Source organism: Notolabrus celidotus, chromosome 10 (assembly GCF_009762535.1).
Source record: "Notolabrus celidotus isolate fNotCel1 chromosome 10, fNotCel1.pri, whole genome shotgun sequence".
NCBI lineage: Eukaryota > Metazoa > Chordata > Actinopteri > Labriformes > Labridae > Notolabrus > Notolabrus celidotus.
This window is the reverse complement of record NC_048281.1, coordinates 29468960-29530421: the sequence shown is the minus strand read 5'-3', so window position 1 is coordinate 29530421 and position 61462 is coordinate 29468960. Positions and strand designations below refer to the sequence as shown.

The 61462-nt window shown below is 40.7% G+C and overlaps 3 protein-coding genes across 3 annotated transcripts; all 3 read left to right on the top strand.

The window, feature by feature from the left end:
- Positions 1-2558: 2558 nt before the first annotated feature.
- cnga4 (cyclic nucleotide gated channel subunit alpha 4) lies at positions 2559-8980 on the top strand. The gene is made up of 6 exons (XM_034694044.1): positions 2559-2653; positions 2743-2849; positions 6584-7167; positions 7468-7713; positions 7889-8054; positions 8172-8980. Exons 1-6 carry the CDS (start codon positions 2610-2612, stop codon positions 8978-8980), a joined length of 1956 nt encoding a protein of 651 aa, XP_034549935.1. The 5' UTR covers positions 2559-2609.
- A 1810-nt stretch (positions 8981-10790) lies between these two features.
- Positions 10791-38349, top strand: trappc10 (trafficking protein particle complex 10). The gene is made up of 23 exons (XM_034693829.1): positions 10791-10978; positions 17041-17122; positions 17283-17418; positions 20710-20909; positions 21249-21444; positions 21631-21742; positions 21868-22115; positions 22268-22414; positions 22697-22811; positions 25040-25116; positions 25359-25450; positions 28430-28570; positions 28849-28958; positions 29501-30030; positions 30185-30326; positions 30653-30811; positions 31133-31362; positions 31912-32012; positions 32251-32374; positions 32607-32771; positions 33011-33191; positions 34048-34242; positions 36159-38349. The coding sequence occupies exons 1-23, from the start codon at positions 10918-10920 to the stop codon at positions 36404-36406; spliced, it is 3792 nt and encodes a 1263-aa protein (XP_034549720.1). The 5' UTR covers positions 10791-10917; the 3' UTR covers positions 36407-38349.
- A 3314-nt stretch (positions 38350-41663) lies between these two features.
- gdf3 (growth differentiation factor 3) lies at positions 41664-44600 on the top strand. Its single transcript, XM_034694162.1, has 2 exons — positions 41664-42044; positions 43541-44600. The coding sequence occupies exons 1-2, from the start codon at positions 41756-41758 to the stop codon at positions 44389-44391; spliced, it is 1140 nt and encodes a 379-aa protein (XP_034550053.1). The 5' UTR covers positions 41664-41755; the 3' UTR covers positions 44392-44600.
- The last annotated feature ends 16862 nt before the right edge of the window (positions 44601-61462 follow it).

Here is a 61462-nt window from a genome sequence, read left to right as displayed (position 1 = left end):
GGAGGGATTATATGGCTGCAGAAGGTTGGTGAGGTAGGAGGGAGCTAGATTGTGGAGGGCTTTGTAGGTGATGAGGAGGATCTTGTACTGAATTCTTGAGGGGATGGGAAGCCAATGGAGGTTCTGGAGGACTGGGGTGATGTGGTCTCTGGTAACTGTTTGTAATGTCTTTTTTGATAAGTGCTATAAAAACATTAAACACAACTTTATCATTATTATTATATTATTATGTTCCTTATTGGCCTACTTAGTACACCTGCCAAAAAATACATATATGCAGAAAGTTGCATGTGGTACAGGGATCAAGCTCCATCCGACACGCCTCTATGCACGTGACACAAATGTGACACAGCAATTTACACCTTGTGGATTCAGAATACTTTGTAATGATTAGCCTATGACATCTTCTGGACTTTTTTCATTGCCAGACTTCAGGAAGCTCTTTTAGTGCCATACAAGATATAATGCAGGGGCAGAGCCAGACCTTTTTTAATGGGGTGGCCAACCTTGAAATGTACACATAAAAAAATTACATTTATTTACCCTTTCTGCCTGACAGGTGGGCACACTCAAAAATGTAATTTACAGATTAATGCCCAGTCTTGTTGTCCAATCATAAATATATTTACTACTCATATATATTCAACACATAGATATTATATTCCCATATTTTAACTTTAAAAATCAGCACAAAAAATGGCAACATAAAATGTCATGACTGCCCACTTTCTGTCTCAACCTTGGAAAAAACTTTTGTTTTTCATATTCTGCTGATTTTTTTGCTGAGAAATAAAAACCTTTGAGTTTAATGTGCTCTGCAGATTGTTGTATCTTCAACTTGACTGTTAAAGGAAATCAAACTGGGCAGTCATACTGATCTAAATTTAAAATGTCAACTTGTTCTACATTTGAAATTAAGAAGCAGAGAGAAATCTCATTCAAACAAAAGGTTTTATATTGTTAAAAAGAGGCCAGACAATTCATAGTGATAAACCATCGCCTCAAATAAAACATTTCAAACAGAAAAGAAAAAAACATGAGGCTCGGTGTCACAGTGGGCTCCACACTGTAGTTGTTGTTTGTTGTCTCTTACTCATAGTGATGTTCAGAGGAAGACCTCTCTGGTTTTCTAGGTGAAGGAAGAATTCCCAGAGGACTCAGGACATCTGTTGTGGTTTCCTTCCATAGAGACCAGCATCACCAGGCAGAGCTCAGGTGGGCCAGCTCTGTTGTCAGGTGGACTGAACTAAGCTGTCTGATGGGAATCAAAGCCATTGTCTGACTTGTGATCCACAGAGCTGGACTTCTGGGGCGTAAAGGAGCACTTGATGACTGTAAAGATGTGTTAGTTAAAGGCCTACTATTGGAGGATGGATAAACCAGGCGATGCGAGTATCAGAGAGAACAAATGGCAGAGGCTGCTCAGGGGGCATCAAGGGCAGAAAGTGGATGAGGAGGGAGAGGATGGAGTCAAGCAAGAAGGAAAACGTAAGAACTTTCTGGATCTGAAGCTGAATGTCAAGTAAGTCATTGATAAGGGAGCTTGATTATTTTATTTCAATAAAACAATGTATGATAGTTGTGAATTCTTAACTTTGGATCAAATCAGAAATCTGGTGGGAGTAATTTATTGCAGTTCTAGTTAACCTGATATTTTATATCTGTGGGCTGTTTGATCATACATTCTCAGAATGAAGACTTACAGTGTAATGTGTAATGCATCTTAGTACGTCATATCTGTTTAATTCCTTATTTGATTTATTGTCATTTTAAACTGTACACTGGATATTCACCAGGTCCTTGTGTATGTCATTACTTAAGGGACCACATAAAGTGCTATGAGCATGTCTGTTGATGTCATGATTATCTAGAAATTTACTCTCTCTGACAAACTCCTGTCTGCTGTGGTTTGTAATGTGCGCATGGTCTGGGTTGACTTTATTAAACTAACTGCCCTTTGGGTTTAATCAAGTTGTCTGAATCTGAATCTGAATGTTTCCCATGATAGAGATTTATCATTTGTTATTTGGTGAAGTACTAAAAAAACCTCTTAGTGTTGCAGTATGAAGGTGTTTTCATCAACAGCACTATTATTTCCAATTGGTCTTGTTGCTGCATTTTAATTTGTATGACGATGATAGTATAAAACTCCAGGGAAATATTTCATGTCTCACAAGCAAATGGGGGGAGAGATTAAGGACACAATTTAATTATTGGATGATTGCAACTGAACAATCTTACAGCTGTGTAGTAAGAGGGGTTTAAACATTCAAATCACTTTGTCATAAATCAAAGTCCTGTTTATTACAAACAGATGTTTCCAAAAATGTGCATCCGGTGACTTAAATAAGATACATTTTATGTGTTCAAGACAACATGATATGACTGATTTTACTGGAATTTAGTTAATTACTCATTTATATTTAAGATCCATGCATGGAAACATTCCCAAGGTTATAATCCTCTGCATGTCACAGCAAATTATCATGACTAATCCAACTGTGAATCTTAATCTCCCTCTCCTTTCTCTTTATTATCATTTCCCACTCAGCTGGAAGGACTGGTTGGTTGATCCAGCAGAACAGTTTTATTATGTCTGGCTACAGGTCATGATCTTTCCCATCGTCTATAACTCTGTCATCATCATCCTGAGGTACGAGAAGTCACACATCCTTCTTCCACAAACACTATGATCATTTGGTATCCCAGTTTGAAACACTGCTTATATCAATGTTTCCTCAGGACATGCTTCACTACGATTGCTCTGAGCTATCTGCCCGTGTGGCTCACGTTAGACTATCTGGCAGACGTCATGTATATAATGGACATGATCATCACCGTTCACACAGGTAAAACATTTTGTCTTAAATAGATCCTCTGACCTTTAGACACATTCAGGTCCAGCTGGTTTGAATCAGAATTTATTTTATCATCACAAAACCAAAGTGCATTAAATATGTACATGACATCTCCCTGTTCAGTAAAGTAGTAAACAAGTACAATAAGTTATGTAAAGGGGGGCAGGTCACTTCCTCTGTGCTGCCAGAGCTTTAGGCACTTGTCCCTGTGCAGCCCCCTCACCCCGGCACCTCTCTACAAATGCATGTCCACAGGATCCTATTTGTGCACGTGTGTGTATCATGGTCAAAAACAGGGGCTCTTAATTTAGGATCTTTTGAAGCCATATGTTTTACCTTAACTTTGCAAAAAATAATGGTTTGTGTGTTGAAATCCTTTTACGCACAGTGTTTTTATGAGAAGCCTTATAATTGCCCAATTTTGTGCATTTATTCTGTTACAAAACCATTCTTACTTTTGTTTTTTGTACTTTTATATTTAATCAAACTTTTCTATTGTACAATTAAACAAAAAACTGCAAACATATCCACAGAACAGAACCAGAACCAAACTCAAGCAAACAGAACCAGAGCCAAACTCAAGCAAACAAAACCAGAACCAAGTCAAGCAAACAGAACCAGAGCCAAACTCAAACAAACAGAACCAGAACCAACTCAAGCAACCAGAACCAGAACCAAGTCAAGTAAACATTATTAATGTCCTCAGTGCAGGTTGGCTTTGAGAAAAATCAGATGCCTCAGCTTGGATGGGCTGATTCGATTTCTCCTCTCAGTGAGTATTTGCCCGGTCTTCCAGAAGACTCTCAGAAGGAACAGATGTAGCCATGATACACAGCCTCCCCTCCATCACCTGTATCCTATATCCTCACATGTGATTGGCCCCATGGGTGCCATGCTGACCAATCAAAACAAAGTTCTGCTGTGAGCAGAGCTGGGGCTGAGCACTGTGAGAGCTAAGCAGCGAAAGGAAAAAACTGGGAGCCGGTTCTCTCTTAATGCGAGCCGGCTCTTCTGATTCACTATAAAGCATCCGAGCTGCAGCTTCTGATCATGACACATCACTAAGGGTTAGGGTTAGGGTTATGATAAGGGTTAGGGTTAGGGTTATGATAAGGGTTAGGGTTAGGGTTATGATAAGGGTTAGGGTTAGGGTTAGGGTTAGGGTTAGGATTAGGGTTAGGGTTAGGGTTAGGGTTAGGATTAGGGTTAGGGTTAGGGTTAGGGTTAGGGTTAGGATCAGGGTTAGGGTTAGGGTTAGGATTAGGGTTAGGATTAGGGTAAGGGTTAGGGTTAGAGTTATGATTAGGGTTAGGGTTAGGATTAGGGTTAGGGTTAGGGTTAGGGTTAGGATTAGGGTTAGGGTTAGGGTTAGGGTTAGGGTTAGGGTTAGGATTAGGGTTAGGGTTAGGGTTAGGATTAGGGTTAGGGTTAGGGTTAGGATTAGGGTTAGGATTAGGGTTAGGGTTAGGGTTAGGATTAGGGTTAGGGTTAGGGTTAGGATTAGGGTTAGGGTTAGGGTTAGGGTTAGGATTAGGGTTAGGGTTAGGGTTAGGGTTAGGATTAGGGTTAGGGTTAGGATTAGGGTTAGGGTTAGGGTTAGGATTAGGGTTAGGGTTAGGATTAGGTTTAGGGTTAGGGTTAGGATTAGGGTTAGGGTTAGGATTAGGGTTAGGGTTATGATTAGGGTTAGGGTTATGATTAGGGTTAGGGTTAGGGTTAGGATTAGGGTTAGGGTTAGGGTTAGGGTTATGATTAGGGTTAGGGTTAGGGTTAGGATTAGGGTTAGGGTTAGGATTAGGATTAGGGTTAGGATTAGGGTTAGGGTTAGGGTTATGATTAGGGTTAGGGTTAGGGTTAGGGTTAGGATTAGGGTTAGGGTTAGGGTTAGGGTTAGGGTTAGGATTAGGGTTAGGGTTAGGATTAGGGTTAGGGTTAGGATTAGGGTTAGGATTAGGGTTAGGGTTAGGGTTAGGGTTAGGGTTAGAACTTGAACTATATTTAAGCAAACCGAACCAGAACCAAACTCATACAAACAGAACCAGAACCAAACTCAAGAAAACAGAACGAGAACTAAATTCAAGCAAACTGAACCAGAACCAAACAAGAAACAAACAAGAACCAAACCAGAACCAAAACAGAACCGAACCAGAAGCGAACCAGAACCGTACCGGAACCGAACCAGAACCGAACCAGAACCAAACCAGATTCGAACAAGAACCGAACTAGCACCAGAACCGAACCAGAACCGAACCAGAACCGAACCAGAACAAAACTCATCCAAGTCAAGCAAACAGAACCAGAACCAAACTCAAGCAACCAGAACCAGAACAGACTCAAGCAAACAGAACCAGAACCAGAACCAAACTCAAGCAAACAGAACCAGAACCAAACTCAAGCAAACAGAACCAGAACTTAATTCAAGCAAACTGAACCAGAACCGAACCAGAACCGAACCAGAACCGAACCAGAATCGAACCAGAACCAAACAGAACCGAACCAGAACCAAAACAGAACCGAACCAGAACCGAACCAGATTCGAACAAGAACCGAACCAGCACCAAAACTAACCAGAACCGAACCAGAATCGAACCGGAACCGAACCAGAACCAAAACAGAACCGAACCAGAACCAAAACAGAACCGAACCAGAACCGAACCAGAACCGAACCAGAACCGAACCAGATTCGAACAAGAACCGAACTAGCACCAGAACCGAACCAGACCAAGTCAAGCAAACAGAACCAGAACCAAACTCAAGCAACCAGAACCAGAACAGACTCAAGCAAACAGAACAAGAACCAGAACCAAACTCAAGCAAACCGAACCAGAACCAAGTCAAATAAAAAGAACCAGAACCAAACTCAAGCAAACAGAAACAAGAACCAAACTGGAGCAAACTTTATTAATGTCCTCAGGTTGGCTTTGAGAAAAATCAGATGCCTCAGCTTGGATGGGCTGATCCGATTTCTCCTGAATTTGCCCTGTCTGTGAGAAGAACCCTAATCTCTCAGAAGGAACAGATGTAGCCATGATACACAGCCTCCCCTCCATCACCTGTATCCTATATCCTCACATGTGATTGGCCGCATGGCCGCCATGCTGACCAATCAAAACAAAGTTCTGCTGTGAGCAGAGCTGGGGCTGAGCACTGAGAGAGCTAAGCAGATGGCTCCTCTGATTCATAATGCATCGACTCTCAGAACCGCAGCTTTTGTTCATCACACATCACTACCCTGCTGAGAGTCCCCTCAATGTGGGTGGAGTTTGCCCACGGGAAAAGAGAAGGTTCCCGTCAAAAGTCATGCCAACACCTGCATTCTCACACTTTACAGATGAGGTCAAGAGATAGGGAGAGGGTGTGCGTGTGTGCGTGTGTGTGTGTGTGTGTGTGTGTGTGTGTGTGTGTGTGAGTGTGCGTGCGTGCGCGCGCGCGCATGCGTGTGTGTCTGTGTGTGTGTGTGTGTGTGTGTGTGTGTGTGTGTGTGTGTGTGTGTGTGTACGTGATTGGGGTGAAATATGTCACACAGTTGCAAAGAAACAATTAGTATTTAACACTTCTGACTCCTTTTAGCCTCCACTTTGACTCCCGGGCCAAATTGACCCACGAACAGTATCTATGCAATATAAACATGCAGGTTGCAAATATGTGAAAGGAAGTAGAGGAAGTTTCATACTGAAAAAATACTTTTAACAATTTCTTTTTGATTTTTGAACTTCTCCCACCAGGTTACTTGGATCAGGGAATCCTGATCAGGGACATAAACCAGCTGAAGAAGCACTACCTGCACTCCAAACCTTTCTTCAGAGACGTGGTTTCACTGCTACCCACCGACCTCCTCTACTTCGTCTTTGGAATCCAAACTCCAATGGTGAGGATCAACCGCCTGCTACGAATCCCACGTCTCAACGAGGCCCTGGACCGCATGGAGACCAGAACCTCCTACCCAAACACCTTCCGCATCGCCAAACTCATGATCTACATCTTTGTGCTGATCCACTGGAACGCCTGTCTCTACTTCGCTCTGTCCAGCTACATCGGCTTTGGGAGTGATCGTTGGGTCTACCCCAACATCACCGACCCAGAGTTTGCCTCCATGCGGCGTCAGTACATCTACTGCTTCTGGTTCTCTGCACAGATTTTCACCACAGTGGGAGACACCCCCCTGCCAAAAAGGGAGGAGGAGTACTTGTTTATGATAGCAGATCTGCTCATTGCTGTGCTGGTCTTTGCATCCATTGTTGGGAATGTTGGGAATGTCATCACAAGCTTAAGAGACCGTGATAACGTCTTCTTCCCAAACCATGAGCTGGTAAGTTGGAGAACTGTCAGAGTTAAGACTTTTCCCATATCACACTTGAGCTGGGAGGCCAAATTCCAAATTTCTTGTTGAACATTTTTACTAGAACACCTCCTGAAGTTGATTTACCAACCCAAAAAGATCCTTGTGAATGCTGACTTCCAAAATCCAAGATGGCTATTTAAACAGTCCAAGAGCTATCTCTGGACATGTTATATACTATACTATGAAACAAAAGGACTGCTAGATGACTTCATGTTTTTTTTAGCTTTCACTGTAGGGGCTTATTTAATTATTTATCTCCCTTCCCAGGTGAAGGCATACCTCCGAAGCCACCACATTAGCAAAGAGCTTCGTCAGCGTATCGACAACTGGTACCAGCATCTTCACATCAACAAGAAGATCATGCGAGAGAATGAAATCCTGCAGCAGCTGCCTGTTCACCTGAGGACGGAGATCGCTGTCAGCGTTCACCTTCCAACACTCTCCAAAGTCACCATCTTCCAGAGCTGTGAGAAGAGTCTGCTGGAGGAGCTGGTACTGAAACTTAACCCTCAGGTCAGGAAATAAAGAGCACTGGAACAATACACAGGTGGACGTTGTGTCTCATGTGGGGTCTTGAATAGAGATTCAGATTCAGTCCTGTTGCTTTGCCTTAAATACAATCTGATATGTCAGCAAAGCTTTGAAAGAGAGAACTGTTAAAGGAATATCTCTTTCTTTTTTTATGCAGGTGTTCAGCCCAGGAGAGTATGTGTGCAGGAAAGGAGATGTGGGGCATGAAATGTACATCATCAAAGAGGGAAAACTTGCAGTTGTGGCAGATGACGGGGTCACAGAGTTTGCTGTGCTGAGTGAGGGGAATTTCTTTGGGGAAATAAGTATCCTCAACATTAAAGGTAAGTCACTGCAAAACAAAAGTTCATTTTTCTTCATATCATATCTTCTGGTTATATTCTTCTGTTTTCATAAGGTTTAGAAGAAGTCTTTAATCAATAACAACATTTTCTTTGCAGGCAACAAGTCTGGCAATCGTCGAACTGCCAACATCCGCAGCATCGGCTACTCTGACCTTTTCAGCCTCTCTAAAGAAGACCTGACAGACGTGCTGTCTGAGTTCCCTGCAGCCAAGTGTCACCTGGAGGAGAAAGGCAGACAGATCCTCACCAAGATGGGCATGTTGGAGGAGAGCGGGGAGGGAGCAGAGGGGGAGGCAGAGAAAGTTGAAACAAAGATTGAAAGGCTGGAAAAGAACTTGGAAATCCTGCAAACCAAACTGGCTCGACTCATGGTGGAGCTAGAGTCAAGCAACCGCAAGATGCAGGCCAGGGTGGAGCAGCTGGAGTGGGAGGTTGCAGCTCTGGGGACTCAGCCGCCAGAATATGTAGAAGGAGAGGAAGCAGAGGGGAGAGGTGAAGGGGTGGGAGGGGAGGTGGGTTTTGAGAGAGAAGAGGCAGAGGGAGAAGAAGAGGGGGGCTCAGATGCAAAGGTACAAAAGAGGGGAGAGGGAGAAGACGGTAAGGATGTAACCAAAGAAGGAGATGGAGAGAGCACGAAAAGTACAAAAGAGGATGCAGAACGGATGGTGGAGGGAGATCGATCAGGTGTGAAGGACCCAGACAATCAGGGACAGAAAATAGAAGATGAAGAGGAAAAAGGTAGAGACAAAGGAGATGATAGACCTGGGAAAGGTGATGGAGCTGAGATTGAACCTGCAGATGAGAAAGTAGAGAAAAATACAGAGAGAGAATCTGAAGAGGAGGGAGAAAATGATGGAGAAGACTCAAAAGAGACAGAGCCAAAAGATAAAGAGCAAAAACAATGAAGAAGAAGGGATTTATATTTATTCCTTGTCTCTTTTTTGTTTTACATGATTTAAAATTTTGTTGTATTATTAATTCTGCAATGTGAAACTGTGCCACTAGGTGGTAGCATTTCATCCCCATGTGACAGTCTATCCAAAACAGAAAAAGATTTGATGCATATTTGACTTTTCCTTTATAAATAAACACTTTATCTTCTTATTTTGATACTATGTTCACTTCCATTTGTGTAGGATGAATATGTTCCCTTTTTATTGCATGAATTTAATTAGAAAATGTGTCAGAAGTGTTCTATAACACCATTCTTACTTTATTTGTCTCTGTTGCGATTGAAAAATATTTAATTATAATTATGGGTTATTTGGAGCATATGGGATATTTTATCAAGACACTAAATAAAAATGTTTTATATGATTATTTTTCATGTTTCATTTGTCCATATGGTAAAAAGTCTTTGGAGTTGTCCCTAAAGATTCACCAACCCTCAGTGGAGAGCCTGGTTACCATGTTCAACAACACAAAACTTATCAGACAGCTGATTTATAATTTGATCCCCATGATCCCACCAGTGACACTATTTATGCTGCAGTGTAATCTAATCTTAGACCCATGACTTTATGACTTTGCACAGAATACATTATCATCAGTCATTTGTATAACTACTCACTCAGGGCTGTGGTGGAGAGATGCACACAGAAGAAGCTAGAGGCCATTCTAAATTACACAGATCATCCACTTCACAACTTCTTTGTGGACCAGAGAAACCGCGGCAGTGGACAGCTCATCTCTCTGCGCTGCAGGACTGAGAGATACAGAAAATCATTCATACCTGCAGCCATTAGGCTTCATAACTCTCTAGCCAATGGGAGATGAGCTGACAGACACCTGAATTACTTGTTTTATGTGATTTTTATAATTTTATCTGCCAGACACCTGAATTTCCCTTTGAGGATTAATAAATGATGATAATAATAATAATAATAATAATAATAATAATAATAATAATAATAATAATAAAAAAATATTATTGCTAAGAAGTTGGTTGCCACTAGATGGAAACACCCCTCACTGCTTACTCATAAACAATGGTTATTAACGTTTATTGATATTGTGTATTTGGAACTGTCTACAGCTCGCATCCATGGAGTCAAAGAGGACATAACTCAGCTATGGTGTGCTACAGTGGACGATCTTAAGAACTTGCTGAACTGAGCAATCCCCCTCACACAATTTCTCTTACATACCCACATACACACACCTAAATGGACATAACTTCACCACATTACCACGACATATGAACTTTCTTCCTTCTTCTGGACCTGTTGTTTTGTTTTGTTGTGTTTTTATTTCTTTTTTTGTCTGTTTTGTTTTTTTATTCTGTTTGTTCCTTGTTAATCTATGTTTGTATGTAGCCGCAGAAATTATACTAAAAATTTGATCACAAAAATAATAATAATAATAAATTGTATTTATTATTATTCCAATAAAGTACATTCTATTCTATTCTATTCTATTCTATTCTATTCTATTCTATTCTATTCAAACAAAGATAATAAAACATAGGTGCATGAATGCTTAGGGCTTCCATACAATAATGCTTTAACACAATCAAACAAAGAAAAAGCAATGGATGCAATAATAATGTGTATTTAAGTGAAAAAAAAATCACAAAGTAGAGGAAAAAAAACATTCAAGTGAACACAAACGGGTAAAGTAAGAAATAAACACTAAATTAAAACTCCTGTGAGGTTAAATTGTGGGTTTTTTTAAAGTGAAAAAAGAACAGGTTGGCCCTTTAATGACGCACGGGTTACGTACTTCCCGGAAGTGCAGCGGGGACACAGGCCCCATCGATTCAACACAACTGCACACATAAGCATTTACTAATAATAAAGCTCTGTTTGTATGTCATTTTCATGGAGTACAACCGATAACACATATGGAGTGTCAAGAGGAGAAGCCGATTATCTACACTATGGAAAACAAGCCGATCGTGACATGTAAGTGTTAAAGAAAAGGAAACTGTTTTATTTTTTCTGGTTTGACAGTTAGCCAGCTAGCTAAACTCATTAGCTCGTTTAGCTAAGCTAGCTGGCACCCTTTTATTAGCCGGGTTGGAGACGTGTGTGTATGTGGCGACTGGTGGCTTAATTTGTTCCTGTCAATGCTAATGCGTTCCCATATACATGTGCTGCAACACCACTTGTGACTTTAATAACGAGCTGTGTCTGTGTGAGCTAGCCGGCAGCTACATTGATTAACAGGCCTAGCTAACGATCAAACGTCACGGCTGGCTGCAGCACTGTGGGAGAGGATATCACCTTGTTCTCTGCTGGACAATCTCTGTCTCCTCTCTGTTAGCAGGGCACACATGATGTTTCGGCGTCAGAGCCAGTTTGCCATTCATAAACCTCTCTAGGAGTTCTTATGAAATGTTCCTGGAGGAGTTATTTTAGGAGCCGGCTGTAGTAGTAGGATGACAGCTTCACCTCACACCGCCAGCTGCTCCATTTTCAGGACTGGGTGGTGCAAAGGTAGCCCAGGACACAGAGGTACTAGTGGTCTGAATGTGTCAGGAATTCTAAGATATGAAAAATGAATCAGTGGTTTATATTGGTGTTTCAAGAGTGGAGCCCAGGAAACAACTGTATCAGGTGTCCTCACTGATATTTTTGCCTCTATATATACACACACTACAAAACCTCAGATATGACTCCCATTAGATGTTTTTAAGGTGACTCTACTTAACAGGCACATCTGGCTGTAAATGCCCTGCTTATCTTATTTAGGAGTGTGGTCGATCATGACAAATATTTACCCTCCTCTTTGTAATTTCATGTCTTTTAATGTATTATGTTTTGTGTATTACATTTGTTTGTGTTGCTGCTTATTGATCATCTGAATGAACCGTGCTGCTGCCAGTCTGGACCAGGACACTCTTAAGTAAAGAGATTTTAATCTCAAGGAGTTTCTCTTGGTTTAATAAAGGTTAATTAAATAAATATTGAACATTGCTCTTATCATTTGAGGGCACAGCTATGTCTCTCAGCATGGTGTGCAGTGCTGAAGAATTTAAACACACTCTAAATTCTTCTCTTTGACCTGAGCAAAGATTGTAATTATGTATGTGCAAGGAGTTGATTTAAGGAAGGTAACTTTTATTTTGTAAATCTTTCAGGGGCATTAGCATGATTTTCTAACTTTTGAATCAAACCTATCCAAGTTAGAAGGGCACTAGTGTTGCCTGACTTCCTTTGCTACAAAGACCTCTCTTAACCCACGCTCCTCGTTCTAATAATTCCGCTGCATGATCAATGATTGAAGATCAGATCAGATAGTTTAATCCCAAAATGTGCTGAAACATTGACTCATGAAACAACGCTTGCATCTCTCTGCTCCGTCTTCTGTCACAGCTACACAGGCTGTGCTGTTCTGTAATGATTATCTCAACCTCTGTGGCTCATGCAGCTGTGGCACAGATAACGCTGATATTTACTTTTGCTCAGTAGTATTTGTTTGGAGTTAATGTTAGCCTTTGTGTACACTGGATTTTCTATTTTAGTATATGGAACTTTAAGGTCGTGCAGAGATGATTGCATTAACTTCATGTGTAGTTTGCTGCATTTTAAACATACTATTTGTCTTCCAGTTTCAAATCGTGCATGCAAATCTTCTGACATGGTGCATATTTGCAGTCCTCCTGTGGCTACACCGCACACACACTCCATAACCAGTTATGTTTAATCTGCACTGTCCAGGTGTTTAACAGCTGACAGCAAGGCTAACTTATTTGCAAACTAATCAGTTCATCAGCGCAGGGGAACGTGATGGCCCGGCTCCAGCGCACAGTCTAACAGATTCACTACGATGAAGTGCTGACGTTTGTCCTGCAGGATATTTGTTGCTGTTGACATTAACACTGAGTTCCAGTGTAGGAACGGTGCTCCTCTTTACCTTCAGGGAGTATTTATGAAAAAGACTTTATGCGCTTCATTTGATGTGGCCCAGTTCCAGCGCAGCAAGAACAAGAAACTCTTTTAAGTCGCCGTTGATCAAATGCACACACACACACACTCAGCTACCATGACTGACAGTTTGAGCGCTTCTAAATTGGGACATCGGCTGAGAAAGCTGGGTCTGTTTTATTGTTGAGACGGACCGGGGAAGTCCTGGGTGTCAGTGTTGGGATCGGGTTCACAGGGCTGGTAATGATGCAGCACATGGACTAATATTTCTATTTTAAAATGCAGTGTGAAGGAGTGCAGCGAGTCGAGGAGTAGAAGTCACTGTGAGGGATTTTTATTTAAAAGCAGGAACTCTGTTAACAAAAAGAAACTTAATACGTTTATGTGGTTGAACCCAGACAGTAAAAAAATTGTAATAATAATAATACTTAAAAAATATAAATAATAATGAAAAAAAATGTGAATAAAAATAATGATAGTAAAATAATAATAATGATAATAAAAAAATATATAAATAAAAATAATAAGAAATATATATATATAAATAATAAAAGTGATAATAAAAAAATAATAAGAAAAATAACTATAAAGATAACATTTAAAATTATGTATAAATAATAATAATGATGATATAAAATAACATAAAAATAACATTAAAAAAATATATATAAATAATAATGATAATAAAAAAAAATATATAAAAAAAAGATAATAAATACAAAATAATAAAAATAAAAATAAAGATAACATTAAAAAATAAATTGATTAAATACATTGAATTAAAAATCTAATTACAGTCTATGGGTTGTGTGTAAGAAGTGTGTAAGAGGCAAACATACTGTCTGTGATAGCAGCTGCTCATGTGCACTTTTTACAGAGCTCTTTACTTCTGTTGTGTTCTTGAAGCTGCATTATCAGTAATATTTGATAGTTCAGAGCTTTATAGTGTTAACACAGTGACAGTATCCTCTATCTTAATGAAATCCTGGCTTCTAGGTTGTTGTGTCCCTCAGATAGAAATGCAGTAGTATGAGTCACACAGCTGTCGCTTTGTATGTAGTAATAGCTCAGATTCTTGGGACATAGACACGTGCTATATGCAGGGGTTATGGGGATAAAACAGAAGTAAATATGAGAAGTAAACATGTTGATTTTTTTGTGAATTAACACAGCTGTTAGCAGGGAGATAATAAATCTGAAGGGCGCTTCAGGACGCTGACCTGAGTCTGATGGACTTGGCTGAGAATCAGACAGCTCCTGGCAAAACCCCAACGTCCTTCTCTACAATCCTAATCATCAAAATCACACTTCAGCCTCTCTAGGCTTACTGAAGGTGTTAATATCTACGGTTTAACAAAGACAAAGAGGGGACTGCTGTGACTGTCTCACTTTGGTGGTTCCAAGGCGTAGTAGAGTCATTTCTCACTCAGGTTTGACCTTAAGAAAGTCAGACCTGGGGGCTCAGTTTTTCCCTTGAATTGCTACAGAATTGCAGAAAGTCTTCCAGGCAGAGTGTTGTGTTGGAACATGAAGATGTTGTGTTTGGAAACACTTGGAAAATGGTCAGGATTACGAAGAATAAAACATGAGATGACAGAGTGTTCTCTAAAACATGGATACGATTCAAATCTTTGCTTTAGTTTCACTCACATTTTCACATGCCAACATTTTTGAAGCATTTTGAAGTATTTTCTGTGATCGATCTTTGGAAATGTTAACTAACAATACTATCAATCAATCAGACTGTATTTATAAAGTGCTTTTCATACAATGACATTGTAACACAAAGTGCTGTACAAGAAAAACAACTTCAAAATAGAATAAATGAAGAAAAAGATCCCAGCCCCGACCCCAAACCCACCCCACAATCCTAAGGTTAACAACACAATATGCAACAATAGTAATAAAAACGATAAAAACAAAATAAATAAATACAAAATCTAAATAATTTGCTGAACGAACTGAGGAAACGCTCTGATGATATCTTGATGAGGAAACACTGGAGGTAAAATAAGATGTTAAAACTCAAAACAGGAAATTAAAATTACCAAAGTAAAATACATATCTAAGATAATAAAAGACTAAAATATTAAACCATTAAAAGAAAATAAGATGTGAGACTTAAAATAAATAAATAAGTAAATAAATAAATAAAGTAGAATAAAAGTGACTAAATTTGAAATAGATAATAAATAAATAGATAAAACTATTAAGAATTAAAATAAAACTTAGTTAAAAGCAACACTAAAAAGGTCGGTCTTGAGTTTGCCTTTAAAAATATTTATGCTCTGGGCAGCCCTCAGATCCTCAGGCAGGGTGTTCCACAGGCGTGGGCCGTGATAATAAAAAGCTGCCTCACCGTAGGTCTTAGTTTTTACTACTACTACTACAACTACTACTACTACTACTACTACTACTACTACTATTACTACTACTACTACTGCTACTACTACTACTACTACTAATAATAATACTATTACTACTATTACTAAATAATAATAATAAATAAATAAATAAATAATAATAATAATAATAATAATAATAAAAATAATAATACATTTTACACATTTTCACAAATATCACATTAAAAGACAGAAAATTCTCAATTAATCTTTAAAAAAACAAAACATAAATGTGCTCCGTCAAAAACAATGCCAAATGCGTTTTTTCCCCTGAATCAAATTTTCCTTCATGACACAATGTGTATAACTGACAGTATTGAATATCTACGTATTGTATTGAGGTGTTCAAAATGTTAAACCCACTGAGTATCAACATGTGGAGCCGGCTCATAATCTCTACGGACATACAGTCATAAAAGTGAAGGCTCAGACTTCAACAAGGGAACTGAACAGAGACATATTTCAGACTCACAGTGTCACGTTTTCTGTCTACTCATTCTTACTGAGAAAAATAAGCATGTGAATGTGGTCAGGTGTCAGCCGGGAGAGCAACAGGGTCACATTCAGTCCGGTAGCGGAGAAAAAAAGCGCTCGTGGAGACCTGTCACTCAGCTGCAGCCCCCAGCTGAGTGTCTCCGCTGTGAGCAACACCTTCAGTCAGCTGATTTACATCAAAACTAGGGATACACAGATCCTATCCTGGTATCAGATATCGGCTAGATCGGACTCAAAAAGCTAGATCAGATATCAGTGACAAAGGGCCGATATATAGTGCCGATCCACATGGCAGATCTATTCATCTCAGTTCTATGCTTTTCTGTGTTAACAACAGCCATGAGCGTCTCCTACGGTCTGTGCATTGTGGACAATGATGGAAACTAACTACAGAGGCTCTGCAGTTTAGCTGCATGTCACGCTTCTTTTGCTAACAACCGCTGGAAACTTGCAACATGTGCAGCAGTAATGTTTCCACAGATAGCAGTCGCGCTTAAAAATATAATGGAAGCCCAAAGGAGGAAGTTTACATCAGCTGTAGCCGACTGCAAAGAAGGAAGAAACCTTCTATTAATGGATTCAAAGTGTGAAAAAACGGACAGGTTACTGGATTTAATTGTTCCAGATCCCTGAAATAAAGGGATTCCAGCCTCTGGTTTAGCCTTTGGAACCCAGGTACAGTTCACCATCACGTCAGAAAAGCCTGAAGTTGTCAAAACATGATTCTACCCTCACATTAAGGAATAGAGATTGTTAAATCAATACCAGGATCGGATCGGCTAGTATCAGTATAGGCAGATACCAAAGCCCAGGTATGGATATCGGTATCAGGACCTAAAAAGTAGGATCGGTGCATCCCTAATCGAAACATGCTTTAAACTTAAAACACCTCCCTGATAGCTGAACGAAATATGAGACCACATGATGTTTGTTCCACATGATAACAATCAATTAATGGATACTTGATTAATTGTAAACATCCCTAATTTTGACCCTTCTCCTTTTCTACACCTGCTCTCCAATGTAATCATAAATCAGCCCAGACCATCCTCCATGTGTCTTTACTTTCAGCTCTTTGAGTAATCAGATTTGAAAAACTTGGGACACTTTTACAGAATGAGGGAGCAGGCATGTGAGCTGTTTGGATTCTCTCTGTTGACCTAGTTTCTAAAAGTTTTCCAACCTGCTTTTTCACCCCAGGTGCTGGAGATCAGAGCTTGTTTACCTCTCTTTATACCTCATTGGCCCAACAACTTCCCAGAGAGCCAATGGAGTGGAGGAGGTGAGTTCTACCACGCTGACAATGAACACAAATTCATTAAAGATGTTGAAACTATGCTTCACAGATTCATGCTCATGTTTGAACTGGAATGTGTTTCTGGATATTTCATCAACATAACTGAATTGGTCTTGTAACACTCTCTCCTCTCTCCTCTGTGCAGGACGTACGGCCGTGCACCAAAAATGATCCACCTTGAAGCTAATTTCGTCCAGTTTAAAGAGGAGCTGCTCCCAAAGGAGGGCAACAAAGCGCTCCTCACCTTCCCCTTCCTCCACATCTACTGGACTGACTGCTGTGTGAGTAGCTCCAACGCACAAACACACACACGTTACAAAACAACCTCATCCATTCAGTCGTGCAGTAATTTAATTAACAGTACTGGGGAAACATTAATTATAGCATCGTGATCAACTTCCTGTTCCAGCAGCGGGACAATAAAAGACTGTTCTGTGAAATTCTCCCTCGTTCAGCTCCGTCCTGCTGAGAGATCAAGTGCAAAGACTCAACATTCGTTTTGTGTTGCTCAATACTTACATGCACTGTGATGCAGATGATGACAGTTTTGTGACTGTGGATGAAATAACTGTGTATATAGCTGTCTGACTCATGAATAAAAGACACATCAGTTAGAAAGACACTTGTTTTTTCATCACAATATGAAGTCAGCTTTTAAATGTTCCTGCTACTGAACTTTTTCTCTCCAAGAAGTGCACAGAGCGGGATCTTGGGAAAAGTTTATTCACTGCTGGTGTTCTGCAGAAGAAGCAAAGTCTGTCCCCTAAGAATAGATGAGGACTTATGAGCATCCCATCTGGGCAAAACTAGGTCACAGACAGCTCTGCATGCACGATATGCAAACTCATTTCACGAGACACATCCGATATGCAAGTTCTCTGAGTTCGAACGTTATGACTCCACGTCCGTGAAGGTTTGCAGGCAGCTTGCTCGAAAGGCTCTGTTTACCCCGTACACACAGCACCATGAATGAGAGCGACTTTTTGAAAGTATAGCAAAGTTCTGCAGAGAGAAGGATATCCACTTTGTGTGTGGGACAGGAGGGAAGTTTTTGTATGCACATACATTGACTTGATGCAGGTCAAGTACACCGCAGTGGGCAGCAGCCTGAAGTGAACTTGACATCGACTTCACGCGGCTGCTTCAGGAAAGACGATGGGAGAAAAACAAGAAGGGAAGCAGGAACCTGCTGCTGCTGACTGAGCAGCTGTTTAGTTCAAGGAAGTGCTGTCATCAGCTCGTGACTCATGACATTTCCTACAGACTCTGCCTCTAGTGCCTGAGCAGTGAGCCTGTTAGTGTCTGCAGTATGAACACAGTAGCATTCACTATCCGACTGTTAATTCAAAGATTTATAGAGTACTTCAGTGATATCGACACGCTCCTACAAAGCCATAAATTATCCTTCTTGAAGAGTTGTAACAAGCTAAACAGAGACTCAGTAGAGGTGTTAGTCATGTCTGCACCGTCTGGATTATATAAGTTACGGCTGCAGCTTTCCCTTCTTTTACTACAAGGAGCAGCAGACCCTGTGAACGCTCTGTAACAGGTGGTGAGGACAGGTTGCTTATGAAACAGTGAGCCGTGACCTGGCAGGCTGTAAAAGCACAGTGCAGCAGTCAGTCACGTGTGTTTGTTTGCAAAGATTGTAAATTCCTGTGAAAAGTTTTACTGCAACAATAAAAGTTGTGAATTTGAATGGTGGTAACCAAGGATGTTAAAGCAGTGGATGCAGAATTCATCCAGTCAGAGTGCTGTGTCAGTTTTTATTGATTCTGAACTAGGGATGTACATTTTAAGTATTTTCCGTGATCGATTTTTGGAAATGTTAACGATCAATTATCGATTAATTGATTAAAAAAAACATTATTATTCTTACGTCAAAAAAAAGGCCAAATACGTTGTTTTCCCCCTAAATTTTATTTTCTACAGCAACAAAATGCATAAAACTGACGGGATTGAATACGGGTACATGTTTGCCACGCAGAATATCAACGATCAGGCTCATTAAAATATTCTCAGCGGACATAATCTTATAAAGTGAAGGCTCATAATACTAACAGAAAAGTACTTCAGACTCACAGAGTCCAGTTTTCTGTCTACTCGTTCTTATTGAGAAAAATAAACATGTGTATTCGATCAGGTGTCAGCCGGGAGCGCAACCAGGTCACTATCAGTCCCGCTGGAGAAAAGCCCAGACGGCTCTGATGTTGCTGCTCTGTAAACGTAGCGTACCAGAATTTCCCACCTGTCTGTTGCCTTCGTATCCAAAGTTGGGAAATATCCTGTTTAAAGCTGTCAACCTTTGTGTCCGTGTTGTTGTTGGCAGCAGTTTTGTATTGATCCTCTTTTAAAAAGCGCACGTGGAGACCTGATGCACAGCTGCAGCCGCCAGCTGAGCGTCTCCGCTGTGCGCAACACCTTTAAACAGCTGATTCACATCTAAACATGCTTTAAACTTAAAACACCTTCCTGATAGATGAGTGTAATATGAGACCACGTGATGTTTGTTCCACGTGACGGAAAATTGATAACAAAAATGTGTGTTTCGAGTAATTTCTTAACAATCAATTAATCGATAATCGATTAAATATTTAAATTTAAACTGTATTGATTTTATTTTCATTATTTTATTTTATTTTTCTCATATTTATCTGATTTTATTTTGTTAATTTTATCAATGGTTTTCATTTATTTTTTAGTATTTTAGATGACATCCCTCTATCTTGTTTTAGTCTGTATAATTTTACCTGTTGTTTTCTGTCTCTCATTTTCTTGTTGTTTTGTTGTGAAGCACTGTGGGCTGCAGGCTTGAATATATGAGAGGTGCTTTATAAATAAAAATGAGTTGAGGTGAGGTCCATCCAGGGGTAGGCATTGCATATTAGCACAGGCTAGAAGTGCTGGTGTGGCATCGGTTTATCTGCTTCCAAAAAACAAAGAAGTAAATATACAACTAAGTTTATACAGGCTGAATACGTTGTGTATTTGTAAAGTTTCTTAATACTGATTCACTGCCAAGATTCACAACCCCAAAGTAAAAGAGTTGAATCACAGATAAATTTCCAAACTTCAGTCCTTCACTTCCTCTCCCTGTCAGTCCCACTGTTACATAACTGCTGACTTGTTATATTATATTCCACCTCTGCAAAGATCCAGCTACTTAAAAACAAATGGTCCATTTAGCAGACATTCACTGAGCGATATCAGGTCACAACATTCAGCAGCGGAAAGATTGAGAAGTTTTGTAATCATGAAATAAGAACCTGCTGGTCTGCATTCTTCTGTGGTTTACATCTCCTGATATCTCCTGATGAGGGAGTTCCTCATACAAAATGTAGATTATTTAAAGGAGAAGGATTTTGTCTTTCTCTCACCATTCAGTCATAAATGAAACATGATGGAGACTTTATTTATTAAAAAATGTCCTGGTTCAGTTAAAGCAGTACTTATTCATAATTCTGTATATGAATGAGAGGGGTTCAGTAAGAGGGTAAGAGTCTGCATGCTCCTGCAGCAAAGGATGATTCTTTGTCTTTAATAAAAAATGCCTGTTCCTTAAATCCCTGCAGGACACGGAGGTGTATAAGACCTCGGTGAAGGAGGACATGTTGCGCTGGCAGAACAGTTTGCGGACTCACGGCTCTGCAGACTGGGTCATCATTGTCGTTGAGACCAATGACACGAAGAAGAAGAACAAGACCAACATCCTGCCCAGGTCGTCCATCGTGGACAAAATCCGCAGTGATTTCTGCAACAAGCAGAACGACAGGTGAGGACGGCGTGTAAAATGAGCTGATGCAGGGGGAGGTGATAAGAACTGACAGCCTGAGACCTTTTCAATCCTTATTTTGTCCTGGGATCAATCTGGTTGGATGATATGACATTTAATCATATCAAACACTGGTATAATTGATAACTGATTTCTGATCTCAAAGTTTATAAAAAAAAGCCAAATATGGTGATTCAGCTTTGCAGTTCTTACCCAAAACTTTAAAAACAAATGTTTATACCACAGTAGAAAAATGAACCAGTACCTTATCAATTCAAGACCTCACAATTCTTCCACCCTCTCCAGAATAATGATGAGGTTTTTTCCCCTCTGACACAGGTGTGTGGTGCTGTCAGATCCTCTGAAGGACTCGTCGCGCTCTCAGGAATCTTGGAATTCTTTGTTGCTCAAACTGCGGACTCTCCTCCTCATGTCCTTCACAAAGAACCTCGGCCGCTTTGAAGATGACATGAGGACGCTCCGAGAGAAACGCACCCAGCCGGGCTGGAGCTTCTGTGAATACTTCATGGTCCAGGTAGGTCCTCTGGAACAAGAATGTGGACTGTCTGCAAAGAAAAGAAGGTTGACAAAATCCTCTGCTTGGATGTTTGGGGAATTAACTGTTGTCTTTTATTTCTACTTTGTTGCATCTTAGAATTAAGGATACTAAAGTGTCACCGCTCATTTGTGTCTCACTTGTTATTTTGTGTGTGATGTGCAGGAGGAGCTGGCCTTTGTCTTTGAGATGCTGCAGCAGTTTGAAGATGCTTTGGTCCAGTACGATGAACTAGATGCTCTTTTTACCCAATATGTCCTTAACTTTGGGGCTGGAGGTAAATCATAACTCTGATTACTGTGCTTGATTTCATGATGCTGTCCTCTACAGTAAACTAATCATCTGTCAAATTGTGAAGCTACAAAGCTTCATTCTAGTTTTGTTCTCGGTTTCTCTCCACAGATACAGCAAACTGGCTCGGCTCGTTCTGCGCCCCAGTGCGCAGCTGGAGTGGCCTGCTGCTCCGGCGGCCCATCGACATGGAGAAGAGGGACGGGATCCAGCGAGGGGAGGCCAGTCTGTTAGATCTGAGGAGCTATCTGTTCTCCCGCCAGTGCACCTTACTCATCTTCCTCCTGAGGCCGTGGGAGGTCACACAGAGAGCCCTGGAGCTGCTGCACAACTGTGTACAGGAGCTTCGCCTTTTGGAGGTGAAACCATTACAACCTTCATGTCTGTGTAGCTAAAATTAGATCAAGATGAATGAAGATGATACCACACAAGTACATCTCTTTGTAAAAAAACACAACTGACTTATTTAAAGTGTCACTCATCAGTGTTTTCCTACACTCTTACTGTGCAGGTGTCAGTTCTAGAGGGAGCTCTGGATTGCTGGGTGTTTCTGAGCTGTCTGGAGGTTCTGCACAGGATCGAGGGATGCTGTGATCAGGCCCAGCTGGCTGCAAACTGCTCTCATACTGTCGGGCTGTGGGCCTATGCTACTGACAAGGTAACAAAATGTACTTTGCTGTCACAACATTATTTGTCCCCATGAAGCTGTTTGGACTATAAATAACCCAGAATTCATTCACTTTGTCCTTTACAATTCTGAACCTGAGGCTACGCACATCAGTTTGTTCTGGTGAAAGCAAGAACAAATCTAGGAAACACTGATACATTATATTGTCCAGAGAAAGATTTGGACTGGTGCACAGCAGCTAGGATTAAACTCTGATTCTCTCCTCGTCTGTTTCAATAACTCTAATCATGATATAACGTTTCTGTTGTGCAGCTGAAGTGTCTGGGTGAACTCTGTGGCCTGGTGTCAGAGAAGGAGCCCACATCTGATGACCTGAACAGGACTGTGGATCTGCTGGCCGGACTGGGAGATGAGAGACCTGAGACGGGTGAGTTTTCAGACTCTGCTGTTAAATCAAACGAGTGAGTCCTGTAGGGCGACATTAAGAACCTCAGTGCACATTTAATACTCAGACATCAACACCTGGACTGCTTTCAAATCACTGAAACATGAATCTGTGTGTCAGTGTTTGTCGTCCAGTGTAGCAGTGTGTCTTCTGCTGCTGACTGCACTCATTATCAGTTCAGCTTGTTCAGGACTGAATGGAGGTCTGACGGGCTAATGAGCATATTGATCTTTGTTTTGTCCACTGAGAGCATTTCTTTCTCATTTTTAGCTCTACCTTTCTTTTTCCTCCCCAAACAGATGAGCATTGATTGAAATCACCTGCGTAATAGATTGTAACAGCACTAGTTCAATATTGTTTTATCAGACATAAGAAACATATACTGTACACTCTTAGTTTAAAATTTAGACTATCATAGTTTTTGGAGCTGCATATAAATGATAAATTAGAAATAATAAATAAATAATAATAATAATAGTTGTATTTATCAAGTACTTTCAAAAAAGTGCTTCACATGGGCAGCAAAATTACAAGCAGATCATAAAATCCCACAAGGCAAGATAAAGTAATGAAACATATTTTAAAAGGCATAAAATTCCTTTAAAAGAACTCAAGGAATACAATTATTTTAGAATTGATATTTTTAAAACAATTAAAAATCAAGTAAAATGAAATAAAGTTATTTTATACCAAACAAACGTAACAGCCCCTTCCCATCCACATACACACACATTTATCTCTCTCCACACAAGATAGAATCTCTATTACATTCAGAGGTGAATTTAGTCAATTATCCATTCACATAAACAAAAAGTTAAATTCCATCAATTTTCAGGGCCTTCATGCTTTTCCTGGGATCTACCACAAGTCCATTTAAGTATCCCGTTCTGAGTTTTCATCCTGTAAAACAGGGGTCCCCAAACTTTTTCCTGTGAGGGCCACATAACTTTTCCCTTCTCTGATGGGGGCCGGGGTCAGTTTGTAACAAAAAAAGTGTGACGATCGCAGGGGTGCCTAAACGTAAAACATTTTTTCTTTTCCAGAAAGCCACACATAACCAAATATTAATAACCCTTTCCGGGATCTTCACAGAAAAAAGTCAGGAAATAAATAAAACTGTTTGTGAAATAAATAATAACCAAATAACTGTCTCTGGTAGGCTATTGTTCAGGGGGCCAGGCCAAATGTGGAGGCGGGCCGTATCCGGCCCGCGGGCCGTAGTTTGGGGACCACTGCTGTAAAAGCTACTATATCTCCACTTTTAATATAATCATTAAATGGTCTCCTCACAAACTGCCAATTCATTTTTTAATTCAAGGTATATGTTATTCTCTCTATTGACATACGCTGTGCCATATTTTTAAGCCAAGTGCTGATTTTAGGTGCATTAGTTTTCTTCCAGTTAAAGGCCAATGTTTGTTTTGCCTGCAGTATAGCAAAATCCTCAGCTGGCATCATTGGTTGCATGTCATGCCCTACTCTCTACTGTCCAATAATTTTGTGTCATCTTTACTATTTATCTCAGAATCAGAATCAGAATCAGAATCAGCTTTATTGGCCAGGTATGCTTGAACACACAAGGAATTTGACTTAGGTAAACTGTGCTCTCTTTGTACAAGGCATAAGAATAAGACCTACAAAATAAAAATAAAAATATAAGAACAATAACATCAGCTATAAATACAAAAGAACAACAAATAGTCATGACTAATATGTACAGGCTAAAATAATATGATAATAGTGCGGTGGTGAGTAGCAGAGGTAGTTTTTACATTAAAAAAATAGTTGTTAAATAATAAAATAAATAGAAATATGGAATTCTGTCAAACAAAGGCCAACAATGACCCAAATGTATCTAAAAAACGAAAAACAAAAGGTGAACTGATGACTGTTGTGCTGTAGTTAGTGTGTTTTAGTTCATTTCTACATTTACAAATACACACAGGCATTAGATAAGTGCACACAGGCCCTCCAAAGTTCTCTGCTGTGTGTTCCAGCGTATCTTTCACCAGCAGAGATAAAGAAATGCATCGTTGGTTTTCTGATTCAGCTTAGCTTATCAGCGCAGGTTTTGGGATTTCTTCTGAAAAATAGTGTGAGCTCGTTCAGCCAGTCATGCTGATGAAAGGTGTAAAGACAAAGCCTGACTGAAGACACAAGAAATAACAGCCTGCTCTTTGTTTTGTTTGCTCTCTTGTTTTCCTCCACAGTCAACAGTTTGCAGAGCCCTTACAAGAAGCTGAAGGAAGCCCTGTCCTCTGTGGAAGCTTTTGAGAGGCACTATCTTGTAAGTCGATTTCTTGCAACAGCTTAGTGTCATGCTCAGTGGTTGGCAAAACAGGAAGTTAACACATTCTCTGGATTCCTGTCCTGATTCTTTTTTGTCAATTTTTTTTCTGATGTAATTTTCTGGCAACCTCAGTGGAAAGTGTCAAGTTGATAATCTTTTTCCTCTCCTCTCTCCTCTCACCCTCTAACCCTCTTCCTCTGCTACCACCAAACCACCTCTTTGGCGACTTCTTGCATCAGGAGCTGTCTCACGCTGCGATGGAGATGTACAGAGCCATTGGCAGGCTGAGGTCTGCCAGATTAGTGGGGAAAAGCCTGGCTGAGTTCTACATGTAAGGAAGCTTAAAAAGTTCCACGGGGTGCAGAAACACACGGCTATTTTCGGTTATTGTGGGTGAATCGGTCTCTTCTGCAGAGCTGTCAGCGGGTTCTTGTAAACACCCACACATTCCTGAGGAGAGGGGCGGTGTAATCAGGCAGAATAAATGAAGACATTTATTTTGTGCAGCGGGTGGGAGGGCAGTTTGAGTGAAATGAAAAGCTAAACAAGAGCAGCTGAAAGTGAAATTTCAGACCTTTATTTCAGACCAGCTTGTCATGTAGTGACAGGTTTCCTTGGCCCTTTGGTTTCTGCTTTCAGACATGCTGCAGATGCTTTAAATGAATATTTAGACCCTTTAACCCGGTAATGTGAAGCTCTGACAGCTTATGGTTTTCTGATTGCATTTAAATTAGTTTCCCACACAGAGGGCTGCATACAATCCAAATAAAGAGACTATAAGAGATGTGTCTACGTCGGTAAGGAAGCAGAGAGCTTATACAAGACGCCTCGGATCAACCTTGAGGGGAAACACAAAAATACACACACAGAGAAATAAAGAGATTAAGGAGATGCTGTCAAATGTGGTGTGTAAGACTCACTTTTAATACCTCCGTCTAAAAATGGAGCTGTGTCCTTTACACCAGTGTGACCCATATACCAGTGTAAATGCAGAGAGAGGTATTCTATTGTGTTTAACTCAGAAGATGGCGCTCCAAAAAGCAAACAATCACCTCAGAGTGCAAAGCATGTTTGAGCTGGATCACTCGAGCAGTGTCACCTTTTAACAGCTCTCCTCTCTCCTTATGTTTTAGTCATGCATTTAGAGAAAACACTGAGCTACTGCTCAGTGAATAAACCTCATAGAGAGCTGCTTGATTGAAAAGACTCCTCAATTTAACAACAAGTGGTCAGTCAAGGGGGGGTGGCGCGAGTCGGCGATGTCGTGGGTCAAACTGTATCTCACATCTGTGACTATCATAGACTGAGCTCAACTACTAAGTACCACTGAGATTAAAATCCCCTTCTCAAGAGACCTGGCCAAGGCAGCAGCCTCAGAGAGTTACAAACATAAAAAGAACAACACAAACAACACAACACGGACAAATCACAACATCTCTAAAACATGTTTAAATACACAGCAGGCTTTCAAGAAAAACGCCCACATGCCTCTGTTACCACATTCTTTATGATCATCTTAAATCTACTCAGTACATTTTTTTGTTTTTAATATTTTATTTTATTGTTGTTCTTGTTGCTTTTTTGAAAATCTTTTCCACTTATTTATTTTTTAAATATGAACCTATCCATCCTATTGTAGTTTCACTTTTATTAATTTTCCTTTTTATTTATTTATCTTTTATTTTAAATTATTATTATTTATTATTATTGGTTGTTTTTTCGTTTATTCACTTATTGTGTTTCTCATACAAAAACATCACTTGCTTTTGCTTTAGTTGTTTACATTGATCTTTTGCATGTAATGTGTACAAATTCAAATCAACAGATCTTTGAAAATAATAATCCATCCATCCATCCATTTTCTTCCGCTTATCCGGAGTCGGGTCGCGGGGGTAGCATTCCAAGCAAATTGACCCAGACATCCCTCTCCCCGGCGACACTTTCCAGCTCCTCCTGGGGAATCCCGAGGCGTTCCCAGACCAGGCGGGAGATATAATCCCTCCACCGCGTTCTGGGTCTACCCCCGGGGCCTTCTCCCAGTTGGACGTGCCCGGAACACCTCTAAAGGGAGGCGTCCGGGAGGCATCCTTATCAGATGCCCGAACCACCTCAGCTGACTCCTTTCGACGCAGAGGAGCAGCGGCTCTACTCCGAGCTCCCTCCGGATGTCCGAGCTCCTGACCCTATCTCTAAGGCCGAGCCCAGACACCCTTCGCAGGAAACTCATTTCAGCCGCTTGTATCCGCGATCTTATCCTTTCGGTCATGACCCACAGCTCATGACCATAGGTGAGGGTTGGAACGTAGACCGACTGGTAAATCGAAAGCTTTACCTTCCGGCTCAGCTCCCTCTTCACCACAATGGTCCGATACAACGTCCGCATCACTGCTGACGCCGCACCAATCCGCCTGTGGATCTCGCGCTCCATTTTACCCCCACTCTTGAACAAGACCCCGAGATACTTAAACTCCCCCACTTGGAGCAAAGTCTCACTCCCCACCGAGAGAGAGCAATCCACCGTTTTCCGGCAGAGAACCATGGCCTCAGACTTGGAGGTGCTAACTCTCATCCCGGCCGCTTCGCACTCAGCTGCAAACCGCCCCACTGCCCGCTGGAGGTCCCCACTGGAGGAAGCCAACAGAACCACATCTTCTGCAAAAAGCAGAGATGAGATTCCAAGCTCCCCGAACTGGAGACCCTCCTCCCCCCGGCTGCGCCTTGAGATCCTGTCCATAAAGAAAATAATAATAATAATTTACTCAGTGATATTAATGATACAAACTGCAGACTTCTGAATGTAACCAAAGTCTTCATGCAGGAGGACAGTTTAACCTTTTTCCTCTAGGAGCCCCAGAAACAGACTGGATCTTATACAGCAGTTTGGCTCATTTTCCAGATTTTAGAGTACTCAAAAAAGTGAGGGAACTTGGGCCTCTGCTATCATCAAAGCTTTGATGTCAAGAGAATCACCCAATGCCAAATATCCGCCAATAGATGTAGTTCTTTATTCAGTGTTTACGCTCAATGAGAGGTGTAAAATCTAGTCATTGATCAGCACAATAATACTTTAACAAACTCACACATATATGAACGGTAAAGTGAAAGAAAATCAAATATTTTCACTTCCTGTGATCTCTATTTGTTGTCTTTATCAGCTCTTCCAGTCATTTTCTAGTAGCATAAAAAATATTTGTCCACACACTCTCCTGCACCCTGTCAGTAAACTCTATGTTTACTTGATGTATAAAAAGGTTTGCAAGTCAAGGTGATGCAACTCTGTGTGTGTTTGTTGTGTGTGTGTGTATTTCAGGAGAAAGGGAGACCCCGAGCGAGCAGAAACCTACTTACAGGAAGCTCTGAAGTCGTACGTGTCAGAGGGATGGAGCCTCCCCGTCACTCACACCAGGAAACAGATCGCTGAGTGTCAGAAGCTGCTGGGCAGAACTGAAGAGTATCCTTCAAATCACAAACACCATCAACTTCACTGTTGTGAAAACTCTGAGAAAATATTGTCGCAGTGCTCGAGAACGAAAGACTTTGGAGAACACGTAGCTGTCAGTGTGAAAAATCAGACCAAGATTTATTAGAAGTTTAAGGTTGAAAAAGCCCGTCCCAGTGATCTCTTAGAAGTGTTTGATAATTTGAATATTTTAAGTGATCATAACATATCTGGGGCTCTTGCATCAATGCACTGCAGTGTTTTATTCCTTTACGATCCATCTACCGCAGCTACTTACAGACCAGTGCCTTGTTGGCTGGTGATGCGAATCTGACCACAGAGGAGAGGAAGCACTTTTGCCAAGAAATCCTGAGCTTTGCTGGGAAGTCTGGAGATCCTGGTGAGTGATCAACACAGAAAACAAACAACATGTGCAACATTTACTTTGTTGTATATCTTTGGCCTGGGATTTTTTTCTGAAGATTAATATGTTTTGGCGAGCCCCCTGTGATTTAACCTGCACAATATAATTTCTGTTACCACGAAGTTCTCAGTAGAAAGAATACACTCTTGTCGTTTAACAGTTTCCATGTAAAACAATCTCATGAAACTATCCATATTTTGCTGGTCTTATTCTTTAATCACTTCCTGTTACAGTAAAATCAGTGACGTGTTCTTTATGTTTGATCACAAGCTAATTAAACAGCTAATTCCAATTTAATAAAAGTATGTATGTTGTTACATCTCATAACAGTAAACATATTCAAAATAATTTTACTCCAACATTGTCCAGCTCCTGATATTAGCTCATTAAGTTGTACGTTACAGCTTAAATACTCATTCCTTAGTTGTAAGAAATTGACATAATTCTCAATGTAATCTTTGATTTTAGATTCTGTATTTCATTGAAACTCTTCTGATTCTGTCTCTTCCTCCTCACAGCTCAGAACGTGACCCTCAGTCTGGGAGTTTTCGCTCAGCTCACACGGCTTCAGTTCCGTCCGGCCACGGCCTCTGTGCACTCTGGCGCTGTGCTGCAGGTGGAGCTCACTCTGCGGTGCTTGATGCCTGTTTCAGTGAGAATGCAGCAGCTAGCTGCGAGTATTCACTTTGACCTGGAGCGTGGAGGGACTAACGGGAGGTCAAAGGGAACTCAGAGGCTCACAAACCCAGGGACAGTGGAGTTTATCCAGGCTAACTCATCCGCAGGTCCCCCCTCTTCCTTGGTTTGTCCCCCTTTAGAGTTGGACGAGATTCAGGACAGGAGTCCCTCGGACAATTCCCTAAACTCTACAGGAGTGGTGTGTAAAAACACTCACCTGCTCATGCGTCGACATGACAGCAACTCGCCACCGGACACGCCTAACTGTGTCAGCCCTCCGGCTGTGGCCATGAAGGAAGGAGCGCAGATGCTGAAAGTGCAGGATGTGACGTTAGAGCCTGGGAACAACAGCATCGTCTTCACAGCACCGGTAACTTAACAACTTGAAATGGCTTTGTGAAATGTCAACAAGCTGCACGATGTTTGACATTTAGAAGGAGAGTCAAATGTACCGGTCGGGGCTTTTAGTCCTGATCTTTTTTTTATTTTCTCCCCTCATGTCTTTTCTCTGTCTCTCTCTGCAGAGTGGACAACCAGGCACTTACACTCTGCGTCAGCTGTTTGCCACAGTGGGTCAGGTGCAGTTTGTGCTGCCTCATATCTACCCATCAGTCCAGTATGAAGTCTATTCTCAGGAGCCCCAGCTCACTGTGGAGCCTCTCTTAGGTCTGAATCTTTTATTTATTTAATGAAATGAACAATTAAACTTGGGCTTGGGGTGTTGGTCACAGTTTTTGAACTGAGCATCATGTAGTTCGTCCAATTCTCCCTTTAGAGTCTCTTCCTACAGGTCTCCTCAAACTGCTTCTGGGACATAGTTTCTTATTAATCCTGTTTAAACTGATCTGAAATGAAAACCACGAGACCCCCTTAGAGTGTTCATTCACTGTGCAATATAAATCTAAGGCTGTTACAGTATCCACAGTGAACCACCCTACAGTATTACTGTGTTGCTGTTCTTGCTGTAACCGTTCTTATGTGTCTGTCCTCAGAGCCCCTGTTGGCCGGTCTGCCTCAGATGGTGAAGTTCACTCTGCTGACGGGTCACTATGCTGTGAAGAAAGGAGACGCTCTGCAGCTCAGCAACACCGACACCATGCCCATCCTGCCCTCCACCAGCTGCAACGCACGCATTAGCAACCCTGCTGCTGGTCAGTGAACCTCTTTGAAACCTGAACATAAATCTTCTCATAATGTTTGAATAAAGAGGATCAAAATATGTAAAGTTCATGCGGAAAGCCTCAGTTATTTCAGTCTCTGGTGTGGTTTGAATTGGATCAATTTCCTTCTGTCATCCTTACCTTGTCTCAAGTCTTTTTGTGCAGATCACTAAATGTATACATAACTGAAAAACCTGATTGCTTCAACAAAATTTGAACTTTTCTCCCCTTAAAGAAAGCTCAATTTCAGCTGCAGATGCACAGACCAACACAAACACAGTTCTGATTGCTTCCCTCTTTATCCATGTTCAGAGCTGGTGGGTGAGAGCGTCCTGTCCATCCAGTCCTCTGAGAAGGTGACCAGCATCAGCCTGCCCGCCTGCGAGCCCTACCACACTCTGGAGTTCCAGCTGGAGGTTCACTGCATCATCCCGTCCGGGGCCGACCGGCCGCCTAACGAGAGGCTGACCAACGGGGAGGTCCGCCATCGACCACGCAGCTACAGTCACCCTGACACACCCATGACCGCCATTGACCAGAGGGTGAGACACTCAGACTCATACAGTGATTTCTGATGATGTGTTCAACCATGATTTAAAGGCCAGGGAGGGATCTAAACAGAACGCTGAAACGATGGATTGAGTTTAAAGTTCCTTGAAATATAAGTCTTCTTATGGCAGAGTCAAAAAACAGAAAATTAATCTCTAGCTTTTTTGAATACTTTTACAAAAAATTCAAAAATGTGTTGTTTCTTGATCTCACATTTTTGTGACTTCTTGGTGACTGGTTCAAACAAAAATGCAGATTTAATGAGATCAGAGTATTATTAAGCCTTTTCTCAATGTTTACTAATGTTTCTTACCTTCTTAAAGATAAACTGAGCAGTTAAGGAATAAATCTTCTCATTAATCTATGACAAAAACAACCCTGAGCAGCAGCCTTAAATTGTCAGAAGCATAATATTTATTAACAGGATCAATATTTGCACCTTTTGAATCTCAGTTAACTTGTTCATTAGTTTATTTAATGGTTTCGGTCTAATGATACATGAGGAGGTTCCACATTGAAGTCTTGCTTGATTCTCTCTGCAGATGTCCATCGACTGCCCGTGGTCGATCTACTCCACGCTGCTCGCTCTCACCTTCTACATCCCATTTAAGACCAAACACTCGCTGCTCTCTGCTGATAACAGGTGAGCCTGTTCTCCTTTAGAAACACAATCATCATGACTTAAAGGCACCATAAGGAGTTTAAGATGATTCTGAAGTAGTCTCATTCTTATACTGATGCCTCTTTGACCTTCAGAGCAAAATGAAGTTATTTCTTTAGCCTGAATTTTGAATATTCAATCAAACAGAAAGTAAAGACAAAAACTCTGACACACTCTTCCCCTCCTCGTCTGACATGTGACTTTTGACCCACCTGCACAGGAAGTACATCCAGGTGTGTGTGCAGAACGTGTCGGATGTGAGCTTCACGCTGGCTGAAGTGAAGCTGACAGAGAAGCAGAACGAGTCACTGGAGCTGCAGTCCCTCAACACTAAAACACAGCAGGTGAGCAGAGAAGCAAACACGTGGAAACTAAAAGTCAGTGAGTGCAGGATGGATGGAGAGACAGCTCAGAAGATGAGAAGAATATATAGAGTGCTCTGTTTTTTTATCACTGATTCAATATGTACAGAAGTCTTATTATGCTGGCTGTTGTTGAACTTTTCTAATATGCAGGTTTTGTTAGTGAGCAAATAAACACCTTGATTTAACCCTGTGTGTGTTCCTGTGTGTGTAGCTGTTGTGCAGTAAGCACAGTGTGTTCTGTCTGTGGGAGGTGAGGTGGAAGGACGACCTGCCCTCATGTCTGCAGTGTGTTTTCTCTGCAAACTTCTCTCCGCTCAACCAAGATGTCTCCGCCTTCAAACCTTTCCACTACCAGTTTCAGCTCGAGAGAGTCACTGTGAGTCCACCTCAACATTTAACGTTCGTTTGACCACAAAATACAAGAAGGTTTTTAAGTACAGTCATAAATGTATCTTTGGCAGCTCAATGTATCTTCTGCAGGAGACAGCTGACTAATATGCTCCTAAATGTTGGAAATTAAAACAACAAATAATCTGGTGGTTCCAGATTACATAAGCTAACCTACAATAATATGAGACTCTACCTCCATAAATAACCTCTCTTTGATTCTGTCAGACGCTGTACAGTGTGAAAGCGGAGATCTTTCCTCCTCCTGGAGAGCAGAACTGTCGCTCTGGCCTCCTCTGTGGGCTGGAGATGTGTATAACACGACTGACTGAACCTGGAGAGGGAGAGATCTCAGAGGACAGCAAGACAGACACTGATGGTCTCAAAACCACCAAACTCATGTATGAAGGTCAGTATGAAGAACCACTCGTCACCTCGAACCCTCTCTGCTTTCTAGGATGGAGAAACGACTTCAGTAAAAGATGATTTTCAAAGTTGTCAGGGTGAAACACTAAAAAAGAATATATATATATATTTTTTCTAAATTTGTTGTTCTACATGTATTAACATTAGTTTTTTATGCGACTGAAAATATTATTTTAAAATTTGAAAAAAAAAATGTTTTAGATCTGGTCCTTTTCAAAACTGAAAAAATAGTGAGATTATTATAGGAAGAAAAATAATTATGATTTTGCAACTTTCAAGACAAAATTAAAATATTCAAGACAACATTCCAGAAATGTTCTAGAAATATGGGACCATAATGTTAGTTATTGCACACTATTACTAAACATTATTACTATTATTATGAGCCAAATTAAAAAAAAAATGCTGGATTATATTTTCTTTATTTTTGTAGTTTATTAAAATAAGATTAGATAGCAACTTATACATCTTTCAGTAACCTAATTAAATTATTTTTCTAAAGAAATGTGAATTTTAGGAGGTCCCAGTTTCACAGCTGTGTTCCTTTTATTTTATTTTATTTAAATTAATTTGATTTAATTGTATCTGATTTAATTTTTTAAAATGTTATCTTTTTTTAAATTTATTTAATAACAAGTAATATATTTTTTATTTTATTATTGCTGATTTCAAATATAAAATGTAATTATTAGACTTTTTTTTTAACTGCTTGGCTAACTATTAAAATAAATAATCATTAGCTTTCTACCAAATCAAAGGCAAATAAAGTGTGTCTGTGTTTCTTTGTCTTTGTTAACGTGTGTGTGTGTGTGTGTGTGTTTGTGTTTGTGTGTCCACAGTGGCTGACAGCAGCAGTAACTGGGCGGTGTGTGGGAAGAGTTCAGGGATGGTGTCGATGCCCATGACAGCGAGCGCAACCCACAAGGTGCAGATCGAGGTGATGCCTCTGTTTGCTGGACACCTGCCCTTCCCCAAGATCAAAGTGTTAAAGTACCTGCCTCACACTGCAGCTGTGGCCCCCCAACAAGACCCTGGTAAGACCCTGAAGACCCTTCACATGTTAAACCACACCTCTCTGAGGACTGCTTGTTTACACATAAAACTAAAACCATCATAGTCAAAGTTTTAAGTGCAGCGCTGTAAAAGGAAAAGGTGTTATGATTCAAGACAAATGAGAGTATTACTGCAAAGCTGATCACAGAACAATAACTGTTCAATTAAAATGATCTGTTTTTAATGAGGGAGCCAGAATCATCATTTGAAATATGATGTAATGGATCACTCTCCGCTGTAAGATCTTTGTTTTTGTTTGATAATGTTGATTCAAGTGAAGAGGCTTTTAATTCCTGGAAAACAGCTGTCATGCCATATGTTTCAGTGCCTCTCATAAGTATTTACCATCTTTACCTTCCATATGTCAACACATTAAAACTGCAAATTAACTTTATTGGGACCGAATCTAATGAGTGAACATAAAGTCATCCATAATTCAAAGCGAGGGAGACAATTAAATATTATTTAAAGAGGAAAATGTTTTTCATACTTGATGCATCAGTCACAGGTTTGACTCCTGGCCCTAAGTTTGATGTCTCTCATCAGATGTTCCATCAATAAAAGTATAAAAGCCCTCAAATAAATCTTGAAAATAATGGAAATCTTTTTGAGTTTTACTACAAAATTGCCATCTAAGATCAGGTGTTTACAGTCTCCTTCAGGACAGCTTGTGCCTCTGGCAGAAGTCTCGTAAAATTAAAGGTGATAACACGGTGAAATGTGGAGATGTGCACAGGGGCTGAATACCTGCGCGTGTTGGTAGCAGAAAGAAGGAAGAGGCTACTAAATTCCATCTCAAAGGAGCGCCATGTTTTCAGCAACACTGACAAGGTTAAAGTTGAAGTGAAGCAGTAACATTGCTGCAAAGACTCTCCTAATACAACACACACACTTCTGCTCCAATAGAGTTTTAAAATTAAAAAATGTCTCATCTCTCACCAAAGTGATCTTGCACAAATGGGGGTTTGCACACAACTTCTGCATAGCTTATTTTATTTCTGGCATCGGGCTGTTAATATGTGCGCATTTAAATCTTGGTGAAGAAGCTGAAAAGTTAAAAGTATTTAAAATAGAAAGGGTTGATGGAAATATCTAGAAACATGAATTCAAAGACAGAAGGGATGGGCATTTCAAGCCAAAATACCAGGGTGTAAAATTAACACCCGCCAAGCACCAATGGCGGGTAAAAAAATTGTTTGGCGTGTAAAACAAAAACACACACCCGCCAGTGGCCGATGGAAAACTTTGTATTGAATGTGAGGTTTTGTTTTCATACTTTCGCCCATTTCTGCTGACTGTCAGTCTACTTTGTCCCTCGCAGCGCTGTACTTGTGTTGTGATTTGGTACATCGGCGTGACGTCAGCTACTGGAGTTCTATTCATTCCCTTTGCTTGAAGAAGCACGGCGGGAAGAGCTGATATTTCTAATACATGATGATGCAGAAGTCACCTTGAAATGAAGTATAACCTAATAAAATAGCAATAATCTACTTTTATCTGTACATAACTGTATTCTTTAAGTGATGCTTAAGTTGGATTTTCATAATGAAAACCTATGGTAATTATTTTAAATCAAATAAGGCATGATTTTTTTTATTTGGCCGGTGAAAAATATTTTTGGCTGATAGTAGATGAGGTAAAAAGTTAATTTTACCCCCTGCAAAATACTATTCAATAATCATTGGCATCTATTCGACGATTATTTGAATAATCTCTCTTCCCCCCCATATTCGAAGCAACTCTTCAATTTTACAAAGTGAATGAATATTCAAATATTTGAAAATCATTGCCCATCCCTAGAAGACAGTAGTGCAGAGTTATTCTTGCATTTTTTTGTGATGTCCTATCAATCATTTCACGGGTCCTCTCTGAAACATTTCTTGCTTTCCGTCTTCAGACAGCTGCGTAGAAAACGACAGCCTGTCCCTGCTGGACAAGACGCTGGACGACCAGGCGGACACAGCCAGCATCCGCAGCCGGGGCAGCGTGCACTCTGTGGGCAGCGGCGACCAGCAGCAGAGGGGCGTAGCCATGCCGCGCCTGGAGCCCTTCAGCCCCGGTCAGGTGTTCAACCACAGCAACACACGGCAGGTCCTGGTGCTGCCTGCCACCGATGACCACATCATGGAGGTCAACGCGACATGACCCTGGTGGGTAAAACAACAACCCCCTTCTTACAGCACTGAACTCAAAACCTGGACGGACTCAGCTGAGCTTTTACTCCGGGGTGAATCGGGTCCATGAGTCCACGTGGAAGACCGGACTCCTCCCTAAGCATGAAACGTTCACATCACTGGAGACATTACAGACTGGCACAGTGAAGAGCCAATGACATCCGCAGATAAGATTTAAATAAAGAATTTTCTTTGCCATATGTTGTACAAAGCTCATTGGATGGATTTATAGTTATAAATACATAAATATATGAATATATATGGACTGATGGATCAGATGGGCGCCTGTTGTGCTCGTCTGAGCTGAAGAAAACAGTCCTGATTGTCCCATGATGCACCAAAGCCCTACATGTGTACGCCTCGATCAGCTACTGAAGTACTGTAACCATGACAGAGTGTGTCCTGCTGTACGTGCTGTTCCTGAGCCTCTCAGGTCATCACGGCGTCTTTTATTTGAGACTTTTGCCTCAACGCTAATGTTTGAGTCGTGAAAATAAGCAGCTGCTTCCACAAAATAGATTTTACAGAAGTCAAACCAGGAAGAATAAAACACCTCAATCCACAGCTTGAGACTTGAGACTCCTCCGTCCTGTCAGAATATTTATCCTCTCTGGTGGATGCTGAAAATGATTCACTTAAACTGACTTCATAATATGAGTCTGATAATGGTGCAAACACATAGCAGCCCTCTATCTCCTCCCTGTTGTAAAGAAATGAAGCCAAAATACCACCAAGATGAAACTGACGTATTACTCTGGTGGTGTATTTTGCAGACAGCCACCAGGGGGAGCTCTAAAAGTTTCCACTTCACTTTGGAGCTGATATTTGTGGTCGCCATCTTTGTTTTGGGGAACAGAAGTGCACCCTAGAGGTCTAAATTTAACTTTTCTCTGCAGGGGAGAAAATATTTTGGTGCTCATGTTTGATTATTTGTGATCTTTAATAATGCCTCTCACTCATTGGTCCCTTTCACATCCCAAGCTGAGAGTTGAGAGCACTGTAAAGTGTCTGCGTGGTGTTGATGTAGCTCTGGCAACTGTATGTATTTTTGACATCAGCGTAAAAAACAGTTGCAGAGACAAAATTAACACAAAGGTTTTGAGCTGCATTTATTCTTGAAAGGACAAATGATCAGTTTCAGGGATCATTTCAAGAATATTCTTAAAGTTCATAAACGACCACCTCTCACAAAATCTAAGGAAGATCAAAAAATGTTACTATCCCTGCACAGAACGGTATCAAATAAAGGAAATAAAGTGATAATATGCATACATTATCAACAAAAATTAAAGCTTAGTTTTGTACCTGCAGGACAGACAAACCTTTGATGATCACAAAGTTGTGACTTTTAAACCTGCGACTTATTTTCTGACTTCAAACAGCACAAAGTTCTCCAATAGAAAGCTGTGATCTCATGAGAGGCTCAGCCTGAGTGTAGCAGTGTGTGTCACGTGTGTATCTGTTCTGCTGTAGTTCTGTGAATGTGTGAGGGTCTGTATGTATGTGTGTGTGTGTGTGTGTAAGAGTGTGTGTGTGACTTTTAAACAAGGATCAGCCAATGCACATTAATGTCTATCTATTGTCTGACCCTTCAGTGGATTGTGCATAATACAGTGTGTGTATATTTATTGAGTGTGTGTGAGGTGTGTGTGCGTCGCCAAATCTGTGTCCCGAGCTATGCACACATGCTGTTAGTTAGGTGTGGAATAAATGAGTGGAATAAATCATCACTGGATTTATTTATTCATTTATTGAGAAGAATGATTGTCAGCTACTTCTGCCCCCCCCTCCCCTCCCCTCCTCTGCTCCACCCTCCTGCTCCTCCTCGACCACTGTACATACTGATCTGTAAATAATGATTCAAATCAAAATCATCTTTGATTGCCAACTATATTAAAAAATCATTGGAACTGACTCAGTGTGTGGTGTTAAAGAATTCATGTGTTGAACTTGTTACTTTGAAATAACCTGCATAAATCTCTGGTTTCAGGCTTTTCATCAGGTTTCATCCTGCTGCAGGGATGCGTTTCCACTCAGCCACTAATGCATGACACTTTATTTTTACTGCATTTATACACTGACTTTTAGAGCTTTTTTTTAAGTTATATTTTTTGGGCTTATACACCTTTTATTGACAGAGGAGAGGACAGCGGATAGTATAAGAAACTGGGAGAGAGTGGGGAAATGACATGCAGGAGGGAGGATTCGAGCCCGGGCCGCCTGCCACATGGGTGCGCAACCTAACCATTAGGCCAAGTCTGCGCCCGTGAAACCTCTATTCTAATTTGTTGTTTATTTGCTTGGTTTACCTGAAGTATCTTTTGGCCTGCAAGACATCAGAAAGTGGCAGAAAAAATCTGTTTTCTAGGTCACAAAATTATATTATCCAAAAAACCTAAAGTCCACCGAAAGCATGAAAACCTCCAGGGGTGTGTCTTTTATAAAATGTAGAATGTCCTTCTATTCATGGTACAATCCTGTCCATAAAACTAACTTTTGACATGTTTTGCATCAAGCCTTCATCTACATCATCATCCCTTTGACTTTCTGATGAAGGTTTAATGCATCAGAGTTTGATTTAAGGTCTACATCAGGGGTGTCCAAACTTTTTTCAAAGAGGGCCACATATGATGTTGTCAGAATACCTCCGGGCCAGTGGCTCCTACTGAGACTTAGGAATCCTAAAAGTTATACATGAAATATTTATTTAATATTTAGTATCATTATTTTCCTATGGCAGGATCACGATCTAGATTTCATCACACTTCTTTTTCATGTTTTTTTTAAGACCTTTCTGACCAGCAGACAACATTTTAAGAACTATATAATTACTTTCCTGAGTTCTGAACATTTTTAATGCACCAAATTTTGCCTTTTCTGCACAATTTCATCATTTGATCTTGTCTTGTGTCCTCTTTTGTGTCTTATGAAGTTTTAGTGTTCATCAAGAACATTTTCACATCATGATAAAAACATGAATTTGAAAACTTGTCAACTTTAAGAGTCCTTGTGTTTCTTCTTTATTGCCGTCTTGCAGAATTCCCAGAGCTTTGGTTTTAGACAGGTAGTCCATATGAAGCTTTTTGAGATGTTTCTGGATTGACTTTAGTTTTGTTTGTAGAAAGAAACTGTGATTAATTTCTTTGCTATAAATAACACAATTTAAGATGGAAGCTTGGGGCCATAAATAAATGGACCTTGGGCCGCAATTGGCCCCCGGGCCGTACTTTGGACACCCCTGGTCTACATGATCATCATGATCCTGAAAATGAAGCCACGTTTATTGTTGAGGAAATGTTGGAGTTCATAGACAAGAATACCTCATACCTGAAACGTCTGAGTTCAGGAAACACTCCTTGGATAAATATTGTCTTTATTTTTTACTTTTGAATACAATTTGCTGCTATGTAGGAGTAAAAAAGCATAACAGCTCATATCCAATTTAAAAGTCTATCATCCAAGAGTCTGTTTTTTTTTTAGTTATTGTCAGTAATGGAAAACAAACTGATTCATACCTATGTTTTTATGTGTGTTCAATCACCTATAATTAACGATTGATGTGTTTTTGTGGTCTTGTATTGAGGCTTTTTTTTATCTACTGAGAGAAAGGGTTCTATTAAAGTGGGTCTGAGCTCTTGGAGGGTTCCCAGAAATCTCTGGGATGAAAGACTGGAGGTAGGGCAGATAAAGACTACCATCTGATAGTTTTTTTGTGCTGTTTTCATTTAAATAATTTACCAGGGTTCCCACTCTTTTCCAGAGATCATTTTCCAGGACATTTCCAGGACATTTTCAGTGATGATCAAGCTCGTATAACAGTCTAAATCTAGTTCCTAATTTAGTTCCTAAATAGTCTAATATGTTCCTCTCAGTGGAAGTCTACATTGAAGACATGCAGTCTATGGCTATCCATGAAATCATCTCTTATATGCTTAAAAATGATGGTAAATTGATTATAGAATAATGCAACCACAGATGTACAGCACTTCACTTTATTAGTGCAACCAAGCAACAATGATGGGCAACTCTCATCTCAGCTTTCTCTTTTCTCCAAAAATACAAAATGAGCTAAGAAAAAATCAAAAGAGCCAGCAAAGGACTCTGGAAGCTGCCTTACTGAAATAAATAATAATAATAATAATAATAATAATAATAATAATAATAATAATAATAATAATAATAATAATAATAATCAGAGGATCAGTGCATAAATTGACCTAAATAGATCTGAGTGACAAAAATGGCCACAAATGTTGAATGGGGATGTGTTTTCTAAGCTTGTTAGATCGCACACAGTCATGTTGGAATAATTTTCCAGGACATTTTACTTTTTCTCCCATTTTCCAGGTGTTTTCCAGTACTGGAAAACTGGTCAACTGTTTTCTAGGTTTTCCAGTTTTTCCAGGACGCGTGGGAACCCTGTTTACATTTCATCCCCAAAAATCCCTCACATTACAAACTCTAATAGTTGAAACAAACTCAAGCTCGCTGTGATAAGGAGGAACAAGGTACCTAAAGCGGACACCAGATGGCATTATTAACACATGGGTACTGCTTATGTAGTGCAGGCAGACCATGCAGCTGTGGGCTGAAATATTGCTCTCAGTTATCAGTCTACAGGTACAGCTCTCTTCTTCTTCATGACGTTTATTATGTTCATTTTCTGTTATGTATTTTTAAGCTACAATCTCATCTGTTGTGATCTTGGTGTGCAGTGTTGCTGAAAAGAGACAAGGCAGACCAGTTTGCCTGTTTATGAGCAGTTTCTGATGTGACCACCAGGGGGAGCCAAAGTGATTTTGACAGTGAAGTTTTATGTAACTTAAAAAAGTGAAACTCAAAACAGCTGAAAGTAATGTTTCAATATGATAATGAATCAGTAATGCTGCCACTAGCCTCATACACTGCCTTTTAAAACGAAATCTTTGTTGTTTTATACAAATTTAAATTAAATCTTTGTCATTTCACTTCATCTGATACAAAAGATCTCTCCATATGGAACAATATCCTACACTATGCAACGGGTCAGTTATTTATTAATCAAAAAGAAAGTATCAGAAGTCACTTTTTTATTCATAAACTTTAAGTAACACATGTTTCTATTTGTGCCTTTGACATTAAAAACAAAAAAATAAAATTCCAATGATTCCTGAAGACCTGACCTGAGACCAGTCTGTGTCCCCGCCCTCCTTCACTTATCTCTCATTTACATAATGAATCAGCTGCTCACCGGGAGGTCTCACACATTAAAACAAACGTCTCGCGCGTCTGAGGAGACATGTTCCAGGTGAGACACCAACAGAGCTGAGTGACATCAACCATGAGGCCTAACCCGGCTCCTCTGCTGCTGTTAGCGGCGTGTCTCCCCTTAGTTTATACCCTCTCCAATGTGGAGGAGTTAAAGAGCCAGGAGCGGCTGTTCCTCCACTCCCTCGGCCTCTCCGGGCGGCCCCGGCCCGCAGGGAGCCTCCAGGCCCGGCGTCACGTCCCTTCAGCGCTGTGGAAGATGTTCCGGAGCTCCGAGAACATCAAGGTCCAGGAGAGTGACCCCTGCACGGTGTCTGAGTACGGAGTCCGCGGTAACATCATCCGATACGTGCAGGACCAAGGTGAGCTGGTGGGCAGGGGTTTTAAAGAGAGTTGATGATACATTATTGTTTTAAGACCCAAAACAGAAAAAAGTTAGACCATCTTTTATAACTTAATATTCTCAGTTAAAATGAAACCGAATTACCTTTGACTTTAGTGGTTTTCAAGATACAGTTGTTTGTTCAGCAAAATAAATGATTTTATTTTGGTAAAACAGACTTGAAATGGTCTCACTACATTAAAACTTGCATGGACACTAAATATTATGGATATGACCCAATGTTAGAAAGTTTTAAAGCAAAAACAGATAATGTTGTTCACATTGGGTTTTTGAAGAGTTAGATATATTGAGGGTTATGTGTGCAACTGTGAGCGCCAACATGTCCACAACACAGACAATATTTTTCACAAAGTCTGAAGGTTTAGTTAAAAGTCAGTTTAGTTGAATTAAATCTCTTGTTTAATTATGTTTAGGGTCTGTATCTCTTTGCTACACCTCCACAATCTTTACATTTGACTAATGATAATGATGGACTGCATTTAAGCACATTTGTAGACTTTTTACAATCAACTTGTTTGAATAATTATTTGACTTAAAGCTGCTGTTGGTAGTCACAGAGTAAACATCTGTTCAGAGAGAGGGACTTCGAATGTCAGCACTATCCCTCCCAACCAGATTTCCTCTTCAACACAGATCAGCGTGTGCAGGTTAGGTTAGGTGCCTAACCTAACCTAACCTAAACCTAACCTAATCAGCGTGTGCAGTCATGATAGTGCCTGACTCATAACCAATTGGAGGACGTAGTAGGGGCCGCCCCTTAACCAATCAGGACAGAGGATTGGACATTTGCTATGATTGGTCCGTCATAACGGGAACAAGGGGAATAAAAACATTGCTTGGTACAGATGGATTGGAAAACGCAGAGATTTTGCAATAGTCTCAAATTACTCCACTTACTGAAGAGTACCGATGGGCATTATGACCTTTTCTCCAAACCCAGCAGAAAAAAAGTAACATTTTTTCACACCATTCCTACCAACAGCAGCTTTAAACTGTAAAACATAAACAGACCCAGGATAGCTAGAGTTGTTGGCAGTAACTTAAACATCTGCAAAGATTTGCATCAGTTATTTTTTTTAATTCGTGTTTAAGACAGAACACAGAATATATGGGACAAGATTTGCCAAAGGGTAGCGTAACCCCTCCCCCCAAAAATGATTATCCCAAAACAAAAGACTTCAATAAAAATAATGCACTTCTGCACTATTAGGTGCTAATTCAATATCAAGAATTCCTGAAATAATGTGCAACACTTGTTCATACCTACCTCTTGCTGCAGACATGCTTTTAGAAAGCTTCAGCAGCTCAGAGTGAGTAAACCTCAATGTGTGTTGAGTGAAATAACTGGTAATGATCTTAATTAAAAATGCACTCCATATCGGATTAAGAAATAAACCTGAAAGACCTCTTGAATATTTTGTGTTGGATCACCTCCTCCCTCTCTGTGTGTTGCAGGCAGGCTGGTGTCTGGATGGAGCAGCTGTCAGCTCTGTGTGGAGAAGCAGCTCTTCTTCAACATGTCGGTGCTGCAGCCTGTGGAGCTGCTGTCTCTGGCTCAGCTGGAGATCAAGTTCCACTGGAAACCTTTCAGCCATGCAGAGCTGCTGCAGGGGCCCCGGGCCCTCAGCGTGTCTCTGTACAAAGTGATTCGAGCCACGCTGAGGGGGGCTAACGCTCAGGCAAACCGCAGACTCCTGTTGTCTCAGTCTGTGCAGCTACAGCCCGACCCCGCCTCCATCACACTGGACCTCACCTCGTTGGGGGAGAGCTGGAGGAAACCGGGACGTAACTATGGTTTGGTTTTAGAGCTTCTTCCTCTCAGTGCAGATCCAGAAGATCTGCTTCCTTTCCGTCCTGGGAACTCCCTCCCTTTAGAACCAACCTTCACCCTCCCACTGATACAGGCCTCGTTGGTCGCCGTGTCCCTCAACCCCCACCAGTGTCGCTCCCGACAGCGCCGAAGCGCCGTCCATCTCCCAGTCACTCCCAGCAACGTGTGCAAAGCTCGCCGCCTCTACATCGACTTCAAGGATGTGGGCTGGCAGGACTGGATCATCGCCCCGCAGGGCTACATGGCCAACTACTGCCACGGCGAGTGTCCGTTCCCACTCAGCGAGAGTCTGAATGGCACCAACCACGCCATCCTGCAGACCTTGGTGCACTCTCTGGACCCGAACAGCACACCTCAGCCCTGCTGCGTCCCCATCCGGTTGTCCCCCATCTCTATGCTCTACTACGACAACAACGACAACGTGGTGCTGAGACACTACCAGGACATGGTGGTGGACGAGTGCGGCTGTAGATGAGGTCGACCTTTGACCATCAAACACTGTTTCTTATTGTCACCTCACGCTACGAGATGATTGGTCAGATTGGATTTTTTAATGTGCAGACTTCAAAGAATTTTAAATGTGTGTTTTCTTTATCTTACAGACATTAACATCTTTTAATCTGGCAGCTAATGTTTATAAAATTTGCAATAAAGCTTCACTGGAGGACTGAATCTAAAAGTCAAGTTTTCCTCAGTCACTCGTTTCGGTGGTCTGATAATTAAATGACCTGAGGGGCCGCTGCACAGGTTGTCTTCTCCTGCAGGGCTCCTTCAAACTTTTGATGGAAAAGACTTCAGTGTGTTCTAGTGCTCCCTTGTACCTACTGAAGAAAGCTGCTCTGCATGTTTAGCATAGAAATGCTGCTTAAGTAAAGCTGAGGTAAAAATCTTAAGAGGGGTAAAGAAAAAAATCTCTCCTTTTAAGATTTATATGAAGTTAGCCAGATGTTTGAGGTTTTACAACCGTGCAGAAGAAAGCTCTTTATAGTAAAATGAAATGCTTAAACGTGGCTTATCATACATTGTAGTAATAACCATCAAATCTATTTAAGAAATCAGTCATATTGATAGATGGAACTTATTTCATTAAGCTCAGCACACTGGTGTAAAATCTGTTGTTATACCTTTTATATAGAATATTTGGGATTTTGTTGTAGCGCCCCCTCCTGGAGGAAAATGCACCAGCTACCCCCACCCAGTGTACATACCTCTGCGTGTAACGATCAGGGTCTCAGCCTTTGCGTGTCACACCTGTCTCTCTGAGCTTTAAACATCTCACTGACACAGAGCAGCTCCTCTTTTATCTACCAGAGAAGAAATTAACTCTCTTATCTCACCTTCCTGGCTGATAACACCCCCACCACCACCACCACCACCACCACCACACAGACCACTGGGGTTGCCATGACGATGGCGTGGTCTCCACAGCAACCGATGGAGGCTGATAGGTTGTAGTAATTAGTGAGAGAGAGGAGAGGAGAGGAGAGTTTGGGGTGTAAAGAAGAGACCCAGTAATCACATTTTGACTCTGAGAATATTCTCCCCCTTACATCCTAACGTCCTCAGTGAGCGACGACACTTTGCAAAACGTGTCTTCATCAAGTTTTTTTAAGGTTGTGTGATTTCTCTTTTTCAGTCCAAGGTTAGGAGAACAATGATGTCCATCACTGTTACTGGGCAGGGTTAGGGGGGCGGAGGGGCTTCTTCTTTTCTCCAAACACAGAATCTCTGAGGTTATTGATAAATCTATGACTCTTTGGAAAGTATAACCAAAGGGAGCTCAGCCTTTCATTGCTCCAAATACCTCAACCATCCAATCAAGAAGTACTCATTTATCACCTTTCATACAAATCAGAATGCAATTGTATGTGCTTTACCAAATGATTGATAGAGGATAACACACAACACATGACACGGAATGGATTTAGATGTGGAGGCTAATGCACACAGATATAAATAAAATGTATGTAGATCAAACAATAAATGGTGAAGAGTTGAAAAATTATTAAATTACTGGTTGAAAGAAGAGATTAAGTGTGAAAGAAAAGAGAAATAACTTCTTAGATAAAAAAGCAATAGAAGTATGATTGGATAAAATAAAAGTTAAAGATAAAATATACAACAAAACAACACTAAAATCAGTATAAATCATTAAATCACACAATGCATGGAGGCCAGACTGAACAGATGGGTGCTTTTTAAAGGAACAGTGCGTAGAAATGGGAATAGGTAGCGATTCGGTCTGATTCTAGATTGAAAACGCTCCCTTGCTCACGCCTCTTGTCGGTAAAGCGACGGTGGCCTTTAAGGACAAAAAGCTCCCGTGATGCCCCATAAGTATGATCCTGCATTTGTCAAGCTACTGTCAAAAATGTCTATCAATACAAACTCTGTTGAGCACAGTAAACACTCTCTTCTTTGTCCTCCAACCGGTGCATTTTGCAAGGCCACGCACTAAATACAAAAGCCCATGCAGTTTGTCTTGTCTTGTGCTGCAGTAGAAACATGGCGGTGCAATGTAGCATCCCCTTTAGAAGGGGTACACTTAATTAAAAAGGAGATGCTTTGCTCCAAATGTTACTTTTTTCTAGGTTGCATAAGCATTACACAGAAGTGACAGCGTGGACAAAGGAGACACCAGACAGAGTGAAGAAGCAGCAGAGGAACTTATAGTGAGTTGAAAATAGGGCTGAACGATTAATCGAATTCCAACGACATCGCAATGTAATAGAATGCAATTATCAAATCGCAAAGGCTGCGATTAAAAAAAAAAAAAAAAAAAGTTTCATGTACACAGACGCAGCCTTAGTGACATGCATGCAGTAGGTGGTCGTAATGCGCCTTTCAGCTGATTTGCCGACGGCAAAAAAACTCAGAAGAACGAGACACGTGCGAGTGGGGGATGAAGAAAACAACTTAAAGGCACTATGAGGAGTTTTTAACTGGCTGAGAAACAGACTGAAACTGATACTGATGCCTCTTTATGACCCTCAAAAGCAAACAAGACCATCTACAACAACACTGACACCTTCTCTGTTGTCATTTTAATGTCTAAAACTGCTCTGAGGGGGGTAGGTGTCAGAACAGATGATTGACATCTTGCTTTAGAAACACCCTTTTATGGCTGTTTTCATTGCAAATAATCACATTGTAAAATAAGTCTAAATGTTAAAAGACAACAGGATGAGGTTATTGTCTGAAGACAATTATTTTGCATTTACAGAACAAGAGATAAGAGGTATCACTTTGTCCACAAGGGGGCGCCAGAATCGATACAAGCTAAAAGTTCCTCACAACAGCTTTAAGCCACGCTAAGTTTTGATTTGTTGTTTTGTTAAAAATGGCCTCAGCAGAAGAACCGATCATATTGGAACGTACAAAGTAATCAACACGCTGAATATCAACATGTGGAGCAGGTTTATAAATAATCTACGCAGACGCAGAATCAGTGAAGACCCAGACAACATGTGGATTTACTGCAACAGGACAACTGAACAGAATCATATTTAAGACTCACAGTGTCCAGTTTTCTGTCTACTGGTTCTTATTGAGAAAAATAAGCATGTTTACGTGGTCAGGTGTCAGTCAGGAGCGCAACCGGGTCAGAATCAGTCCGGCAGCGGAGAAAAAAGAGACCTGTCACTCAGCCGCAGCCCCCAGCTGAGCGTCTCCGCTGTGAGCAACACCTTCAGTCGGCTGGTTCACATCCAAACATGCTTTAAACTGAAAACACCTGTTTGGCAGAATTTTGTTAATTAGTTGTGGTGAACGCTTACAAGACTGCAAGTCAAAGGATTCAGTAAGTTTACAACTGTAATTGAAGTAGATAAATAAACCGTCTTTCATATTAATTCATGCTTCATTTGCCTTTATCTTAACAGAAGTCCAGCCTATGAGAAAGAACAGTTTGTGTATAATAAATCTGATATTGTTTATTATAATACAGATTGATTTATTACTTGTGTTTGTTGAAAAATACATGAAGAGGACCTTGAAAAAATAATCGTATACTAAATCGCAATCGCAATATTAAGGAAAATAATCGCAATTAGATTATTTTCCAAAATCGTTCAGCCCTAGTTGAAAATGTGTGAATATGTTGATACCATTTCCCTGTAATGCATGCAATGAAAGTATCTAGAACTGTTGCCTGTTTACTGAGATACACTGACAGAAAGAAGAGTATATGAAAGTCCAGCCGGACAACCCACATCACTCCGATTCTAGCTTCCCTACATTGGCTTCCAGTTAAATTTAGGATTCACTTTAAAGTTCTCGTTTTTGTGTATAGAGCTCTGCACGGTCAGGCTCCTGAATACATCGTCGACCTGCTCCACCCCTACCTTACCAGTAGGCCACTCAGGTCTTCTGACCAGGGCTTGCTGGTTGTCCCTCGAGCGCGCTTAAGAACAAAAGGTGACCGTGCTTTTGAAGTTGTGGCACCGACATTGTGGAACGCTCTTCCTGTAAATGTCCGTTCTGCTATATCTGTTGTCGCCTTTAAAAAACTTGTGAAGACACATTTATTTAAACAGGCCTTCGACTCACTGTGTTCAGACTAATGTTCTATTTATGCTATTGTCTGTTTCTTTTAATGTGTTGGATATTTTCCTGTGAAGCACTTTGTGATTTTATTCTGTGAAAGGTGCTATACTAAATAAAATTTACTTACTTACTTACTTACTTACTTATGGATAACTGAGGAGCTGTGTTCAAATGTTCATGCTAAGTTAAGAAAAGCTAAATTATTTTTATGTTCAGGCGATCATACACTCATTAAAATACTTATGAATGCTTTATTTTATTTATATAAAGTGTGTTCTGCTAAATCCTGCAAATTACTAAGAAAAAAAACTTGGGGTGAAAAATGTGTGTTTGTGTTCACACATAAAGCCAACCCCAACATGGGTTAACCCAACTGCTACACATTTTCATTAGTTCAGAGCATGTGTGAATACTGCGTCTCACAACAAGTGGACTACAACCAGAAACCAGAAACCTCAGATAACAAAGTCTTGCCCTCTGTACTCAACACATTCTGCATTTATATTAAGAGATATATATTTATATAGATAAGTACCTCTGAGTTAAAATGAATTCAGTGTTGCATAGTGTGAAAGTATGAACACCCTTTAGAAAGAAGTCATGTGAAGGAAATGTTTGCTGTTCATGCAATCAAAATCTCTGGGCTGAACTAGCTGCTGGCAGCATGCAGAAGTTGAATACACTTCATGTTAAATTAATTTATTTAAATGACTGATTATTCTAAGTTGAACTCTGCTTTCAATTTATTTAAAAACCTGTTACTCCCAAGTATCAGTTCTCTCTCTCTGGCTTGATTCCAGACATTTCTGATCACTAAATAATGCCTAATCTGAAAGCACCGCACTATATCTCAGTGGGGTTCATGTTTTTGCATTTTTTTCTGCATCCCTTCCTGTGTATTGTGCTGCCAAATTTCCTTAATCATATTGTTTTCTTCTTCTCTTCTGATGTGAAACATAACTGAGCTGAAACAGAAGATGAACGAAAGAGAGAGAAAGCAGAGTTAGACAGGAAAAGGAAGAAGCCTCGGGCTGCTCGACAGTACTTTGCTGTCAAAGACAAAGTCATTTCCACTTCACCCTCTGGGGCCCTCGATACACACTCTATCTCCAACAGTCAGACTCACTGAAGTGTTTTTCTTCCTGTCTCTGAAACTTAAGTCTCTCTCTCCTTCTCCTCCTCTTCCTCCTCTTCCCAGATGAATTCTCACTCAGATAACTTTAAGATAACTTAAATTATATTTAAGCTTAACGTCGGGTGGAGGCCTGGGGACACAATGAGCTCCTCCAGCACTGTAAGAAAAAAGGTTCAGGGTTTAATCTTGAGCTACTGGATCCATGATAACAGGCTCAGGTTGGTTTTGGGCAACATTAACAGATTTGGCAGCGTTGGTAGAGCCAACACTTTGATTCTCATTTCAAATATCTTAAGAACTGTTGGTCGAATTGTCTTCAGTGTGAAATAGAATCACTGTCTCCAGAAGATCAGTCCTCTTGATCTTCAGGTGATTCTCTGACTTTTCCACTTGTGCCATCAGGGATTTGAAATGTGTTGTTTAAGTAAAATATCCAGACAGCTATTGGAGGTATTGTCATAAGGTTTAGTACAGAGTTTTATGTCCCCTTAAAGATTATTTGAAACGCATTTCTTGACCCTTTAACTTCAGTTGTGCTATCGGTAGGTCCAACTTTAAACTCAGCCAATTTGTTTGCTCGTCACTAAATACCTACCTGGCTTTTATCAGCCTGGACTATAGATAATGGAGGTAGTATCCGTGACATTACCCATCTGTTCCTGAGCACTGTTTTGAAGCCAATCGTCGGCGGGAGCCACATTGGAAATGTTGACATTAGTGTGAGGTACAGAGGCGGGCCGCACACGGTGTGTGCCTATAAAGAAATGAGTTACTCAGTTTTTTGAACCAGGCTGTAAACATGTTTATTTCTGCTGTAAAGATCGTCTTTTTTGAATTGGTGTGTATGTTGTTTGCAGTGTTTCTGCAGCCAGCTTCAAGTGGACGCTTGATGAATTGCAGTTTATAACACTTCCGCATGGGCTTCACATTTTGTGGCTGGAGGTTGCTGCTTGGCCTGGACTCTGTACATAGTGCTAATTAGTGGAAGGAAACAGGCTCTTTGAAAGGAAACTGATCTTATGGATGTGTTCTGCAAAAATATTCAAATTTTTTAAACATATTTTGATGCATTTTTGTATAAAACTTCTCAGTGTTGTTACCAAGCGTGCCGGATATGGCCCTGGTGGTGAGGCTTTCAGCAGTGTGACTGCCCCCTGGTGGCTGGCTGCAGTATAGGTAAAAAAATCCGTCTCCCCCATTCATTTGAATGGGGGAGCAGACAAACTTTAAAAAATAAATACACGTCGTATGAATGTTTCTCACATCCGTATGCTGTGGTGATATGTAGTTAGTATTTGACTGTTTTGTGTCCAAGGACTCTTTTTTCTGAAAAGTTTCTTTTTCGTTAGTTATTAGAGTTTAAAAAACGGGGTTTTACTTCCTGGTTTCCTTTGATTCACAGCCGCCGTAGAACGAAACTTCAAAGGGCACACAGCGTCTTGTGACGTCACGCTGTAGGGCGGAGCTTATTACAAAGGCTTCACAGGCTCTGGCTGCACAATGGCTGCGCCCAGGAGAGGGATTTTTTGGCTTCAGAACTGTACAACGGGAAGAGGCGGAGCAACGCTGTCCATTTTTATTTACAGTCTATGGTTGTTACCTACTTGTTCTCTCTTTAAATAATCAGGTGTATTACTGCCACCAACATGACTGGAGTGGAAGGCGTGAAGCAAATTAAATGATAAGAAATAAACTCAGAAATAATAATATGTCAAAAAATTAGTAAACGCCTTCATTTGCACCAAATAGTTATTGATAAAAGTCAGATGAAAAATGTGACATCATTCTGCTGCAAACAACAAGTATTCTCAAGGCTAAAGAAGTTTGACTTCAGTTGAATTTAACATTTGTAAGATATGAGATTTTATGGCTTTTGAGGTGTTTTTTATACTATTAAAGTATACTGTACATGTATCTTACCTGGTGACCATGGCCTCATCATTTATCTCATGACCTCACTTACTTGTTCTGAAGAAGAAAACACAGCAGTAGCTCAGTGGGAATTTTCTCACTTGGGGCGGCTGTGGGTAGAGTCGGTTGTCTCTCAATCAGAAGGTTGGCAGTTCGATCCCAGCTCCTGCAGTCACATGCCGATGTGTCCTTGGGCAAGACACTGAACCCTAAATTGCTCCCACTGTTGGTCAGTGGTGTGTGAATGAGATTAGCTGATACTGATGGTCCCTTACTGTAGCAGCCTCTGCCATCAGTGTGTGTGAATGGGTGAATGTGACTAGAAGTGTAAAAGTGGTTTGAGTGGTCAAAAAGGCAAGAAAAGTGGTATATATGTACACCCATAGGAAAATAAATTTAGAGAGGAGATCTCAAAAGTGTTTCATTTCTGTCTCCTAGACAACAATGAGATCTGTTTGAAAGCAAATTGAGACTATAGCTTATGTCTCCTGTTTCTCATTCTTGCCTCCAGAAAAAAGTTGCAAAAAGTCTCAGCTTAGTCTCCCTTTCAGTTCAAAAGGAGATCTGGTCAAAATCTGAAATGATTTTCAGGTATTTCTCAAGTGTTGTGACTCCTTTTGAGCTCAGGTGGAGAAATCAGGGAGCTCTCTCAATCTAACCTCATCCATTTGTTTTTGTCAGACTCAGTTTTTGTGTCTCAGGTTGAGCTCAGATGGAGCAAAGAAAGAGCCTGAGCTCATCTTTTCATGAACATTTATAGTGCCCTGCAAAATTAAGATTTCAATGCAATTGTCTACAAACTTACAATTCTCATTAAAACATTTGAACCACTTGCAAGATCGGCTATTTAAATGTGAAAGGATCTATTCTTTGACTTCACAGTATGGTCCTTCCTTTACAAGTCTGTTTGGAACAAAACAACTTCACATAGTGCATTTGAGAGAAATTGCAAAAGATAGAGATTTCATACCAGGTATGACAGACCCTTTATTTAAAATATGGGCCACAAAAGGACTGACCAGATTTAGCCAGATTATTACAATTAAAGGGGCGGATTCTGTTGGGCGCTGGTGGCCTAGCGGTCTAAGCGCCCCACATACAGAGGCTACAGTCCTTGTCGCGGGGGTCGCTGGTTCGATTCCCAGCCAGTTGACCATTTCCAGCATGTCGTCCCCTGCTCACTACTCCCCACATTTCCTGTCTCTCTTCAGCTGTCCTGTCAAATAAAGGCCAAAAATATAACTTAAAAAAAGAAAAGAAAATTAGCCATTAAAGAGATCTCTCATTTAAGTCTCAAATAAGACTCATGTCATGGTATCAACTATTTCTCCTAGTGAATTTTTGGAGAAACTAATGAGAACAATTTGAAACTTGAATGAGGCTGAAGTGAGAATCTCAATTTTGTCTCCCGAGACTTAGAAGAGAAAGCCTTGAGCAGTAAAATTTTCCTCTGGGCAAGTCCATCCATTTATCACATATTTACATTATAAAGTTGTAAAACAAGCTACTAACTAACCTAACAATGCTAACAGCTAGTTTATTCAGGTATTTGAGGATCAAGCACAACAAACTGAGTTCAGCATTGTAACTTTGTGAAAGCTGTCAGGTCAGGTCAACTCGTTTGACTTTATGGCACAGATGGACATTTATCACAACCTTTCATTAAACCCATATTATCACGAGCAGAGCTCAGATATGATGGGACACAAATGTGTAACAGCTGAGCTTACTGTCTGTCTACTCTTACAGTTTCCTTCTCCCACATGTGCACAGTCAATGAAAAATGAATAATCAATAGCAGTCCAGATGGAGCCTGTGGAGCCAGTATGACTCAGCCATCCTGACTGGATGTGGCCTCTTTGGTCCATCCGTCTGTATTTCTGTCTCCACTCACTCTGTATTGATTCATTTCTTCTCTTGGGGCTTCGCAAGGGAAGAAATGAGGGAACTCTTAATGCTGAGACAGTTGTTAAGGCTCTTAGCAGCAGATTTAGGATCAAAGTTTGGCAGGTTTATATTCTGGAATTAAAGTAATGCATTTAATATTTTATATTTCTTTAACCTGCAGTTTTGGCCAAGCGGTGTAGCATGCTACTTATCATTCTGTCATTTTTTCTTAACACTATTTGAATGTTATGCTGCAGTTTATTTCTGATAATGCAGATGCTTAAACTTGAATCCAAATTAATTCTTTACACAAAGTGTAAAATGTAAAAATGCAACACAAGCTTAGAGAAGTCTGGTGTCACAACAGGGTGTGAGGCTTCATTAGATGACTGGACAGACTGAGATCTGCTTCAGCTCAGACTCCTAGTAGAACCAGGATACAGTTGATACAGAATTATTCAGGGTGCCATTGGCCTAGTGGTCTAAGCCTTACTGCATTTCCTCCCCCTCTCTACTCCCAACATGTCTGTCTTCAACTGTCCTGTCAATAAAGGCGAAAATGACCAAAAAACACATCTTTAAAAAAAACAAAACTGAATTATTCCCTTTATTTTCTTAAAGTCTTCATGCCACACCCTGTAACATATTTTATTTTGCTTGTTTGAGACATATTGACATGATCAAAATCAAGAGAGCAAGAAAATCCCCCATGGATTAAAATAACTTTCATAATAAGTAGAGTGATCAGGTTTACTGTTAATATTTTAGTTTTATGCTGCATTATTTTCAAGCCTTCACAAAAGAAGAAAGTGAAAAAGTATTGAAGCTTGTCACCTTTCATTTTTTAAAATTTAAAACAGTTAAAAGAAGCCCAGATATTCAGCTCCTCCAGCGTCAGCTCCAGCTTTATTCTGCATCTGTGTTCCCACATTACATAACTCTCTGAAACAACCACTCCTCCTAATGAGAAGAATGACTTTGGCACTTGACAACATTTTAGTGCAGATGCTTGTTTACTGTAACTTGAGTGGAGGTCTAAGTGGAGCTGCTGCTTTTAGTTTTGTAAAGGATCTAAATCCTAAAACGCTCAGAGGAAATGTTCTTCTGTCCACCAGCAGGGGGCAATGTGGCTACAGCTCAAGGTCCACGATTGATCGGCTGCAGGAGAGCTGTCTTTGTACCCCACTGGTTTTGTGTGTGTGTGTGTGTGTGTGTGTGTGTGTGTGTGTGTGTGTGTGTGTGTGTGTGTGTGTGCACTCTCAGCATGAGCTGGTAGCTGGTTAGCAGTAGGTTGGCGCTGAGCTGACCACTGCAGAGCCCACCAGCAGTGAATCTCTTGGTGAGGTGTGTGTGTGTGTGTGTGTGTGTGTGTGTGTGTGTGTGTGTGTGTGTGTGTGTGTGTGTGTGTGTGTGTGTGGCTAAGTCTGTTTGGAGCTCAGTGGTGAGTTTTTATTCTTTCATCATTTTATTTAGGAGTAATTGAGTCAATAAACCGAGTAAGGCACCGTTGATCAATAAATGTAACTCCATGAACCATTCATCTGTTAGCAAAGACATTAACTTCCATGAATGTTAATCCCTTCATTCTGTTCAAAGTAATCACAAGGTATCATTAACATTAACATCAAACTAAACGTTAAAACCTCTTGAAAGTGTGACAGTCTGACCCCCCCTCCTGCCAGTCCAGTAAAAGATTCAATCCAAACACATTACGTCCATAAAGATCCATGCATTGCTTCAAATCTACAAAGGCAGTATGCTCTTGCTCAGGTTGTCTGCAATCCATCTTAGACCAAGAGCAGAGTTTGGATCCCTCTCTTTTCCCAGATTAACAACCTCACCATAGATGCTCTGCACCTTGTAGATGCTGTGTGCTGCCACAGTGCTGCGTTCCTGCAGTAAAAGGAATCAATCAATCAATCTTTATTTATATAGCGCCAAATCACAACAAATGTTATCTGAAGACCCTTTACAATCAGAGCAGGTCTAGACCGTACTCTATGTTGTATTATTAACAAAGACTCAACATCAAGACAGGATCAGATCCAGTCCCATCTTACAGATAGGACTCAGTCTGATCTCATCTTAATCCACCATGAGCAGAGCACTTTGCAGCATTTAGCAAGTTACAGGTAGAAACCTCTAGCAGAACCAGACTCATGTTAGACAGAGATCTGATGAGACTGAGTTGGGGTTGGAAAGAGGGATAGAGGGAGATGAAGAGAGAGAGATGATTGTGGTGGGATGGAAAGTAGTAGTTGTAGAAGCTGGAGTCTGGCACGTCCACAGCAGCAGGCCGTCTACGACAGTGACTCATGTCAAATTTGAACAAAGATTTCAACAATGGATCCATTTAGGGAAACTCTTCCTTGATGGCAAACATTCTGAGAATAACAAATCTACTTATTCATTTTAAAAGGAACAAATATGGGCCTTTTTTGCAACAGCATATCAAAAAAATACTAAAACTGTTATAATTTGTAGTTATGGCGAAGACTGAAAGCAGAGTGAAAAGAAACTATACATAGAACTCATGTTTTGGGCTTCAAAGATGACACAAAGTAAACGCTCGTTTTGCTCAGTGACATATCAGCTTCAACACTGACGTTGATGTCTACACAGCATTGTTCCCACTGCATATGCAACCGCGCTCAGTTACGTTTCACTGCAGCTGGCTGCTTCAATAAACCCCTCGACTTTGTGTAGAATGATGAGCGGGAGACTATTTCTGTCTGTTTATGCTGCAGTTTGCACAGGAGCAGAATAAGTACAGGTCAGTCGTACTGCTGGCGAGTGAAAGCAGCTCATGCACACTTGGGTATGTTTCTCATATACTGATTAACACAATTAATCAATGATGCAATAACACATAATATGTGTGTACCTGAAAAGGAACCCCGGTGTGAAAAGGTTTCCCTCATGTCTTTTCACATGAGCCACAGCAGAGTGATTTGGCTAAGTGAGGCCACCTGTGCCTGGCTGGTCAGTGTGGAGCTCTTGATTAGTCCTTTGATTGTGTCACAGCAAACAGAAGCAAATCTGTCAGGTCAATTATGATTATGCTTTGTGTTTTGAATTGTTTGAGTTTTTATCTCAATGGGGTTATTACTCTGTGGTTTCCATTAACACAAATGGATGGTTCCAATTAAGGTGGGGTCAAGGCGTGTATAACAGAGCAGACAGACATTCACCTGGGGAGGGTATTGTTTCTGGTAACATTTGCTGTGAGGCTTTTTTTTTGTTGTGTCTAAGTTTATTTGATTTTTGTTAGTTCATCAAGATTTTTGCTGGCCTAGCGGTCTAAGCGCGCCCCATGTACAGAGGCTATAGACCTCATCACAAGGGTCGTTGATTCCACTCCCGGCCTCAACCATTTTCATGCATGTCTTCCCTCACTCTCTACTCCCCACCTTTTCAGTCTCTCTACAGCTGTCCTATCAATACATGGGAGAACACCCAAAAATATAACTTCAAGATTTTCATTAGGCATTATTTTTGGGGTATTTGAACACTTTTAAATAATAAAACCAACATCCTACTTTGCAATGACTGCTACCCTTTGAGCCATTTCTCCATCCAGCCACTTTTTGCTCAACCCAGCGCCTTACAAAGACATCAAAATCCCTGTTTTGTGAGAATTACATTCCAATCAGGAGAGACACAGTTTGAAGATGAAATGTTATTTATTACAACTTAATGAATAATGAAACTTGACAGAAATCTTTGGCGTAAGGACTCTATGAGGATAATTTAGTGAGCGTAGGATGTGTGAATTTGGCAGCAGAGGAAATCCCCCTGGAGTCCAGACACTCGTGGTGGTGGTTGATGAATCCTAGGAAATGAAGACTTTGCGGAGACCAGGTGGAGATGGATAGGTGGAGGGGTGTGCACCATTCAATGCAAGAAGGAACTAGCTGGAGAGAGAGACATTTAAAAAGACAGCAGAAAGTTCATAGGCTGGCTATAAGGGTGTGCCACTGAGCTATCGGATGGCAGCCGCCTCTGATTAACCAATGACAGCTCTGGAGCCTGCAGCTGGAAGCGGGTGAGCTATTGAACGAGGGAGAGGAGAGTTAAACAACTGCTGTGATTGCTTTATAGTCTTCCTGTCTGAACTTTCGCTAGAGCTACATATAGTAAATCTACATGGGAACAGCAGGTGATATTAGCACCAAAGCTAGCTAGCTTGCTACAATCCTGTTGTATGAACATATTAGCTGTTATAAACTCAGAACTTATCAGAACAACAGTCACGTATATTGAAGTGCATTCTGAGTCTTTAGATGAAGGCCATTCTTTTTTGCATGTTTTTAAACCCATCTTTTAAAACCTGCACACAGTCCTTTCTCCTTTGGAGTCCAGTGTGGAGCAATTATGCACCTATTTGCTGGTTTGTCACAACAATTATCACAAGAAGAACAAAAGAAATCCACTCCTCTTTAGTTTCAGTTCACAGTGTGACCCAGCCAATCAGAAGTAGTCGTGGTGTTTGGGAAAGAAAGAGACAGCTTTTTTTTTTAAAAAGCAGCCAAATGTGGAAACACTTCAAGTCTAATTGGAACCCTATCTTTATCTTGTCATTAACCTGCAGGTAAGCTCAGTAACACCTGCTCCTGAAGAGAATAAAAGACTGATTTCCCCTTTAAACTTTCAGCTCTCTTCCTTTTAAAGAACCATCATTTCCACCTCTGTTCATGTGTGATGAATGGATGTTTTTATTTTAGAGCTGTTTCGCTTTTGTTAAAAGAAAACATCGTTTTAGTTGATAAGATAAACTCAGGTGAATAATGAATCAGGCGCTCACTGATGGGTAACATTGACATTTGACAAATCCTGGCGCAGAATTTAATGTGTCAGTGTTGTTGTAGCAGCTTACAGCTGCCTCTAGACGTTACTTAAGAGCCACATTTGAAGGCCTCTTTAATATAAGCAGACGACCACATGAGTGTCAAAGATGACAGTCGGGTACTTATTCTGTCTCACATGCAGACACACTCATCGTTCCATTGACCTCCATACTGAGTACAGTAATACCGTCTGATACGACAAGCACTCTGACTAATGTTCTGTCACCACACATACATACACACACACACACACACTTCTTGGCTCCCATATTTCTAATCCTTTTACAGTCTGTGTCACACTCATATACATTTGGCACACACACACTCCGTCACCTAATCAATGATAATGGAATCAGTGTGTATCCTGCCTGGTAACACAAGCCTCTGCGTCATTAAACATTCTAACCTACACTTACAGTCTCACACATACACATGTTCTCACGTTTGTAACGTGTATGTGTGATCGACAGAAGGCTAATCCAGATGTTACACAGTTTGCTGTGACGTCAGTGTGTTTCACATTACACACATGAGGAGCAGGGGGAAAGTTTCTTTTACACGAAAGGCTTAAACAAAATCAATAATTAAAAATAAATAAATATAATGTTTGAGTAAAGAGAACCTTTCCATCAGGTTGATTACTCCTGATGTGTGTTCAACTAGCTGATCGGCAAATTAGGAGAAACACTGATTAGCCTAAAAGTCAAATAAACTTTAAAGGTGATGGTGGAGACCAAAACGAAGCTCAAAGAAAAGTGCTTATATCACATCAAATATTCATTTTATTTTATTTAACCTTAATTTAACCAGATGAGACCCGTTGAGATCTAGGCCTCATTTACAAGGTCGACCTGGCCTAGAGGTCAGCAGCACACGTCAAAATAAATAGCACAACTCAACAACATGGAGCCTATATACAGACAGTATGTAGAAGCAATCAATAATTTAAAAGTGCAACTAATTTGCAAATAAAGTGCAAATTGTGATCACAAAAACAGCATTTAAAAACACAGGCAGTGTTCTGGGGTCTGTCTTTCTTTTAAGATGGAGCCAAAGGCGTCAAGTGAGATAAGATCTGACAATTTCAAGTCCCTCTGGAGCGTATTTCAAGCAGTCGGAGCAGCAAAACTGAACGCTCTCTTACCAAACTCTGTCCAAACACGGGGAACACACATTTGTAAAGTGTCGCAGGAGCTCAAAGCATAGTGGCTTTTTGATCTTTGTAGATACACACACAAATACATTTGGACCAAGCCAAGAAAACATTTCTAAATTAGACGTAGCCAATGTGTATGTGGTGGCAAAGAAAAGATCAGCCTTTAGCAGATAGTTTTATCTCTTTTCAATATCACACGCCTATGTTTGTGCATGAAACACATCTGAATTACATACTTCATATAACTTATTATGGAGGTAACGGGACAAGACAGTTAAAAATTCTAACACATCAGGGATGATTCAAATCAATCAATCAATCAATCAATCTTTATTTGTATAGCGCCAAATCATAACAAACGTTATCTCAAGACGCTTTTACAAACATAGGAGGTCTAGACCACTCTATGTCAAATTATGAACAGAGACCCAACTTCAAGACAGGGTAAGACTCAGTCTGACCCCACCTTAATCCACCATGAGCATTGCACATTGCAGTATTTAGCTAGTTACAGTGGTGAGGAAAAACTTCCTTTTAACAGGCAGAAACCTCAGGGAGAACCAGCTCATGTTAGACAGCCATCATGCCTCGACCTCGAGTTGGGTCTGGAAAGACAGATAGAGGGGAGTAAGATAGAGAGGTGATAGTGATGAGACGAGTCGTAGAAGTTGTTGCCGCTGGAGTCCAGCATGTCCGTATCAGCTGGAGTCCAGAACGTCCACAGCAGGAGGACGTCTACGGCAGCTGAGAGGAATCTACGAGACAATGGAGCTCAGGGACTCCAGAGAGGTCTATGGTTAGTAACTTTAATGGGACAGGCAGAGTTAAAGTAAGTGATGGGGGGGTTGGGGGGAAGGGGGTGAGCTAGGATCCCAGTGTGTCAGTGTGCCAGTTCCCCCGGCAGTCTAGGCCTATAGCAGCATGACAAAAGCTGGTCCAAGCCTGATCCAGCTCTAACTATAAGCTTTATCAAAAAGGAAAGTTTTAAGCCTACTCTTAAAAGTGGAGAGGGTGTCTGCCTCCCGGACCCTGACTGGTAGATGATTCCAAAGGAGAGGGGCCTGGTAACTAAAGGTTCTACCTCCCACACTACTTTTAGAGATTTTAGGTACAACTAGCAAGCCTGCATGTTGGGAGCGTAGAATTCTAGAGGGGTAATAGGGCACTATGAGCTCTTTAAGATATGAGGGTGCCTGATTTTAAGGGCTTTGTAGGTTAAAAGAAGGATTTTAAATTCTATTCTACATTTTATTGGGAGCCAGTGTAGAGAAGCTAACACTGGAGAAAAAATCAGTTAAAGGAAAGTTGAATATCTATACCATTTTGAAACAGCACTTTTAGAGGGCACTATTTCTTTCCAAAATCATGATTCACTTGTCACAGACTAACTCATAGAATGTTGTTGAATAGGATCCGAGTGCACCGGTTTACAGCACCCTGGATGGGGAAAATGCCATATGAACCAGACCAGGGCTCGATTTGAAAGTTATGAAAGGTTTACTTCATTTTTGTTTTTTCCTGCAGTCTGTGTTCAGCATCTTCAATCTCACCTGACAGCAAAATTAGTTGTCAGTCTTTGTTTCCATCTACTTTTAGCATTTTATTGGTTTTAACCAAGCGGCAACATCCAGTCTAAAAATATGAGTCCAATGCCGAAGTGCTAAAAACTGCACTTCATAGAGGATCCGCTTGAGGATGGCTCCGCAAGTACTGGAAACCACATACACACCAATTCAAAAAAGTTGATCTTTACAGCAGAAATAAACATGTTTACAGCCTGGTACAAAAGACCAGTGTAGTCTGGGTAGCTAATTCCTCAATCAGCACACACTGTACGGGGGTAACTTTTTTTCTAATGCAGCAATTTCAAAGATATTGATATTAAGAGTCTTCCAATGAGAGGCACAGCTGACTTGATTGACAGGCAGGAACACTGTAGCTGTTGGCTAGGAGGCTCATAGCCCGCCTCTTTACGTCACAATCGCTCGACAGCAGCAATATGGCTCCCGCCGACGATTGGCCTCAAAACAGCGCTTCAGACACAGATGGGTGACGTCAGGGATAC

Coding starts and splice junctions, on each gene's coding strand:
- cnga4 (XM_034694044.1), top strand. CDS start 2,610: ATGATCTTTCCCATCGTCTATAACTCTGTCATCATCATCCTGAG. Junction 2,850..6,583: donor GATCATCACCGTTCACACAG/GTAAAACATTTT, acceptor TTCTCCCACCAG/GTTACTTGGATCAGGGAATC. Junction 7,168..7,467: donor TCTTCCCAAACCATGAGCTG/GTAAGTTGGAGA, acceptor CTCCCTTCCCAG/GTGAAGGCATACCTCCGAAG.
- gdf3 (XM_034694162.1), top strand. CDS start 41,756: ATGAGGCCTAACCCGGCTCCTCTGCTGCTGTTAGCGGCGTGTCTCCCC. Junction 42,045..43,540: donor CCGATACGTGCAGGACCAAG/GTGAGCTGGTGG, acceptor TGTGTGTTGCAG/GCAGGCTGGTGTCTGGATGG.
- trappc10 (XM_034693829.1), top strand. CDS start 10,918: ATGGAGTGTCAAGAGGAGAAGCCGATTATCTACACTATGGAAAACAAG. Junction 17,123..17,282: donor GAGCCAATGGAGTGGAGGAG/GTGAGTTCTACC, acceptor TCCTCTGTGCAG/GACGTACGGCCGTGCACCAA. Junction 32,013..32,250: donor CTGCTCTCTGCTGATAACAG/GTGAGCCTGTTC, acceptor CCACCTGCACAG/GAAGTACATCCAGGTGTGTG.